This window comes from Chenopodium quinoa, unplaced genomic scaffold, assembly GCF_001683475.1.
Source record: "Chenopodium quinoa cultivar QQ74 unplaced genomic scaffold, ASM168347v1, whole genome shotgun sequence".
In the NCBI taxonomy this organism is placed as follows: Eukaryota; Viridiplantae; Streptophyta; class Magnoliopsida; order Caryophyllales; family Amaranthaceae; genus Chenopodium; species Chenopodium quinoa.
In genome coordinates, this window is record NW_018742864.1 from 2,324,500 (window position 1) to 2,396,588 (window position 72,089).

At 34.0% G+C, this 72,089-nt stretch overlaps 4 protein-coding genes across 15 annotated transcripts; 1 reads left to right on the top strand and 3 right to left on the bottom strand.

Moving 5' to 3' along the window:
- Positions 1–7,593: 7,593 nt before the first annotated feature.
- Positions 7,594–9,530, bottom strand: LOC110726216. Its single transcript, XM_021905684.1, has 4 exons — positions 9,170–9,530; positions 8,936–9,079; positions 7,883–8,764; positions 7,594–7,791 (listed from the first exon to the last, which is right to left on the bottom strand). Exons 1-4 carry the CDS (start codon positions 9,515–9,517, stop codon positions 7,594–7,596), a joined length of 1,572 nt encoding a protein of 523 aa, XP_021761376.1. The 5' UTR covers positions 9,518–9,530.
- A 12,400-nt stretch (positions 9,531–21,930) lies between these two features.
- LOC110726194 lies at positions 21,931–24,560 on the top strand. Of its 3 annotated transcripts, none has more exons than XM_021905660.1 (3): positions 21,931–22,093; positions 23,291–23,699; positions 24,067–24,560. In XM_021905660.1, the coding sequence occupies exons 2-3, from the start codon at positions 23,511–23,513 to the stop codon at positions 24,316–24,318; spliced, it is 441 nt and encodes a 146-aa protein (XP_021761352.1). In that variant the 5' UTR covers positions 21,931–22,093; positions 23,291–23,510; the 3' UTR covers positions 24,319–24,560. The 3 variants fall into 3 exon arrangements, 2 of the variants coding, with proteins under 2 accessions (XP_021761352.1, XP_021761351.1); XR_002512345.1 differs by lacking the exon at positions 21,931–22,093 and adding an exon at positions 22,100–23,165 and having other exon boundaries at positions 23,268–23,699; XM_021905659.1 differs by lacking the exon at positions 21,931–22,093 and having other exon boundaries at positions 22,106–23,699.
- A 381-nt stretch (positions 24,561–24,941) lies between these two features.
- On the bottom strand, positions 24,942–34,480 carry LOC110726193. Of its 7 annotated transcripts, none has more exons than XM_021905654.1 (10): positions 34,169–34,480; positions 33,541–33,634; positions 33,405–33,454; positions 33,255–33,332; positions 32,350–32,617; positions 27,743–27,884; positions 27,591–27,628; positions 27,300–27,379; positions 27,121–27,191; positions 24,942–25,232 (listed from the first exon to the last, which is right to left on the bottom strand). In XM_021905654.1, exons 5-10 carry the CDS (start codon positions 32,545–32,547, stop codon positions 25,162–25,164), a joined length of 600 nt encoding a protein of 199 aa, XP_021761346.1. In that variant the 5' UTR covers positions 32,548–32,617; positions 33,255–33,332; positions 33,405–33,454; positions 33,541–33,634; positions 34,169–34,480; the 3' UTR covers positions 24,942–25,161. The 7 variants fall into 7 exon arrangements, with proteins under 7 accessions (XP_021761346.1, XP_021761345.1, XP_021761344.1 ...); XM_021905653.1 differs by having other exon boundaries at positions 32,350–32,989; XM_021905652.1 differs by having other exon boundaries at positions 32,350–32,999.
- Positions 34,481–34,702: 222 nt separating this feature from the next.
- Positions 34,703–55,697, bottom strand: LOC110726195 (phosphatidylinositol-3-phosphatase myotubularin-1-like). Of its 4 annotated transcripts, none has more exons than XR_002512346.1 (20): positions 55,370–55,597; positions 55,205–55,273; positions 54,981–55,055; positions 54,079–54,150; positions 53,160–53,229; positions 52,026–52,075; positions 49,031–49,323; positions 48,854–48,927; positions 48,707–48,770; positions 48,552–48,617; positions 47,438–47,537; positions 47,232–47,345; positions 44,817–44,986; positions 43,500–43,584; positions 41,819–42,031; positions 41,014–41,073; positions 40,834–40,898; positions 38,020–38,299; positions 35,472–36,062; positions 34,705–35,345 (listed from the first exon to the last, which is right to left on the bottom strand). XR_002512346.1 is itself a non-coding variant. In XM_021905662.1 (20 exons), exons 1-20 carry the CDS (start codon positions 55,475–55,477, stop codon positions 36,058–36,060), a joined length of 2,142 nt encoding a protein of 713 aa, XP_021761354.1. In that variant the 5' UTR covers positions 55,478–55,697; the 3' UTR covers positions 35,935–36,057. The 4 variants fall into 4 exon arrangements, 3 of the variants coding, with proteins under 3 accessions (XP_021761355.1, XP_021761353.1, XP_021761354.1); XM_021905662.1 differs by lacking the exon at positions 34,705–35,345 and adding an exon at positions 37,738–37,846 and having other exon boundaries at positions 35,935–36,062; positions 55,370–55,697; XM_021905661.1 differs by having other exon boundaries at positions 34,704–36,062.
- Between the last annotated feature and the right edge of the window lie 16,392 nt (positions 55,698–72,089).

Consider the following 72,089-nt stretch of genomic DNA (forward strand, 5'->3'; position numbering starts at 1 on the left):
ATGAAATGGCTTTCATAATATTTCTTTGTTTACCATTTGCGTTGGATTTTATTATTTCCTTGTGAGTTTTACCGCTGTGATGTCTAATCCAATACTACTACTGTCTAAATATAAACGTATGATCAATTTAGGTAATTGATTGAAGTTGACAAACATTTTTTGAAATGTCCTCAGAACATGGGAAGATGAGTTGTTAAATTTAGCTCTTTTGTCCTGTACAGAATCTTGTTACAGGGATTTATTGATACAAAGCTCAATGTTGTGTTCATACAAACCAAAACTCATTAATTGCATAAGGCTCTCTACCAGATAGGGTTGTGATGTCATTCGTGTGGAAATAATTTTTTATTTTTTCATTGATGATAGATTTTGTATTCTATTGATTAGTTATCTCAATCATAGCATATAAAATGGTAACGTTTTGAAATTAATCATTTAAATAATTCATATTTATTATTTATTATATAATTATTAAATGATTATTGCTTTCAATAACACTTAGCAATATTTAATCTTCCGTTATTTGTAAAAGGATAATACTGTATCTTAGTGAATATGTTACTGTTAGTCTTATCTTAGGTTGTGTTATAAATTTTTGAATTTTGATAAGATTTGATCCTCGTGGCTCAATGCAATAATTAGTATAAATATCCTGAATTCCTTATATGGTGAAATAATAAATCAACCTTTTGACAACTTAACAACTTCCCTTTACTACTCATTACACTACTGTATACTCAATAACTCCCTCACATATCCGATGTAACATGGTTGTAGTTTGGTGCTATAAAACTTGACTGTGTTTGACTGAACAAGGGGCTATGTGTTGTCAAGTCATTTTATGTATTGACTGGGGCTACATCTTTTAGCATCACATAGAGCACCAAAATTCTTATTTGTTGTACTTACTGGTCTTATTTTCATTATAGTTTTGTACATATGTTATATTGTGAAACGGTTTGTAATAATACATCCAAACTCTTATTTTGTCTTACAACATATTTTAAAAAATTTAAATTTATAATTAAATTATATATATATTATTTTAAAACCAAGTATATCTTGTATTATTAGTGAACCTAAGAGCATATTTTCACATTAAATCTTAAAATAATGTCACCTAGTGAGTTAGGAGATTTGGAGGTTTAAGAGTTAAGGGTTAAAGTTTAGGGTTAACGTATATGACTCTGATATTAATAGTTTAGAGTAATAGGATTGCAACACGGGATCCTACATTAAGATACATTTACTTTATTTATATATACTCCCTCCGTTTTTAAATACTTGCTCCATTTCTGTTGGACACGCATGCCGATGCTAATATTTGAACACTAATATCTTTAATAATTATAAATTCTAAAAATTGAAAATTAATAATCTATTCATTGAGATGATTCCGACAAATACCCATAAGACTATAATTTTTCTTATGTATAAATCAGAAAGATTAGTTAAAGTATAACAAATGATTAGTGCAAAAAATAGAAATGGAGCGAGTATTTAAAAACGGAGGGACTATATCATTTCAGCACCAGATCCTACCATCTGATCAAAAATTTCATTAAACTAAGCTACTTCACTTTAATTATAGATTTATTGAATTCCTTCATAAATTGTCTTTAAACAAACATAATTATTCTTTAGAAATATATTAATGGATATTGCATCATCAATTTCATATATTCGTTTGTTAAAACTTTGTAGTGAATCCACTACCGTAGTTAAAAATGTTACCCTAAACAATAAAATTATAACTACTAGCTCAATTGTTGCTTATCATAGTAAGATGAATATTTCATAATGGAACCTGTTGTTTTTGTTACATTATCAAGTTAAAAAAGTTATGGTGCAGTCTAAATTGTAACCTAAGCTACATGAATATTATCGAGTACAATTGATTTTATGGAGCTGTCATCAACAAAGTGGTACAACAGTCTAGTTATTATAGATGTCCTTCAGTTAAATGGGTGACTTGCCCTGTACAGACAAACATAGTACATCTATGTTTGCTTGGTTTATTATCCTTTTCCAAAGAGAATCTCTAAAACATATCCACTTTTTCTGCCAAGAAATGAAATACTTGATTGTTTGGCTGAGGGGGTACTTAGGGACCTTATTAGGATAAGCGAAGTAGTACTAATAATCTGTTGTTTTTACTTGTCGAATCGAATGATTTGAATACATATAAAGAGTGTATGTCAGTGTTTGATGATACCCCAATTAATAATGATTAAAGGTTGCATATAAATTATATGTATTTTCTTGAATTGGATATCCTTAAAATGGATTAAAGGTTGCATATAAAACCTTTCTATTTAACGGTTCTATAGTGTAAATAACGCCTAATAGAGGATTAAGAGTTTCATTAAATTAGGGTTACTAGTTTGGGGAAATGGAGGTTTTAGGGTATAGGGTTTAGGTTATTGGGGAAATGGAAGATTGGGTTGGTCAAGGATTTGGGGTCTTGGAGGGTTTAGGGTTAAAGTAATTTCAGACCTAATGGTATCAGATTTTTTGCTTAGAATGGTTTAGGGACAATGGTCTAGGCTTTACGGTTTAGGGTTTAGGGTTAAGGGTTTGTAATTACAAAGCTTATGGTGTCGGATTTTGTGGGTTTAGGGAGTTGAGGGTTTTACGGTTTAAGTTTAGGGTTTAGGGTTTAGGAGGGTTTAGGGTTATGGTGTCGGATTTTGTGCTTAGGGTTTAGGGTTTGGGGTTTGGGGATTTGGGTGATTGAACTAAACTAAATTGATTATGGTTAGAATTCGGGGATTTGGAGATAACAGAATTAGGTACGTCGGATGTTAATAGTGAGTAGAAGGGTTAATAGTGAATTGAATCTAATGTAATCTGTGGACAATTTAACTTGAGCAATCCTATTATACATTTTAAATTACTGAGTATGAGTTGAATCTAATGTAATATTTTCAATTCCATTTTCGTGCCACTCCCCATATATTCCAATCGTTAAAAGCTCCATCTGCAGTTATCGTAAAATACCCACATATTTTATTTATTAAATGTACAATCAAAATATTAATAATAATAAGCACCAATAATATGAACATTAAAATATACTTATGGTTGTTTCTCCAATTATTAATTATTAATATTAATATATACTTTGGATAACACCAAAAAGATCTCCTTACCCAAAAAATAATAATAATCCTTCTCTTTTTTGAAACAAATCAGACCAGCATAATGATAAACAACTTTATCCAAATTTTTCCTTATTTTTTGTAAAAGTTGTCCTCATTTGTCAGAACAATAAATTTCCAAGTAGTTACATCACTACTAAAGGTCTTTCCTTTGACCTCTTCCCCTATCCACACCACTCAACCTTAAAATCCCTTTCCTTTCACATTCAATCCATCCATGGCTCACGGGCAAAACCCCAGGGTTGTGTTAACTATTCCAAGTGATGGTCGACGCCGAGTATGTGACACAGTCCTCCTGCACCCCGGCCAACCCCTTTTGTACTTCACCCCTTATATTCCTCAAGTTAGGCCTAAACTTGATTTCAATAGCATTAAGTACTACGACAACCATAAAGATTTGATTGGAAATAAGGAGGTTGACCCACAACTGATCCGCGCTGAGCTGGTAATGGATGACATATAGAGGTTTGCTGCTACCAAGGTGTCGCGGATGATGAAGCTTCCCAACGGCAAAACAAAGTCATCATACCTACCTCTCCTGTTGTACATTCACGGTTATCTCCAGCACCAAGGGTCATCGGTGTTTGTAAAATTGTTTTACAAGCATCACCAATTTAAAGAGAGTGAGGTTGTTCCAAATGACATAGTTCCTATCTTCGGCCTTGTCCCTACTTTCAACGCTGAGACAACCTTCACATATGCTTACCCGATTCGGGAAAGGTATATTTTCATTGGGGCGATAACAAATTCAATTCATGTGACGAAGATTCTAGCGCAATTGTCTGTGTTACACAACTCTATATTCTCAGGGGTGACCAAAAGAAAGGGGGTCCATTACCACCGTGTGTCACTATCTGGGGAGCTGCCCAAGGAGGGGCAAAATCGATCAAGTGTTTCAAGAAGGTTCGTATGTTCTTATCTGGAATGCGACCGACCTTCTTAGGCCATCGTTTCTTGATAATTTTAGGATGTTGCATTCTAGTTATAATCCGATTTTAATCATTATCACTGAAGCTAGGCCAAAATTTGTTAAAATTTGGGAGTTAATTAAACAATTACTCTGATCATTCAAGTATTCATCTAGTGGGAATGGTGTCGTTGGTGGTGTTGTGTTACTTTGGACGAACGCGGCTGAGCCGTATATCAGAATGTGTAGCTCGTGTTTCACTGGATGTGTTATGGGCGTTGAGGTTGTGGTAAGAATATTCCTAAAAATTTCTTTTAAATTTTCCTAAAAAGTACTTCTAAATCATAATATTTTATGATTTAATTATTTTGTGATAATTATTTGATGATAAGGAATCATTTCATTTGGCAATCATAGGTACAACAATGTTAATTATCTTATGATAATGTTAAGCATTTTATTTACCAATCAATAAAATTATGCCGGAAATAAATTTACCTTCATTATAAAATAATGCAAAAGTTAGGTCATTAAAATTACTAATGTAATTATGCTTAGAGTTAGTATGCTTAGAGTTAGAACTTACTCACTTTAACCATTTATAAAAATTATAAGATACATTTTTAGTTAATACCCTTTCTTTTCCGTTATACAGCCTGGTGTTAACACCCCTCCTCCGAGGTAGGATGCTTTCGACGGAATTGATACGGACGATGATTATGATTACATTGGAGGGTGGTTATTTGGATCAGGACTTGACATGGATCCATCAATCCATGATGAAGGGTGGTGCTGAAGGTGATGGGCTCAACGTGGACTAATGATGTTAATGTTAGTGTATGTCATTGCTAAGTGAACTAATTATTGTATTAGTGTCATTCCTGTTTATCATGAACACGTTTTTTCATTGATGTAGTTTGTGAACCTATTAATTTGGATGATTCTACTGTGCTCAATCTTAAAATGACTAAATGACTATCATTATTCGTAATTATTTTTACGTTTGGTCAAACTTATATAAAGATAAATAAAATCAATATATTGTTCTTCCATTGTTCTTTATCAATGAAAATTACCACCGGGACCATAATCTTTGTCCCGTAATAAACTCGCATATCAATGAAAATTGAAAGTATGCAACGATAATTTCATCAATTTGAATTCATTTGATAATCGTTCATGCGAATCTAGGTTCACATTTAATCCTAAAACAAGATATGTTAATTGGACAATTACATACATCAAGGGATGTAAAATCGGCCATTATAAGCCAAAATTAAAATAATTTATCAATCAATTATACATTACATGGGGGTCTGTGAGGCAAATCATGAATCACATATAATTATTTTAAAAAAAATTATTATAAACCCAATATATTTTATTTTATGTAGATTATTTCAATTTTTATTTTGTCTTGCATAGTCGAATATAGATTACTAATAGAAATAAAGAATTTTTATTTAGTCATCCATATACTCGAATTTTTTAGATCGATTTTTGCAGTTAAAGTACTTTCATATTTATTTTATGTAGATTAAAAAAATAAATATATTACTATTATTGATTTTGCAGTTAAAGTACTTTCATATTTATTTAAGTATTTTTATTAGCTCATTCATCGTAAACTACCGCTATTAATTTTTAGTGTTTTTATTATTAATTTATATATTTGTTTTGAAGGTATATTATTAAACCTATACTTATATACCTATACTTTTATTAACTCGCAAAGTACATTTCTATCATCATATTACCTTAACAAGTAATAAAAGCTAGTAAGGTACTCAATATGTTGGGACCTATTTTATTTACATTCTTAATGTACATGGAATTATTTTGAGTTGCATTTATTTTGGAAGACAATCCTAAAAATTGCTGTCAAAATACTCACTCATTAGGCGCATGCTAGGCTATGTACGCATTGACGTGTGGTGCTAACATGTCTTGTGTTTTAACAGATCATGCCGAATATAATGGATCAAAATAAGTCTTATGCCTTATCAACATGTCTTTTGTGCTAGATCATGGTCTTTTTTTTTTTTAAAGGCTAAATTAGAAAAAAAAAACACATGTTAAAAGACCTAATTTTGTTTTTAACACCTTAAGATTTCGAAGTTTAATTATAACACCTGTTAAAAAATAAAAATTTTGCTTTCACCACCTAAATTGGAACAACGTTAGAGGATCTGTTAGCTGGGCCCACAATAACGGCTATTTTTTCCAAACTGCTTTATATAGTTACGACATCCTTCACTAATGTAGAATTGTTGAGCTGATTACACAAAATTGCTTCACATTTTGCGAATTCTGACTAACAAATTGGCGAAATTGTTTGATTTTACCATCATTGTTTGGGGGACGTAGATATCAAATCAGGTAATTGCGTCAATAGCACTTTAGAAACCCTAATTTATCTTTCAAAAATGAGGCGTAAATTAATCTATATGTTGTTGACTTAAATGCATAATTCAGGTCGCATCTGGCAATAGTCATGTAATTCGTAAATAGTTAGGGTTCATTGTGTGTTAATTGTGCTGTAATTTGGGAGAAAATGAAATTAGGGTTCATTGTAGAAATAATTTGGGGGTTTTGATTTGTAGGAGTGATTGTTTAATTCCCTTGGTTCAATTGTATTTTTTTATGGTTTTGCTTATTATGGATGGCAAATTGGTGCAGGAAATGTCTTCTACAAGTTTCTCACCTTCAAAGGAGAAGAAGTGCAAATGTGGTGTTCCCTTTGCAAAGCTTACCAGTTGGATAAGGGAGAACCCTGGTCGTAGGTTCAGAACATGCAAGTTCTACGATCCTGTAACTGAGAGCAGAGGTTGTAAAGCATTTGAATGGTGGATGAACAAGATGGGACAGCCTGGCAAACAGAGGTGATCAACAATTTGTTGTTAGATAAGAAACTGTTGAAGGGGGAAATTAGTGATTACAAGAGGGAAGTTGATGATCTTGGTGGACAGTTGAGGTGTTTGCTGAATGAAGTGGACAGGCTGAAAATGAAATGCAAGGCTTTAAACTCTGACAGGAATAAGATGAACAGAGAGATGCATGGAAGGAATGCTAGATCAGATCACTCTGTTCTTAGTCTTGCTGTTGGGATTAGTTTGGTCATATTAGTGATCCTTCTTATTAGGGGGTTTGTAATGCATTAAGTATAACTTGTAATGCTAGTAATTGCATGAAACAGTAATATGGTAATGTAATGATTTATAAGTGGCAGTGAACCACTATTGCAAGCAAACTAATGTACACAATTATGAAAGCAATGAATTAAGTAAGTACCTAAGTAGTTGATATTGCATTTAAGTTGTTGATCAAATTTGTTGTTGCAGTGCCTAACAAAATTGGCTGGTAAAGCCTTAAAGCAAAGTATTAATTTAACAAAACAGGATCCTTGTCCTAAACCCAAAAGTAAAGCTACAAATATTGCAACTGATTGTTCAGAAAATACAACCAACAACTAAAGTTCAGAAAAACAATTCAAACATCATTGTGTCAGCCCTCCTTGTCTGGAAGTCAGCAGCTTAGCCCTCCTTGTCTGCACTCCAGTAGCATTGGGTTCAGGTTGGCTGGAAGAGGGGTGGTGTGATGCTTGGCTTGTGGCTGCCCTTGTTGACTGTGTGAACCTTTCCTCTTACTCAATGGTTCACAGCCAGGTTGCTCTTGGGGAAAAGTCCTATTCCCAATGCTGTTTGGACCAGCCCCTATTGCACTCTATTTATTAAACACAAATACCAATAAACAAGTATCAACATCCAATTTCATCACAAATTTTAAAAGAAAAGTTACAAATCCAACAGCATACCTTCTTAGCAGCTTTGATCTCCCTCTTCTTCCTTTGCTCAACTACCCAAGGTGAATTTAAAGGAGGCCTTCCTGCAGTTCTCTGCTCAGTTGGTTCAGGTTCATGTGGGCCCTTGCAAGTCTTGGGATAGTGGCCAAATCCACCACAAATCCTACACTGACTTTTCCTCCTCTTTCTTCCCTGCTCCCCTCCTGTTGCAGATGTTCCCTCCCCAGGTTCCAGCTTCCTCTTCTTCTGTTTAGGTCTTCCAGGCTGCTGTTTGAATGCTGGTGGATGAGGCTCTCTCATGTTCACTCTCTCCCAATGCTTTGGGCCTGGCATAGGTTGAATTGCAGGCTCATATGCTGCTCTGTAAGTGTCCATAGTGTAATAGGGGTGGACAAACTGCTCAGCATCAACCCTCTGATCCATTATGCATGCAAATGCATGAATACATGGGATGCCTGTTAATTGCCAGTGATTGCAGGAACAAGACCAATTTGGCAAGTCAACTAGAACCTGGTCATCATTCAGCTGCACTTCATAAGTGTCATCCCTGGCAGCTTCAATTATGCAATTCCTAGCCACATAGCTCATCCTCTGAAATAGCTTATGCACATATGGAGTGATGTTGGTTGTGATTTCCTTGGAGTCCTCCCACTTCTCATTATTTCTCCTCATCATGTACCTCCTCATCCATTCCATTTGGGTGAGGATAGGTTTGTCTCTTGCATCTCTGATAACAGAGTTGAAAGTCTCACACATGTTGTTTAGTAACATGTTGGACCTGCAACTGTCACTGAATGCATGTCTGCACCAGTGATGAGTGGGGATGTTCTCCAAATAATTGTAAGCATCCTCATCAAGCTCCCTAATCTGTTGCATGGCTATCTGAAACTCAACCTACAACCACAATAGGAACATTATCATGAAAGAATAACATACACAACTGTTGTTGCTCTTATTTTGCTTTTATACACAACAGGAACATTATTACATGAAGTAGGTACATGAACAAGAACAATATCATGCATTTACTTATTCAAAATAATTTAAGGTCACCTAGAGACTTACAAATGTTGTTGCTCTTGCAGCACTCCAAAAGAGCTCTTTGAAAACTGATCCAGTGAACTTCAACTTGAAATTTGCCCAAATGTGCCTAACACAGAACCTAGTCTCTGCATTAGGCACAACTTCAGACAGAGCTTCAACCAGTCCCTGTTTAACATCATCAACAATTACTTGTCACACTTCAAACAATAAAGAACAGGACAGAAAATAAGACTACAATAATCAAAACAATATTACCTTCTGCCTGTCTGACATGAAGGTGAAGCCTGCCCCATCTGCACTTCCAATGCATTGCATCAAGGATTCCAGAAACCAGACCCAAGTCTCCCTGTTTTCAACCTCACAAGTTGCCCAAGCAATGGGGTAAATGCTGTTGTTCCCATCCTTGGAGACTGCAACTAAAATCTGGCTTGGATAACCTCCTTTCAAGTGGCAGTCATCCACCCCTATAATTGGCCTACACCCCTTCAAGAACCCATCCTTCAAAGGCCTTAAACAAATAAACATCCTCATAAACAAGGGAGGCTCAGGCTTTTCAATGCCATCAATCACAACATTACAACCAGACCCAGGGTTGTATTTCATTACAGCCTTCCCATAATCCTATACCCTAGCATATTGCTCTCTTGCTGAACCAAAAATGATCAACTTAGCTCTACATCTTGCCATCCAAGCCCTGTAGTAGGTCACTTCTACCCCCAAGTCATGAAGCACCCTATCCTTGATTTGCTTAACCTTCCATGATGGGTTAGTTCTGAACTCCTCAAGATACCTCTCAGCAATGAACTCTGTTGTGACCTTCTTGTTCTCCCTGCTTCTCACACATTTATGCTCCAACTTCATGGTTTTTATTTGCCAAGTCTGTTGTCTTTTTAACTTAGTAGCATGGATCTTGAAACTACACTTCACTCCACCCCTGCATATACACAAAGGCATCCTACTTGTCTTTGTGTCAAACTTGCACCCACACCTATTCCTACACTGAATAGTAATCCTAGTACTATCATTGTGTAAAAAATAGTACTCATACCTATTCTGTATGGCATGCACTCTTAAAGCTTTCCTCAACACTGTAGCATTGCTAAACCTAAGCCTATGAACAAGTACAACAGGCTTTGAGAAGTCAGATTTGTCATTAAACCATGGACTTTTGTCCTCTTCATCAGATGAACCATCCAAGCTCCTTAGGTCATCTGATTCTCCCTCAATTTCTTCTTGTAGTTGTACCTCATTCACATCCAAGTTATCTGTCAACCTTGCCTTTGGATCCTTGGAAACCCCCTCATCATGTACATCAAACTGCTTCCCAAGACTTCTTGTTACCTTAGCTAAAATTTCTTCAGAATTCTGCACAAACCACCTCTCATCCCCACTGTCATACTCCTCCTCTCCAGGCTCCCAAGTTATGTCAATCTCACTCCCATCACTTGAAGAAAAATCATCTTCCCTCCCAGTCTCACTGCCCTCACTACTATCCTCAAAAATCAATCCTTTGCCTACAGATTTTTTTTTCCCTTTCCCTTATCCAACACCTTCACACTGCCAGAACCCCTTTCAAGCTTAGCTTTACCCTTTTGTTTCCCCTTACTCAACAACTTCCCTTTACCAGGAACCCCCTTAATCTCAGCAGAAACCCCTTCAACCCTTTCTATCCCCTGTCTAGATCTAGGTTTAGGAGATTCTTCACCCTCCCTCACCTTAGGCTCATTTTTGTTAATTCTTGGGCTCTTCCTAACTACAGCAGGCTTACCTGAACTTTTCTTCCCCTTTCTCTCAGCCTTTACTGGAGTGGACTGGGCCTGGATCTCATGTATGGGCCTTAATGTTTCATTAGCAGTCACAAATACTTCAACATACCCTTCCCCATTCACTGTCTCCAGCAGCCCCTTCACTTCCTCTTCATTTACTAACTCCCTTCTCCCTGTGTTAAAGGTCCTACCTCTTTCTTTATACCAAAGTCTGTAGTTAGGTGGGACATGGACATTAAAGTTCACAAACCCATGCACAGCAGCTACCCTCAAATAATGCAAATCTATCTTATCCACTACCACATCCCTCCTCCAATAACATAACCCACCACACCAACAAAGCAAATGCTTTGATTTTGACACTTGTTTAGTAACAAAAGCACCCCCTACTCTAAATACTATATCAATTAATCCATCTTCATTGTCGGCCATTTTTCTACCTAATAAACAAATGCAAAGCAAATCAATAAAACCCAACATAGCTAACCCCATTACACAGTCAACCGCAATACTTTAATCAACAAAATCAAACATATTTAAACCAACACAATGACAAACCAGTCAACAGTCAATAAAATCAATGATTTAAATTAAATAATTCACACATTACACCAAATCATACTTAATTTAATCAAATTCAACTTTAATTACAAATTAGCCCATTTTACTGTTCTTAGGGTTCCTAATTTTTTTTTTTCCCAAATTACCCTACTACACCCACACAAATGGCATAATGCAGCACACAGTACTTGTTGAAAACTACTTTAAAGGGTTCGAAAGGTACCTGTATTGGAATCTTACTCTTGTTGCTGTCAGAATCCACGAAAAAGTCCAAGCTTTTTGGATGTTGGAAATGGCTGACGGAATCTCGCTGACTTGTTTCGCTCCAATATTGACACCTTCTCTTCCAACTCAATTTCTCAATCACAACAATCAGTATAGGGTTTGAATGTTCGCAGTAATTTTGGTTGTTCAAGATTTGCAGACGAAATTCAATGAAGCAAAATTAGTTGGGTGGTAATAAATGACAGAGAAGATAAATTCGAATTGAAGGGGATGGAATTTGGAGGGTAAACGACTATGTGGGCCCCACCAAAAAATTCCGTCACAGTTTCTGTTATCTGGTGGTGAAAGCAAAATTTTTATTTTTTAACAGGTGTTATAATTAAACTTCGAAATCTTAAGGTGTTAAAAACAAAATTAGGTCTTTTAACAGGTGTTATTTTCTAATTTAGCCTTTTTTAAATGATTTTTTTTTTTTTGTTTTATTTTTGTTGGAACGATCCATGCCAAACTTTGATCCTCATTTTATTATGAGATGTTCCTCTCAAAAACAAAAATTAAATTTACAGTATTTATTATAAGTACAAATCCAAACATGATACTATCAATTCATACTCTATCTTTTGTTTTTCCTAATTTTATGATTAAAATTGAATATCAAGATTTATTATATTAACAAACTTTCTTTTGACTAGGTACTAATCCCCTCTATCTTATCTTGATGTTCATTATAAAATCATAAAATCAGTTTAGATCCCAAATCTACAATTATTACCAGCAACAAATACGTATTAATAACGTGATAATATCAAATTAGTTACTCATATACTAAATTAATCATATCGTATATTATACGTATGAACCAAATCTTGTTTTAAAATCAATCACACAAAAACTCAAAACAATCACATTCCAAATAGACTAATAATTAAAACTACAATCCATAATTCTAAATAAAAAAAATTCAAAAATCTACCAATATCAAAACATCCTGCATATCTACTTTAGCATCCGATATTACATCTAATTAACCAACTGGCCAACTCCCTAAACAACTAGTTGGCCCCTAAATTCATATTTACTTTTAACAAAAAATACCTTTATAAAGTTTAATTAATCTTAATCGAAACCATAAGCGCCATCATCACTTTGAGAGACTTCAGGAGAATGATAATTGTATGGATACCCAACATCCTCTTCCGATTTATCGTCCCTCGAATCGTCCTGCTCCTGAGCCTCCTCTTCTTCGTCCAATTGCTCCTCCTCTGATGCCCCCCCCTTCGTTCAATTGTTGTTGTTGCTGCCCCTGCTGCACCAACCCGGCATTATCTACCCCTTGCTGCCCCTCCTGCACCAACCCGGCATCATCTACCCCTATTGCAGGTTAATCCTATACTACTTCATCCTGGATAGCTACATTTATATCAATGCCCTGTTAAATTTGACCCTCATCATCGCTGATGTCCATATCAGCCTCCCCTCCTTTAACCCTAACACCAAAAAACCTCATTCACACTACTACACTTACCCCTACTTTTAGATGACTCACCGTGAAAGCCTACACATGTAGTCATTCTCACTGGTTCCTCATCACTATCACTATCAACTTCAATTGGAGTATGAAAGTTGCTTCCAGGCTTTGGTTCCTGACCTTTGCTTTTGCTCTTAGCCACCGCATCCCACCTTGCTAACTGATTATCAACTTCTTTCATTTGCTCCATCACTGACTCAAGTTTCTTGGTCGCTTGCGAACGGACTTCGGCGGCTACTAGAAATTCACCCCGGAGTTTGTCTTTCCGCTTCTCCAGAAATTTCCGATACCACTCAGCATTGAATGGATTATTGTCATCATTTCCGGCCATATTTGATCCCTTAGGGTTTCTGCTTGTTTGATTTTGTAGAGAAAGGATGAAAAGGATATGGAAAGGCTCTTGGAATTTTCTCAGAAAAATAAGTGAACTGTTAAACATCGCCCGCAAATTCCTACATAAAGCCCACAAAATAAGAGTGAAATGACACTTTTGCCCTCATACTAAAAAACACACAATTTCTCTCTCTACTCTCTACTTCCACTTTCTCTCTCTAAATTATTTCCAAAGCTATGTCGAGGCGGCCCGGCAAGGAAGTGGCGGCACCGGCGGTGGGCGGAAGGCGGTTTGCCGGCCAGAAGGTAAATTTTTTAATTTTTGTAATTTTTTTTTTAAAAAAAAAACCTCCGGCGACGGTGGGGCGCCAAGGCGAGACGCCACCACCACGGCGGAGGCGCCTAGGCAAGGCGCCCGTACGGTGGTGGCGGCGCCTAGCCCAGACGCCACTACCACGGCGGCGGCGCAGAGGCTACGCGCCACGGCCGTGGTAGTGGCGTCTGGGCTTGGCGCCGACACCACCGTACAGGCGCCTTGCCTAGGCGCCTCGTTCTTTTTTTTTTTAAAAAATTTTTTTTTTGTTTTTTTTTAATTTTAAATTTTATTTTCGATTTTTTTTTTTTTTTTTTTTTTAAAAATTTGTTTTTCTTTTTTTTAAATTGTATGTTCCCTTTTTTTTTTATCTTTTTTTTTTAAATTTTGTTTTTTTATTTGTTTTAATTTTATATTTTTTATGTTTATAATTTTATTTCCGTGACTTGTTTATTTGCTTTTGTGTTTATTTTCGACTTTTTTTAATTTGTTTTCGTTATTATGTTTCGTTATTTACTTGGAGTTAGGCATCGCAATTTAGACCTGGTGCGGGGAAGAGTATTGACGTCGTGAGGAGTACGATCTACTCAATGGAGAGCTCGGGGCCCAGACACGTTAGATCCCGTGGTATTTCGGCCTCGGCCCGCAGAGAACGGGTGCACTGTTCTGCGGACGATCAAGATGATGATGATGATGATGAGGAGGAGGAGGAGGAGGTCGAGGAGGAGGAGGTCGAGGACGAGGATGATGCAGATGAGGATGTCGACGATCAGAGTGGACCATATGATGATTACGGTCCATTCAGTCAGAGACTTGATGATACGTATGAGACGCATAGGGTAGATGTGCGTAAGGGTCGAGATGGTAGGTTTGTTAGTAGATCTGGCACATCATCTGCGTCCACTGTGTCTGCGGGTAGCAGAAAACGGTCGAGGGCCGTTAATGATTCTTGGATGGTGAGGGGTGAGGTGGCCGCTTAACTGTCGATGCCCCACTTTGTATGCTATCAGCTCATGGTTGTGATATCCCCATTTGTCGTAACCCTTCACTTCCCAACCGTCACGCCTTTGATGTTGTCGAACCTTAACTCGGAACTGACACCCACAACCTTTCCGCTTTGAGTCAAACCGAATCGCTTTACTGAAATCTCGTTCTTCTCTTTTGCGATAACGGTCGCATCTCAAAATGCGATCCATTCTACCATCCCGTTGAGATTTATGAGTTGCTACTACTAAACAAAAGCCTGATCTAATTGCAACCTGTTTTGCCCAATCAATCGCTTGTTGAGCATCTTCGAACAGGCCATCATGTACAAAAATCCCACTGTAATCATTTCCGTCTCCACCATAATCCTGTAACAATAACATATAACGTATAAATATAATTACATTAAGATTAAATTAACAAAAACAAACAAAAAAAAAAAAAATAGGGGATTAAATTAAAAAATAAAATAAAGAAAAAAAAAAAAAAAAAAAAATTCCCCTACTGGCGCCTGGCCAGGACGCCGGAGCCACGGCCGGGGCGCCTGGTCAGGACGCCGCCGCCATGGTGGCGGCGTGGTGGCCAGGCGCCTTGGCCGTGGCTGCGGCGTCCTGGCCACGCGCCACTACTATGGTCGAGGCTTCTCCACCAGGCGCCGTGACCACGGTGGCGGCGTCCTGGCTAGGCGCCACAACCACGGCATGGCCTTTTGGCTAGGCGCCAGCCACCATTTCGTCCTTACGATGCGTTACGAACCTCGTTTTCCGATGACGACGGCGATTCTCCGGTGATCCTCGGCGATCCGGTGCTGCTCCACATTTTTTTAGTGCGAAAAATTTATCTTCCGTTAAAATTATAAAAAGGGCAAATTTGTCAAAAAATTATAAAATGTGGGCTTTATGTAGAGATTTGCGGGCGATGAATAACAAGTCCCAAAAATAAAGACCAAATTTAGGGGGATGTGTAATTAAGATCGATTTCTGGCTTTTATTGGAAATCAAGGACGTTTTTCCAAAGTGAGCCAATTTTGGCAAATATTAACCAAAATGGTTGCGTGGCAAAAGTATTTACCAAACTAAGCTTCCAGGCTAAAACGCTGTCTCGGTCAGCGTTTTATGCCTGGGTTTTTTTTTTAAAAAAATCAACCTAAAAACGCTGTCTGGGACAACGTCTTTGTTGTTGACCTTTTTTTAAAAAATTTTTGTAATTGCCTTTTATTTATAAAAATGTTTTTAAAAAACAAAAACAGTTATACCAAAGACGCTGTCCGAGACAGCGTTTAACTCTGGAACTATAAACGCTGTCTCAGACAGCGTTTAAGGTTATTAATGAAACGCTGTCTGAGACAGCGTTTCTGTCGTTTTTTTTTTCCTGCAACAGCGTATTTCATCCTTTCATTTCCTCCTCCTTCATTCTCAAACCCCTTCTTTCCCAAACTCTAACTTAATCCCCCTCTCTCTCATACTTGTGCTCCTCCGTATAGACCGGCGGTGCCACCTCCACCGTCGCCCTCCGTCACCTCCACCGTCGCCCTCCGTGTAGCCCACTATACACTCCCCTCACCCTGAAATAGGTATTCATTCAACTTTCTTTGTGTTTTAAATTCTAGGGTTTATGTTGGTGATTTCTAATTTTTTTGGAATTGGGTTAAAATGTTGATGAGGTTGAGTTGTTAGTGTTAAAAATGTTGAATTGTTAGTGTTGGTAAATTATTAGTGTTGGTAATTGTTGAATTGTTAGTGTTGATAATGGTAGTGTTGATATTGTTAGTGTTGATAATAGTTTGGATAATGTTGAATTGTTGTTGTTGGTTTTGTTGAAAATTGTTGACAATGGTTGATAATTATTAGGTTTTGAACAATTGTAATTACCTACATTGTTGTGTAATAATGGTGATTTAGGGGTTCTTAGTAGTTAATTTGTATAGTATGTAAAAAAATTTTGTTTGATTGTGGTGATTTAGGGATGATTTAACGGCTTTACGTAAAATGTGTTTTGGTTGTTATGTAGAATATGGCTGGACAAAATGTAGCGTTGTTATGTCGATGGGGAGGTGAAATTTTGTGTAATGGATCAAATGTGGAGTACAGTGGAGGGAATATGGACCTTATAACACTTGAACCGAACATGACTGTGACTGATCTGATGAATGAGGTTCACAGTTGTATTGGTTCAAACCCTATGACTGTTGAACTGAACCTTAAAATGAGGTGTGATACTGGTCATGGGGTGCAAGTGTTACCTATCTCTACGAACAGACATTTGAAAGGTTTGAGGAGCATGGTAGGAATGAAGGGTTTTCCCAATGAGATATATGTAGAAACAGTGCCTATATGTACCCAACAAAGTACTCGGGCAGAACAACAAGCTACATATGTCTCTGATTACAACACCGCGTCCTTCCAAGAGCCCGCAAACCACATTCCATCGAATGCATATGGGATGGATTCTTTCACTCGAATGATGCAGGACGACCAATTTCACTTGCCTTTTAGTTCTCATATAGCTTCACCAGTACATGCGGGGGGACGCGTGACAGTGTTCGGCCAGCCTGCTCCGTCGTCATCGAACACCGTGGCATCTTCGCCGATGCAATTGCATAGCTACTCTCCTATGCAAGGTGATGGTGGTCGATGGTGGGGGTTGTTGGTGGATTGTGGTGGCAAGAATCATGGCAGGGGGTGGTGGGTGGGGGCAGAAGAAAGTGGCAGATCAGTGGCAAAAGGCTGATTCTGCTGCTGTTTTGCACACCAGCAGAGAAACGCTGTCCGGGACAGCGTTTTAGGTTGAAAATAAGACGCTGTCTGAGACAGCGTTTTAGGTACAAGGAAGTTTGTACATAAAGCGCTGTCTGGGACAGCGTCTTTGGTATAACTGTTTTTGTTTTTTAAAAACATTTTTATAAATAAAAGGCAATTACAAAAATTTACAAAAAAAGGTCAACAACAAAGACGTTGTCCCAGACAGCGTTTTTAGGTTGATTTTTTTTAAAAAAAAAACCCAGGCATAAAACGCTGACTGAGACAGCGTTTTAGCCTGGAAGCTTAGTTTGGTAAATACTTTTGCCATGCAACCATTTTGGTTAATATTTGCCAAAATTGGCTCACTTTGGAAAAACGTCCGGAAATCAATCCTTTAATACATCATGTCTTTTTGATTTGTACTGTTTCAAGAGAATAGGAAGAGTTTTACTGTTTCAATAGGACAACTCACGTACTACGAGGAAATATTTCGGTTTCTTGTTACACATAAGAAAATAAGGACTACATAGGAATAGTTCAAAATTAGTAATTTTATAATTTATCTACCGTAATCGATTTAATATAAAACGAAAAAGTGAAATCATATTAAATAAGAATCTTTATTTTTTAAATTATTCTGTCAAAATTACAGATAATGTATCGAATTTGGTCACATAAAAACTTATTATGTGTGGGAATAACTTATCCGACTCTAAATGTTTACCTGAAACCGAATTGTTTTCGAACTTATTGGACTAAAAAAAAACACGAAGTTAACCCGAAAATTAGTAATTTTACCCGACCTTTTTTTAAACTCAATTCAAAACAACCCGTGAGTCCCTACTAGACCTGACCCAAAATAACAACGGATTAATTAGGTAATGACTTTTTTATTATAATGGATATCAGGGGATTTTGAAAATAAAGTTTAAAATAACATGTTGAATTTGGGTTCAGATCTACTTGAAACTTAGTTGGAGTTGACCCGAATTGAATTCAACCGAATTCTTTTTTTTGTACCTAATCATAAATTGGCCCAATGTTGAGTCGAATATAATTAAGCCGAGTTTATTTGGTTTTTTATGGAAAAGTGACCCAAAATTCTATATACGTCATTACTACTCAAATGTTACAAAAAATATCAATTGACTTGATAGTTACCCATTATTAAGGTTAATACTCAATAATAACTATAGGTTTCCCTCAAAAAAACAAAAAATTTAAAAAATTAAAAAATCTACAAGTTCAAACTCACCTTATTTGAATATGTATTACCATAATAATAAAAGGAAGGAAATAAAAAATTATATATAATAAAAAAAATTAAAAAAAAATCCAAACAATACTTTTGTATAGTACTCCCCCTTTACCAAGAAACTAACTATAAATCAATTCTTTTTACCGTATATAACACGGTCGAGGTACCACCCAATGTTCCACATACTACACACATACTATCTACCTAACCACGCATCATGAGTTTGATTCCTCATAAAACCCCCCCGTATTTTTTTTATTTTTGATTTTTTGGATTCTAGGATGTTATATCTACAACACGTTTACAACTTTACATGCATACTAAATTATAAGGGACAGATTTCTGTATCGTTGTTGCTTTATATGAGCAATATTGCCCCACGTGAATTATAATCATTGCACATCTGCACTTCAATTTGATTTTAATTCAACATTGTGCTTTTTAATAATATCATTGTGTACCTTGTTACCAAATTTATCTAGATCATCCATTGTCCTCCCATTAAAGTAATGTGTGTTTATTGGTGTGGGTGTTGGGATAATCTTAATTAGCATTTAGAGGAGTTGTAAATGTTATCATTCTTTGAAAACTAGTAGGCCACAATTCACCCTCTCTCTTATATGGTGACATCTTTATACTCATGTTTTAAACTAATTTCAAATTAAACATATTATTTTATACTCATTAAATTAATATGGCTTGATTACAAATTGGATTTGGATGAAATTTAAAACTAATTTTAAACTAATTAATTTCAAATTAAACATGACCAAACACTTCGGATTGATTACAAATCGGGTTAGGATGAAATTTTTTTGGGTTTCACATATTTCGACAACAGATCAATTTCAACTAAACCTGTAGGGTAGGTTTTTAAGACCCCTGTAAATTACCACTTCTTACTTCAGAATTTAATACTCCCTCCAGCACATAGTAAGAGCCAAATATTTTTGGATACGTAAACCGGAGCATTTACGTTTTCTTTTTTTTTTTTCCAAATCTGAGCTTATTTTGTGGTCATAAATGAGTGATGAGCACAACTACTCCCTAAACTTAGCTAAAAGTTGCAGTAAGCTCACTGAACTTTCAAAAGTTACAAGTTACTCACTATAACCTCTTATGACCTTCATTTACAGGTTAATTGGTAAAACTCTCTAATCTTTTGACCTAAAACTTAGAGCACACCCTAAACTTTCCTAAAACTCCCTAAAGTTCCTCACATAATTTTTAATTAATTAGCAATTTAATTATAAAAATTATTATTTAAAAAATTTCTATCAAGACCTATATATATACTGTAATACATGTATGATACTATTAGTGACCCCTTAAAATAATATGAAGTACATAATAGTGACAAAATATTGGCTATTTATATATTTTTGGTTTTTTGAAAAAAAATAATAAATTTTTTTTTTTGGCTTTTTAGTTACAAAACTTTATAGACACTAACTAATATTAATGACAACCGCTATTAAGAAACAATAATTTCAACATCACAAAAAATTCTAAACTTTCTTCTTGATCATGATCGTATCACAACAAAATTGGAATTTTAAGTTTTTTTTTCAATCAACACACGCAGCTGCAAATTCTTATGATGATCTGATGAGGGGGTTTTTTTTAAGGAGACGATAAGGGATTTTTAGTACTATGTTCTCTTTTGAAGTCAGCTAATTATAAATTTTGTTGAGTGTAATGTGTATAATAAATCAAACATTCAAACTAATAGCTACTCGTATGTGATATATAATGGCACACAATGAATATGCTCATCTTGTTCAAAGAATAATGAATATGCTCATCTTGTTCAAAAAACAATGAATAAGCCATTCTTTCTACTTTGATGTTAATGTACATGGATCATCTAATTAAAAAAAAAAATTAAAAATAAACAAATGAACCATTTTATTAGTGCAAAGGAAAAGATTTCGTCCAAGTAAAAGATTTAGTCTGTTTTAGAATTAATATTTAGTGTTCCCATTGACTTTCAAATGTATGATTAGATTGTTATTTGTTAAATTAAAAAATATTAAAAACATAAAAATAAACAAATCAAAGTTTAAGGAGTTTACATATTAGTACAATAGTTTAGGGAAAGTTAAGGAGTTAACCTGCTATATCAAGTTGCTACCTAAAATATGACCTCCAACCACCTGAGTAGTGAGTAACTTGCAACTTGTAAGAGTTTAGTGACTGACTTGCAACTTTTGGCTGATTTTAGGGAGTAGTTGTATGCTTTACTCACTCATAAATAATCAAAACAAGTTTGATGTCCTGTGCAACCCACGATTTTTTACAGATGTTATTTTTATCTATAATGCTAATTCAAAAATAATTAAAAAAAATATTTTACAAAATCAAATAAAATAACATAAACTACTCAAATGTGGGGATTGGGGATGAAGGCCAATAATCATGTAAGTCTAGGCTTCATGATTGACATTTTGTATTAAGAGTTCTCATATGGTTCATCTTCATATAAGGCGAAACTGATTAACCTATTAAGTCGCCTTGTATATATTTGGCGACTCAGTAAGTGAGAGCATAGCTCACAAAACTCACCTATTAAGTTTCCCAATACGTATAAGGCGACTTGACAGGTTTTGGAGTTGCACCTTATGTACAAGTGACTTTGAACATCTAATGTAAACCACCTAATTAAATAAGTCAAGTTATAGAGTCTCATGAATATATTGGGCGACTTTTTAACCTATAAAGTCGACTTCATATATATTAGGCGACTCAATAAGGTGGTTTGTTGATTTTAACCCCCACTTAATTAACAAGTCGGCGAATAAGTATTAGCCGACTCGATAGGTTTATAAGTACCACCTTATGACTCTAATTGTCCAACTTTTTATTTTGGTTATTTACTTAACTATTTGGGTATTGTGGTATAAATCGAGTCATGTACAGATTGGTTTTGATACCATTGTGTGTGTTATTGAGTATTCCTTGGGATATCATTGGGAGACACCATGTGTTTGACTTTCTTTTAAGCTTTTCAAGCCGGTGAATAACCCTCAAAATATCATCCCTTTCTTCATATGGGTTGTAAAATTTTGTAAATAAATATATCCATCTCCCTACAATGCATGATAAAACATGATTATTATTATTTTTTAATAAAACATGATTATACAAGATAACAATATCAAATTCTTTTAAGTATATTAAATGAAATTATTTCATTTTATTAACATTATCAAAATCCTTTTATTCTATTAAATGTAAAAACTATTATACTACGTGCAAAGGGGAGGAACAATTGCATCTCTCCCTATCCACCCATTTAGACCACGTGTAAAGGGAGGATTGAAAAGTAACTTTTCTTCTGCTTTTTTTTACTACCTTCACAACTTTCCTTTAAACCCTAACTCCCCCATCCGTACCCCCCCCCCCACATTCGAGTATTCCAGAACTACTTTCCGGCCGAGGCCAGATCCGGGTAACCCATCTTCGATCAAGTATGTATCCAATCCTAAACATTCCTCTTCTATAAATGTAGTTCCAACACTGTTATTCATGTATCTATTTACATAATAATTGTGTTGGATTTTTATTCACTTCCTTAAAATTTTGATTATTAATTCGTTTGTTATGTTAATTGATATAGAGGCTCAATTTTGTGTTTGATAATGCTTTTACATTACATACGTGCACTAATGCCTTCAATTGCAATTTCGTGTTCGGCATGTTTGATGTGCCCTGATTTATTTGAAGATTGACGGTATTTAGAATATGAAATTGGGTGGTATTAGTTACTGATCTTTGTTTAGGGGTTAAAATGGGATCTTTTGACTCTATTGTTATAGGGTTTTTGGAAATTTAATTTGTTTCACGTATTCTTGTACACACTAAAATAGGATAAACTGTTTAATATGTACATTTATATATGTTAATTTGGGATCATTTGACTGTTTAATAAAATTTTGAATTTCTCTGTTGGCTTGCTCAATTACAAGTTGGATAGCTATTTTGAAGCTTGCTCAGTATATAGTTACGAATATGGAAAACAAACCCCTGCAGTAATCATATGCTGCTAAAAAATCAAGTGAAAATTGTTGTTGTTTTTGTCAAAAATAGAAATTGTTGTGCTTATTGGGGGTGATTATGGTCCTACTTTTGGGGGTGATTGTGCTTATTGGAGGTGAATATTCTTATTGGGGTGTGAATGTGGTCCTACTTTTGGATTCATTTGGAAAATTATACTTCAGAGTACCTGTAACAATGGTATTCCTTATTCCTACCATTTTGAGTAATTTACTATACATTTTCAATTACCCTATCATTACAATAAACTTGGTCCTTGTTATTTTTTATTGTTAATATTATTTAAAAAAAAAAACGTGTCCCTTGTTTTAATGTATTGTTAGTATTATGTAAATACACTTGTCCCTTGTTTTTTTGTATCGTTAATATCATTACAATAAACATAATTATTCGTTTCTACATTTACAATGCAAGTGTTATAGGAAAACAATGTCACTTTGGCGATTTGAATTTATACTCGATACTCCTCAAAAGTTTACAACTGTGGTGAGTTGGCCACTTATTTTCGGATTATCTACTTCAAGATTTTTTAAATGCCTTGCACATCATTGGTAATACTAAAACGGCCCTAATATTAAATCTTACCAGCGTATTCCAACTCGTATGAATAGGGAGGTGCAAGAATTATGGATTAAGAGGGATTGTACATATCGTTTGTTAAGCCTTCACCGCAGAACTGAGAACAAAGTGTACCCTGTGCGGTTGAGACATGTGTTTAAGGGTCCGAGGCAATTTGAGACTTTTTTAAGTGAAGGATGGAGGGAGTTTGTCACCTCAAGCAGTTTACGAATAAGAGTCCGCCTCCTATTAGTGTTAGAGGACGACGATTGAATGCTTTATCAGGTTAGGATATGGCTTGACGAGAAAGAAATTACAGTAGTGGACCCTTGGGTACTCATAGAGAATGATGGTTCAATAAGTGACGTCGACGAAAGGGAGTATGTGCCCAATGAGTGTTTGTGGAAGACACCCTCTTTTGAATGCACATTCACCAAAGGTTACATCAACAAACCTAAAATCGTAAGTAAAACGATATTATACTTCTTGGCTTGGCTGGTTTAATTTGTTAGCCTTATTCTTTTGGTGCTTTACTTCGTTAGTGTTTATCAAATCTTCTTAGCGCCTGCTTTACTTTGTTAGTGTTTATCAAATCTTCTTGGTGGCTGATTACTTGCTTTGTTAGTGTTTATACATTTTCTTGTTGGCTGCTTAATTTTGTTGGCTTTTTTAAGGTGTTAGTATTTAGCCTCAATTATTTTGATTCTTCACTTTGATAATGTGTATCTTGTTACTGTTTATCCTATCTTTTTGGCTACTTTTCTTTGTCAGTGTTTATCATATCTTGTTGGATTCATCGTATCTTATATTGATGTTAAATGTGGTTCAGAACATTCCATTACACTTTGCCCGTGCACATGTCCAAGGTCTTAAAGACCCAACTGATGTACGATTGTATGTGAGTCGGTGGTGGCCAGCAACAATGCGCATTCAGTTTGACATAAACAACAAGATTTTAACTTGCACCGTCAGAAAAGGAGTTTCAGAAATGATTGCGGGTGAAGGGGTTGAACTTGGTGAAAAGGCTCTGGTTGAGTTGGAAGATATGGAACCTCCAACATTAGGCATTACATTCACTTGATCCACCTAACTTTAGGCTCGTTATTGCAATTTGGCTTTCACTTGACTAGTACCAATATTTTGACTCAATGGTACATGGGGCTTTTGTTTGTCAATATTAGGACATAACCTCTTGCAGTTGCTATTTCTAATATTAATCACTAACTTATTGTAACGTATTCTACTGCCTGGTTGAATGCTTTTGATTGTACATTCTTCGACATGATCCTTTGCAATTTGTGTATTGTAATGACTTATTGAATACTTTGGATTGTGCATTCTTAGACATGATTCTTTGCAATTTATTTGTTGGGCTGATTCCCCAGTGTTATTTCAATTGCCCCTAATCAAACATATTTACATTGGATTTCTATTGAATTCGATTTGTGCGCCACTAAGTTATGTTAAATTTTTGTTGAATTCAATTTGTGCATTCTTAAACATGCTACTACGTTTCTTATAAAAAAAAAAAAAAAAAACTACTTCGTACAATTTATAAGTAAATAAAACAAACTTCCCACACATCATAAGTCAATAAAACAAGCTAAATCATTTTCATCTTTTACAACAACATAACTTAATCATAATTGCAAAATAATATATTCACAGTGGAATAGGAATTTCATATAGAAACAAACTCTAAAAGGCAATATAAACAAGTCACGTGAATAAGTGGGGCTCTTGTGGAGGACAAAAATATTTTGCAACACTGAAAATTGCAGGTTGATTTTTGTTATGCTTCACATGTGTACCAATACAAACTTAATCAATATTGGTGCTGGTGCTCAATCCCGCCAAAAATATCCAAATTTCCCCTCCCCCCAAAAATTTACCCAACAACTACTGCTGTGTTTCTTAAATATATCTATCCATCCTCTTCCACATCCACATCACAAACCGAAAGCCTTTGCCTCCAAACATTGTGTTGCTTCATCACTGAAAAAATGGTTAACAAAAAAATAGCACTCCATGTTAGTATGATTAAACCATTCAACCCAAAACCCTGTACAAAAGAGATATTACTCCGACCTTGTTCACAAATTGTTAAAACAAAGGGGTTGAAAATGGTACGATCTTGTACTCCCATTTCTTCCATTCAAACAAGGAAAAGAAAGGGTGTCCTTGGGGTTATTGATTCCCCGGTGGTTTCTGAAGATGGAAAGGTCACTATATCGTAGGAAATTCAAAGTCAAAGGGAGACCTCATAGTCATCACTCCTAACAATAGGGTAAGGCCTATACACTTGCCGGACTTATCCGATATGGCTTTGCTACCAAGAGGGGTAAAGCAATTTGTAAGATGGGTCATCTCTACCCACGGTGATAAGGAAGGATGTGGGTCCGAACATGTCTTACCAAAATCAGTACTGAGCATGGTAGATCCTCCTTTCGGATATATCGGCTGTTGTTGAATGTTGTAATTTGTCACATGGTGATCATCACTTAAAAATCCCTAGTTATAGAAATGATTTTAAAATTTTCACTATCCCATTTCCTATGGTTGTGTCTAAAATTCTATGGAGAGTAGAACCTACTCCTCGAACATACTAGATGAAAGATAAGTGGAGGTCATTGTCCAAGTGCTTTCAAATGACCACTTAGGGTTTTGGAATGGAATTGGCGAAAAAGGCATACATTGCCTAGTTTGGAATTATCGTCATTTGGGAAGGGATACATTTTTGCCATTTATGAGGTCTACATTAGAGATTCATATGCCTCATTTGATAATTTTAACTGAAACTCGGGTTTCTATTCATATGGCACGTCTTATTTGTGCTTATTTGAAACCTTTTGCTGTGTATGGAATATCACAAACTGACAGCATGGGCGATATTGCCATGCTCACCTTCTCCAAGGACATGAAGATGGAGTTTCTTACTTCTTTTGCTAATGATTATTGTTGAGGACTAAATGTCCAGTAGTTAACTTAGACAAATGTTATGTTTTAAAGTATTTAAGGTTTTCAGCAAGGATAGAGTGTTATGGTTGTAAGCTAGACAGTTTGTAGCTTTTAATGTATGTGCTCTTGAATTTGTAATGGAACTTTAATTGGGTTATGCTACAATCACAAGTATCTTATGGCGTATCTCATGCTGTTTTTACAAATATCATCAATATTTAATGAATAATTTACAATAACGAATAATTTACAAATATTTATCCTTCACATTTACAATAATGTATAATTTAGAAATTATAGAATACTAAAACATCGCTCAAAATAAGCTGATTGAAGATTTTGAAATATTAATCCAACATGTAATGTACTAGCTGAGTAATGATTAGATTGATTACCCTCTTAACGTTAATATTTAACAACATCATACGTATATTGGCGGCCCATAAAAATACACAACCTATAATTATACCCAAATGTGTTGACCAAATGCCAAAAAGTTTAATGGGGTCCAGATATCAGTTTATTTAACCACATACTACCCAATTGAATGGGTTCAGTTTTTCATCCTTTTGATAGGCCCAATAGATTTCACTTGTAGCCAATCCAACATCCCAATACAGCCCAATAACTATGAAAATTGCCCAATCGTAACATATTCTTTTATAATTGTGTGTTTTAACCACATACTTTCGATTGAATGGGTCCAGTTTTCCATCCTTTTAATAGGCCCAATACATTGGACTCGAATCTAATAGCCCAATACAGCCCAATAAATATGGAAATTACCCAGTCATAATAGAGTCTTTTATAAAACAGCCTATTATTCACAACTCACAGAAAATGAGAAGCCAACTGCACAACAAATTGATGAATTGCATGAAATACTTTCATTTATTCAAGTCTATGCTACACTTCACATCTTTACCTATGACGACATTGCTGTTGATATCAGAGTAGGATGATACACCTTTGAAGATAGCAGAATCAGGTACCACCCTGGATATATAGGAGTGATTAACCTAAATTAGCAACTTGGGGATTAACAATCAGTAACCAATATGCACATTACCAACACATTTTTATGTTAAAATAACTTTTCCTTACCTCTTACACTTACATTTGGGGATCCTTTTTCGTGCCCCCGTGGTCCTGTAACAAACACTACCACTGCCCAATCGCTCAACCTGTCAGGCATATTTTACATACATATGTCAAAATTTAATGTTCTATTAAGTTTATAGATTCTTTTATAATTGAGTTTTTTAACCACATACTACCCAATTGAATGGGTCCAGTTTTCCATCCTTTTAATAGGCCCAATACAATAGGGGTTATGGAATGGAATTAAGTTTAAGCAACAAATATTTAATTAACTATATATATTTTATCAATCACCTTGGATGTCCCATCAGGTCCATTTGTATCTCTTGCTTCTGTAGGATGCATTGCACCGTATGCCACATCCAAAGTCTAATAAGGAAACCAAAGAATAATAATCACAACCAAACAATGAATACACATAACACTAAAAATTTTAATAATCTTACCCCCGAGCTGTCCAAAGTCACCACCATCTAGAAAACGATCTTCTCGAATTGCCATACGTATCTCTTCCATGTTCCAAACCTCCATCCTAGGGAAGTACCCCCATTGTACCGGATGTCTATTTAGTCGATCTAAATACATAACCTGTGTATCACATTATTGTTGTACTCAATGCACAGGGATAATGATGTGGATTTAAACCCCTTAACTTAATAAAGAATCTAAAATCACACAAGTAACACAAGCCCTTCGAATTTCCTAAGAAAATCGAACAACTTAAGAATAACGAACCGGATATGACTTTGAAAACGACCACTCCTGGAACGAATTCAACGCCTCTCAAATTACCTAGACCACTCCTGGAACTAAGTACTTTGATGAACAAAACTTAGACTACTCCTAGAACTAAGAATTGAACGTTCTAATTATCAAAACAACTCCTTGAATTGAAAACTAGCAAAAGAATTTGTAAGCAATTAAGCAAAACAAACAATAAACTTGTATTGAATTTTCTGGTTTTGGTTGTGTATACAAAGCCACGAAAAATCCCTTATTTATAGACTAAACTAACTATTCCTAAGTCTATTCGAACTAGGAAAAAAACCCTAGCCTTGATCCCCAAGTATCCTAGATAGAATAGGAAAACCAATTCTAATGGAACTAGGAAACTAGTAATAAGACTAGTTCTAATTAAACTAAAACTTCTTAAAACAATTCCTAATTGACTTAGAAATTATTTTAAACTAAAATAACAGAAATTAAGAAGATTCCTAATTGCTTAAACCAAGAAAAACCCTTTCAAGTGAAAGGTAAAAACTTGCAAGCAAAAACTCTAGAAAAAACTAAGTTAGGAAAATCTTTCTTTTCGTACTGCCGCCGAACCACCGTCTCACGCGCCGCCATCATCGACACGCGCCCCACCGCCGTGTAGCTGGACTCAGGCCGGAGCTAGGGAGCCGGCGCGTGGCACCCAGATCGGCGCGTCGCCGCCGCTGCCGTCGTCGGAACCCAACTGGACCTTGACTTCTTCTTCAATGGCTGCGCATGTTAACCATTCTTGATTCTTTACTCCAAGCTCAAACCCTATTGGCCTTAAAACCAATATGATTGGCTCTTCAAAAGAATTTCCCTCTTGATCCACATCATTCTCCCCCTCTTCAAAAGAATTTGTCCTCAAATTCGCATCATCCATGTAAGGAGAACAATTCCATGAAACCATCCAAATTCGACGAATACAAGCCAAAAGAACTATTACCTCAACGCTAGCAATTTTAAGCAATGTAACAACATCACCACGAGCAAGGCAATATTTTAGAAACAACCAATTCTCAATTTGGTCCTTGGTCTTCGAAGTTGACCATAAGAACACTTTAGGCTTCATGATATTTTTCTCATGTATGACTAACAATTTCTTCTCTTTATGCATGCCTAATGAATCCACCACTTCTAAAGAAACCATTAAATTATTATCTTGATTCACGAATGGCTCCTCAATAGTATCAAAAACCTTTTCCGACACCACCATTGGTAGATCATTATGAATAATCTGATCTTGAACAACGTCACACACAATTGGAACATCAATTGTTTCACTCACCTTTTCTTCGAGCTCTTTAGCACCTACATGTTCCTCTTCCTTATCCTTTTGACAATCTTCCTCCATCTCTTTAACTTTAACGCGGCATGGAATAATAGTTAAAGGAATAAGTTTGAACCTCTTGTTTCCCACCTTGACCGAATATGTGTTGGCCACACCATCATGTTTAACATGTCGATCAAATTGCCATGGTCTTCCTAAAAGAACGTGACAAGCACTCATAGGAATCACATCGCACCATAATTCTTCCTTGTAATTGCCAATGGAAAAGCTTACTAAGGCTTGTTTCTTCACATGAAGTCCCTTAGAATCATCAAGCCAACTCAACTTGTAAGGATTCTCATGTACTCTTGTTGGAAGGTTGAGCTTAGTAACCATCTCTGTGGACGCCACATTAGTACATGAACCACTATCAATGATCACCTTGCATGATCTATCTCCTACTTTGCAACGAGTATGGAATAAGTTTTCACGTTGAGATTTGTTAGGGTTTGCTTCGGCATGGAGGATCTTCCTTAACACAAGCACTTTTTCATCATCGTCGGGATCAATCTCATCGTTCTCTTCCTCACTACTTGTTGCCTTAGTTTCGGATTCCTCATCGTCACACCCAAAAACTATGTGTTTCTCTTCTTCTACTTGTTGTTCGTATTGTCTTATTGTGAGAGCTTTCTTGGAAGGACATTGATCCGACCTATGTCCCTTGACATTTGAAACACCTAATTCGGGATTCGAACTCTTCTTTAGATATCTTAACAAATTTCTTTTCTCCACTTGTTGAGCTTTCTCCCTTAGACTCGTAGGAACTCGGTTTAAAAGGCTTGAAAGTTTTGCTTGTTTCGGTCCCTTGTGAGGACTTGGTACCAAAACTCTTTGTACTTGTGCTCTTCTTATCTTCGAGCCAATGACTTTCAATTTTTAAAGCTAGTTTGCACACATCATTGAATGACTCATAAGTACTCAATTCAATCTTCTTAGCAATAGGTCGATTAAGACCCTTAAGGAATCGAGCAATCCGCAATGGTTCTTTCTCCTCCAAATCACAAAGAGAGGTTAGTTTATCAAATTCAGCAATATATTCATTAACACTCTTAGTATCTTGTGTCAACATAGTGAGTTTCACATATAGAATTTGTTCGAAATCATGTGGAAGGTATTTAGAACGCATCTTCTTCTTCAAAACTGTCCATGTCTTGATCTTATCCTTCCCTGCTCTAGCACGTCGAGTCTTTAAATTATCGAACCAAATTCCCGCATTCTTAGTGAGTCGTATATAAGCAATTTTGAAACGCTGAGAATCATCAAAACCTTTATAATCTGAAATTTTCTCTAAGTGTCTCGCCCACTCAAGAAAATCTTCGGGGCTTCCTAGACCCGTAAAATCATCAAGTTTGATACCTTTATCATCGAACTTTTTATTATAATGGGTATCATCATCACTGCTAGAAGCATCACTATCACTATCATGCCGTTTTTTCTTCTTTTTCTTTTTATCAAGCAATAGTTGTGAAAAAGCATTAAAACGTGCCTCCGTATTATCTTGCAATCTTGCAAATTCATCCATGAGTTTGCTCAAAGCTTCCTCCATAATTATAAGACAAAAAAAAGACTTAAAAGAACCCTTATCCACACAGGTATATCCCACAAAAATCGCAACACAACTTGGAACAAAATCGCACACAACGAGCAGTAAGTATTAAATCGGACCAAAACTGACACAGTTTCGGAAAACAGTCCAGTTTAATAGCAAACGAACTCGAAAAATTCCGAAATTTCACAGGCAGAAATTAGACAAAATTTCACCCAAAATCAAAAAAAGAATCACCTGAAAAGACCTTGTAACGAAGGAGAACGAGCCTTCTGAAGTTGACAGAAAAACTGGTTATCCGAGAACAAGTGCGATTTGATGAACGAATTGTTGAACGATCAAAACCCCTGAAATCTGATACCAATTTGATGTGGTATCACACAAGCTCTGATACCAATTTGATGTGGATTTAAACCCCTTAACTTAATAAAGAATCTAAAATCACACAAGTAACACAAGCCCTTCGAATTTCCTAAGAAAATCGAACAACTTAAGAATAACGAACCGGATATGACTTTGAAAACGACCACTCCTGGAACGAATTCAACGCCTCTCAAATTACCTAGACCACTCCTGGAACTAAGTACTTTGATGAACAAAACTTAGACTACTCCTAGAACTAAGAATTGAACGTTCTAATTATCAAAACAACTCCTTGAATTGAAAACTAGCAAAAGAATTTGTAAGCAATTAAGCAAAACAAACAATAAACTTGTATTGAATTTTCTGGTTTTGGTTGTGTATACAAAGCCACGAAAAATCCCTTATTTATAGACTAAACTAACTATTCCTAAGTCTATTCGAACTAGGAAAAAAACCCTAGCCTTGATCCCCAAGTATCCTAGATAGAATAGGAAAACCAATTCTAATGGAACTAGGAAACTAGTAATAAGACTAGTTCTAATTAAACTAAAACTTCTTAAAACAATTCCTAATTGACTTAGAAATTATTTTAAACTAAAATAACAGAAATTAAGAAGATTCCTAATTGCTTAAACCAAGAAAAACCCTTTCAAGTGAAAGGTAAAAACTTGCAAGCAAAAACTCTAGAAAAAACTAAGTTAGGAAAATCTTTCTTTTCGTACTGCCGCCGAACCACCGTCTCACGCGCCGCCATCATCGACACGCGCCCCACCGCCGTGTAGCTGGACTCAGGCCGGAGCTAGGGAGCCGGCGCGTGGCACCCAGATCGGCGCGTCGCCGCCGCTGCCGTCGTCGGAACCCAACTGGACCTTGACTTCTTCTTCAATGGCTGCGCATGTTAACCATTCTTGATTCTTTACTCCAAGCTCAAACCCTATTGGCCTTAAAACCAATATGATTGGCTCTTCAAAAGAATTTCCCTCTTGATCCACATCAGATAACTAAAAAACTTAATGTAAATGATGTACAAGATAGACCAACCAACCTAATCAATCACATACCACAATAAGTATAAGGCAGCCAGCACATCCACTTGCAACACCACTAGCGTAAAACCGCCGTGCGAACATAGCTACACTTTCCATTAGCTTCTTTAGCACAAGGGAACACCAATCATATTCCGCAGCTCTTGAGGCACACATTAAAGCGGGCACCAAATCCGCGGCCAACCTCGACGACTGATTAGGGCATAGCAACATCTCAAGAGCCAACAACAAGAATATTGTCTTGAACTCTTCCGCTTGATCTTCCTCCCATTTCCCTTCCAACCTACCAATGAGCTCACTATTAACTGGAATACCCTCGTATATGTACTCCCGATCAGTTTTTATAGACTTATTATTTCAAGATTTACCATAAGTCTTCATAATCATTTTGACCTTTTCGGACATTTCTTTATCCAATGACTTGTATGTCGGAACAGGTAGACCCTCATTGGGAATACCTAACACCCAATGCAACAGCTTAAAACTCTACCATCTAGGCTAGTTAGTGTATAGTTAAAGGAATCAATTCGAGTCCATCAACCAATACGCCAACTGTCTTGGAAGATTCATGTAGCCACCAATTTTTAATAGCTCTGCAAACCCCATTTCACCAATCCATCGCCTACGTTGCTCATCTAACATTTTGCAAATTCTCCTAAAAGACTCTATCCGACAACTTGTATTAGCCGGCTAACCAACAAATTCCAAGGAAAACAAATCAAATAAACTTTTTGGTTTTTGCAATTTCAACCCTATCTAATAACATAAAATCCAACTCAACACATAACAACATTCAAACAACTACTATCATATGACATATAATCGAAATCAACACATAATACAATTCAAACCACTTCAATCCTATAACATAAAATCCACATCGACTACTAGTCAACTTACTAATGCAAATCAACACTTACCCTACATCGCGCCTTCAAATAGTGCACCAACACTTCACCTTTCCTTTTCACCTCCCCACCAACACTTAAAGAGTCATCCTACGATAATAAATTGCTACTTTGTTAACAATGTACTTATTCTAACATTATAACAAAAACATTTATAAGTACCTTGAATATCTATGGATAAAGCTTCATCATCTGACATGGTATATTCCATCCTGACAATGGAAAATTTAATCTAAATCACACAAATTACCTTGAACAGGCTAATGTAATTGAATAATACGCACAACATGAGTTATACCTCAGAAAAGTTTGCAGTTTTGCACCTTTTGCAGTTATGGTTTTTCCTCTCCAATGAATCCATTCTTTCTTTCTCTGATGTCAAACAAAGTAGCCTGCATATAAATTCAGACCCAACCATTGAAACCACTTCATTTCAATCATAATTGCACAATCTAAACTATCAATTCCTCAACTTTTACTATTAACTAAAGTTCAACAACGTCGTTTTGCCCCATATAATATAACAATTTATTGCACAATCTACACCATGAATTGCACAAATAAATCAACAATTACCGGAACATTTGAACCCCCCCCCCCCCCAATTCAATAAAAACATGAATTCGAACACGACACAATCAAAATTACACCGAAATCATATCAATTAACCAATGATCGTACAATTCAAACACGAGAATGATTAAACCCAACAATCTAAGCTATCAATTGAACATTTGAATCAACAAACTACCAGCAACAATTAATACATACCCAATTCAATTAAAAACATATTTCAATATCGCGAGCGACAAAATTACAAACAAATCAATTCCATTACGCAAGCATTGCACACTTCAAACACAACAAACAACAAATTCCACAAACATACAGGGGACTGGGCGTATTACCGTGTTTACGACACATACCTTTTGAAACCCTAGCGACACATTCCTCGGACGCGGCCAACTTAAATGCAACTATCGCCCTATATTGTAGTCGCCGCCAACTGGACGCCGCCCCCACCACCTCCTCAACACTCATAAACTCCTCAATGAAATCAATAGATTTCAGAAGCACGCGTACACGCATAAGCTTACTGAACTAGGCAGGGCCAAGCACGAGGCCTGTTTTTCAGAACGGGATGTGGCATTTTGAAAACGGACGTTTGATTTGAGAACAGTTACGGCGCTTGTCTTCAGTTAACCCCCATATTTCATTTTGTCGAGTTTACCCTTAATGTACCTGTTGAAATTACGCGAATAACCTCTTATAAACATAAATCGTTCATATGGCTTATGAACGGGGATTTTCTCCTATATTATACATATAAATTTAGTACTGTAGACACTTAAATGTGCCTCAAACAAAATCCAAAAATTAAACTACACATTGGACAGTGTTGCAAATTGGACTGAAGTAATCATGCAGCTTATTATTTTAAAATCCAGTAGCCATTTTATTTTAATTAAGCTCACTAATTTGTTTTTAGCCCTAAGTCCTTTTTTTAATCTACTTGCAATCTGCGGTCTTCTACATTCAAATGGGTAACCGTAAATCATACTCCGTATTCCATTTTATGTTTTCAATGTAAAAAAAAATGAAAAAGAAATATTGTTTGTCCAAATAAAAGCCTTCTATTGTTTCAAAAAAAAAAACACAAACCTTCTATTTGTTCCACATTCTTATCCTTACATAACGAATCCAGCCCGTCAAAAAAAATAAAAATAACAAATCCAGTATATAGATTATTATAATTTATAAATCAAGCCTATTTGAAAATTACAACCTAACATTTATCAAACATGGCAGAATTCTCCTAAGAACAATATTAAAATTTTTATTTACAATCCAAAAAAATTAAATATTACAAGATGGATTTTAGGCAAGAATATATCATATACAGGATAGCAGAAGTATGTGAATGCTGTACAATTCCATCACCTTTATTTTAGAAAAGACTGGAGGTGGTCATCTACCTTGGGGGTTAATCGGCAAATAAAAAGCAGCATCTCACCAATGTTTGGCTCTGAAAAATTAGTTTAACCTTTCTTCTTACAATCAGCATTAGTAAATCGAGGCTTCCAACTCTATATGCTGTTTGGCCTGTACAAACCCAACACCCGAATCATAAGGTGGATCATAAGTCATCTACTTTGCTGCAAATATTGCAAAAATTGCTGAAAAAAGAGATTTTCTTCAGCTGCAACTTTGCACCAACAGAGCACCTACCTTTTCTCTGACAATACAATGAACTGGTAAATATTGCCTAAAACCAAAGATTAGCTCAAAATTTGGAGCGAGAATGTATCAGAAGTAACCATCATCTATAGACAACCGATCAAAAGCATCAAAGTTTGCCTTCAGACCAACAAATTGGCTTCCAATCTGAGCGCAACCTGCTTCAGGCCACCTACACTGGCCATCAGGAGAGCGTAATGGGCAAAGGGATTCACATATTCGACTAAAAGAATCAGTTGGAACATCATCATCAGGCATGAGTGCTATGGACACAGAAAGATCTGACTTTTCATCACACTGCAGCATCCTATCTGAATCTCGTTCAGGAAGAGAGTCAATTGACTTTTGAGGAGACTCAGTCTTGTAGTGTTCAACATCAACAGTAGTATCCCCACTGCTTGAGAAGTGAATCTTGCAACCCAATGACTGGATTGCACGCTTAATAGCAGCATTTTCCTTGCTTGCCTTTTTAGCCAAGTGCACAGCAGTGCTGCTTAATTGCTTCTCATTTCTCAACTCCGTGGTCAGAGATTCCATGGCAGCTGTAATTTCCCTAGCCTTCCTTTCTGCTGTATCCTTAGCCTGTAAGAATTAAGAAAATATGAAATCAGAAGCTAATCAATAATTATTGAAATAAATATAAAAACAATGTAACTGGCATGTTTACTTTTTCAAATATGTAGGAAATTTGCCTATTAAAGGCCCTGTGCCTCTGCAGCTTTTATAATCTTCAAACTTCTCCACTTATCCCTTAATATGAAATCAACAGATTTGGATATCTTATTTTAATTTCTCTTTCAAACGAATGACCTTTAACCAACTAGATCAACAATTAAAATTAACTGAAAACAAAAGAGCTGCTACTAATGCTGATAAACCCAATAATTAAGGACATGATAGTGGAGGTCCTTTCCAATCCTACCTACAAGATACAAAAAGAGTATACTGGTATGCTCTCAGTTTTATAAGACATAATTCAGGTTGTGTGGATACTAGGAACTGGAAGACAATGAAGGCAGGAGAAGAAGCTGATTTGGATCAAAGACAGATTCTGATTTTGGAGCATTTGAGTTCCAAATAAAAAATACAATGAGGAACAAACCCTCAATAGGGGATTACTAAATGTCACCCAAAAATTCATCAATAACGCCCGCATTTTAGCTTGAAAGGACAAAATTTCCCTTATTCATACTCTCTTCCACACTCACCTATCAAACACTTACCGGACACCTCTAACTCCATTTAAGCACCACCATCTCCACACCAACTAACCTTCTCCATTGAAGCAACACTATATCCCCACCCACGCACCACCATCTTCCCACCAACCAAAAACCCAACTTTCGTCGTTCCCGGGCCACACACTTTTACTTATAATCCGAACTTTGGGGGAATTTGCTTTTTTTGGTTCCAAAAGATAATCACCCAGTTATATCCAGTTTTCTTGTCACGTGTCAACGCCCAATTGATGAAAAATAATATTTTTTTAAAAAAAATACCTAATTCCTTTTCTACCCCTACACACCACCTTTACCTCCCCACCACCAGCCAGCTAACCAGCTGTAACGGTCAAAGGTTGGCGTTGACAGTAAAAAATAAATAAATAAATAAATCTACACTGGTCAACAGGGAACAAAAGAAGCGAAATCATCCCAATTTTTGGGATATTAAAAATAATGGTTAGTTGGAATTAATAAAAGCGAACCAGCATTTATAAAATAAAAATGAAAATTAAAAAAAAAAAAACCCACTACACACCTTCAATAATAGTTGGTGTGGAGATGGTGGTGCTTAAATGGAGTTAGAGGTGTTAATTATAGTGTTGCTTATTGAGTTAGAGGTATACTTCAATAATAGTATACGGTTTGAACATACTGCAGAATAAGGTAATCATGCTAGTCACTGGTACTCATTAATCTGTACTGTTCTATATTCTCAATCAAAACAAAAAAACTATGATATTTTTTCTCAGAAGCGGGCTAAGGAGAGAGAAACGGTCCCACCATTAGAATCCTAGGAATACAAATGAAATTGTCTGCCATTAGAATCATAGGAGTGCCGATGAAATTAACAGCAAGGAGAGGGAGAATTGGGTTTTTTTTTCTTAGGCCACACACCTGAAATGTTTGCCCCACTTGTCAAACCTTACCTCTCCAAAAACTGAGACATATTTAAGGCATTACCAATCTTACTCCCGCATGTTAGAATTTTTATGAAAACTCAACAATGGAGCAATAGGTAGCTGAGAAATCATCACCTTCAGTAAAAGCAAGTTTATATATCTCGTTATCTATCCTCTCATTTCCGTTGCAGCAGCACATGGAATTTTTCAACAAATGCTGCCCAACTGCCCAAACCACTGCACACTTTCAATTTAAAAAAAAAAAAAAAAAAAACAAAACAAAAACAAAAAATTTTAAAAAATTCCCAAACCACTTAACCTTACCTCCTCTCATACTTCCTCTTTGCTGTACCGATTACGTTGAGGTATTAACCAGTAAAGTAATGATGTTTATATAAATAACAAGAAGACAGTTACCTTCTGCAGTTCAGAGAATTTGTTAGCCATGCTTCGACACTTAGCATCAAGGTCCCCAGCCTCAACTTCTTTCGGACAAGCCCAACGAAGATGGAACTGTGGCCACAGGGTAGGAGCAAGAGCAGCAGCCGGAGGCAATAGTGGACCATCATGTTTCATTGGGTCATAAAAGAGATTGTAGTGAGCATGTGATTGACCACCACAAGATAGCATATCATCCAAGTAGCTCCACAAGCATCCACAAGCCTCAGAAACTCTACATTGTTGTCTTTCCCTTTCACTACATGCACATAAAAAAGCAAATAATTAAAATATAAATAAATAAATATTTAATTGCTGTTCAGATTTTTGTGGCTGGAACTAATTAATTGTATCAAACTCCATCCTTTTTACTGATTGACAAAGACTATCTATTGACTTGAAGCTGAAAATCAACTAAAATTTAGGCAGAAGTATTGCAAAACATATAAAATACCAGTGAAATACATGTGAAGATCACAGGCATGCCACATAATATGACATGAATAATCTCAAATAATTTCTATAAACCATAACTGATGGAACTTTGCAAGTTAATTGACTCAACAAAACTTCTTGTTTAACACCTTTTGGAAAAGCTAAAAGATCCTCTTTTTATAATTGTACAGAAAATGTTGCATACTTCTGAAAACCTCTCTACCCCGCTCTATGAGAGAAGACAAAGTAAGAGAAAATGGGAGAAAGGAGCGAAAAAGATTAATGAAGAGTCAAATGAAAAAAGTGTAATATGAAATGTAAGGAAGACTTTATAACACCCCATAATACAAAGTGAGAAAATTTTGTGATGGGCTAGTAGTTTATTACCAATTATTAAGAAAAAATTTTTACAAGCTGGAAATAGATGTCTACAGGTCATAACTGCCAACTTCTAGAAGGCTAAAGATGTTTACAAAATCAATTTTAGAAATCATCATTTTTTAAAAAGTGTTTCACCAAATACTGATAACAAAGAGATATATTAGGCAAGAGCTTAGATTGGTAGTAAATCCTAATTACTCTCACAAACCCCACCCCTTTATTTCAATTGGAGTTTATATTTTCTCTGAATTTTCTAATTTCTACTATTGCCACCCCTCGCAGCCTTGCTCAACCACTATTAGAACATATACATGGAAGTACTCTCTCCAAATCAATAAATGTCCCTAACCTTTTTAGTGTGTTAATGACATTGATGAAAAAATATAAGGAAAAGTATAGATATGCATAGATTTCTCAGGTCTACCAAATATATTTATTTGGAGAGAAAACAATGGGGAAGTGAATCCGTAGAAATCCATGAAAATCTTAAAACCTTTGGGCAATTTTGTTTTTCATAGTTTTCTTTTCAAAATCAATGGAAATATTGGGTTAAATTGTGGAAATCTAATAAACTGTTGTGAAATTACTTGCAGTTCAATAGTCTCCCTATTAAACAAATCAATGGAAAACTAGGTAAATTTCTTATTTCATCTTATTAAACAATCGAACAAGATAGAAGTAGAAATTTCAATAGCTTTTCTTTTCTACTCATTCCCATAGTTTAACTGTTCCATATTACCCACTTCCTTGCCGTTTATACCGTATTCAAAGGTATAACGGGTGGGGATAGGATTGCCAATTCCCAAATAAAAATAAAATAAAATAAAATAAAATAAAATAAAATAAAATAAAAAAGAATTTCCTTTGTTTGTTTAAGGAGGAATTGTGTAGTTGTGGGTATTGGGATGGAGATTAAATCCCCTTTAGTCCCACTAAAATCATAATTAGGAGAGGAAAAGTGGGTGATTATCTACAACTAATAATTATACCACATAAAGCCAAACAAGAGATGGAGTCAATATTAATGAAATCCTACCCACCAATTCACCATCCTCAACCTAACCTTCGATCCCCATAAAGCCAATCCCCCTAAACAAGCACCCCATGTAGAGTTCCCAAACGCAAAAGTTGTGCTTTTTTCCAATATTCCTTCATTTTATATTTTAGTTTACAAACCATAAGGTCTATAACCTAGAACGCAAATTTAGAATTGAACAAAGATGCAAGAGAGCAATCATCCAGTTTAAGGGCTTAAGCTAGGTGTTCTTTAATATCAGGTAACATTTGTAGCTAGGTGTTCTTAAATATCAGGTAACATTAGAAATGTTTCAGGTTTAAACTTTCTAATTTCATTCAGTTTAAGGGCTTGGAAAGTTTCAATAACAGATGTGTTTAGAATTGAGCAGCGTAAACATCCAGTATTCATGATTCATATTCTGCCACGCTTTGTAAGCAAATTTTTCTATTGCTGAAATTTTCGGATATAATTGGACACCAATCCCTTAATAATTTCATGCTTCAACAAACCCATCACTTTAGCAAATCAAATCACCAGAAATTAAATGGAAATATTCAAGTAATGGAGAGGTCATGCTGACAGAAAATTCCAAAAAAAAAAAAAACAGAATAATAATGACTGGTCTTATTTTGGAGGATTAATAGAAAAGTATAGCTTGTTATATTTTGAAAGGAGTAGAATATCTGAATGCACAGAAAATAGTCAATAAGACAAAGCACAAAACAAAACAATAATTAAAGTGGATTAAGGTTTTTTTTTTTTTTTTTTTTTTGAATAAATTGTATCTAATGGGGTGGCAAGTATTGGACAGTGCACAAAAAAATAGATAATCAGCTGTTCATCAAAAGGGGATTTCAAAAACAAGGGGCTTTCTAAAAACAAAGAAATACGCCAAACAAACCATCTCAAATTGAAAATCAGTCATTGCCTCATAGAAAATACAAAAGATAGAAGAATACCTATTACATAGGAAGTTTCCAAAACGACAAGAGAGCACAGAATCTAAGAAATCAACCAGAAAGGCCTACAGTTGACAAGGAAAAAAACTAATAAATCAGCTCTTCAGCAATAGACTACAAATTTCTTAAGCATTTAAACTATAGTTCTTTTAGTATGAATTACAGCAAGAGGAAACCTACCGAGGAAAATTCAAAAGCGAAAGGATACATTCGCAATAACTGTGAAACACAATCAACCCACTGCAGCAAAGAAAATCAAGAATTACGTAGCTGATGATAATTAAACTTAAAATAACAATCGGTATCCGTTACAACAGGATAAGCTGGATAACACTAGCAATAAAGCAACAGAAATGAAAGGAGGAAAAGCACAGAAGAAAGGATATATCTAGAATGACGTAAAGGTGAAGGAGGAATCGTAGTCGTAGGAGTTATTTTGCAATCACACTACAGGGCACAGAAAAATGTGGCTGATTTTATCTCCCATTCTCAAACAAGCACCACAAATAAACCAACCAATAGAAAATTTTACGACAGCCTTGATATACTCATTTGACCCGAAATTGTTCAACATGCAAATAGATATACTCCTAACATTTGATGAACAGAACTCAATAAGGAAATGGATTTCCATGCATATAATATTAATACAAATTGTCCAGCTGAAGTTTATCAACCAAGTACCAAGAAGCACCAAACAGTTGAATGTGTTTTGGACTTTTGGTTGACTGTACACAGACATCATACAAATGAAATATGACTCATTTTTCTTTAATCTAAGATTGTAATGAATAAAAAATAATATATATGAAAAAAGGCCACATAAGATAAGCAAATAATCAATACAGAAACAACTTCTGTAACATCATAACAAACTTTCAAAAAGGAGCAATAAACAGGAAAATATACAAAATCTGCAAGTACGGAAAAGGTAAATTCCAGATATAACACCAAAAGTTATTGGTAGAAATGGGTAAAAAATTACCTGTAAAAGAATAGGCGAATAACTGTGTGAACTGTGTGTGTGTGAAGAGCCAGAAGGTTGTGTTGATCCAGACTGCTGGCGTATAGGAGATGAATGGAAACTACCACTGGAAGAAAGTTCTAAAGGCATAGTACCACTCCCAGATAAACTTGGGAGACCAATACGATCAGAAAATGGATGACCAAAAGCAAGCCAATCCTTCTCAACAAGTGCCTGATAGAGGACCAAAAAATAAAATCCACATGTCAGGCCATGTTTGTATTGACTTTTTGAAACATATAAACTCTTATGCTTCAAACTCTAAAGCAGTTATGGTGTTAAACACAGCTGGCAAAGACCCCCAACGTTTCAACATTTGACCATAGACAATCCAATGGTAAATAAAAAAAAATAAAAAAAAAAGGTAACACAAAGAACACCACGGCTAGATTTTTAGCTAGCAGAAAGAGTATTACACACACAAGCATATATGATAAGATAAGTCTTTATTTGGGGAAAGGAGTCTAATAACTTCTAAATTCTTTTGGGTTAGCTGGGGCTTACAGCCATTTGATTTTCTGTAAATTTTGTTTTTAGATGATTGATTTTCATTTGTAAATCATAGAAGTAGTAACTCTGTTGGTCTTGATTAGCCTGACAGAGTGGACATGTGCAGACTCTATTTTTTATAGAACTCTTTATTCTATGTTATCTACAGTGGAAATACAGCAGTATCTAAAGCTTGTCAGCTAGAAGTAGTTATAAAACAAGCCATAATATTCTTATTGTGAAAACTGAATATGGGTGGTAATGCAGAATGTTCTATAACAAGAAGATGACTGAAAAGTGCAAAGCTTATATCAGGTGAAGAGAACATGAGTTTCCATTCATATATTGGTCCAGCTTACTTCAAGCTCTTGATTATGACTGCAGATCTTGTTTTTATTGCTAGTTAAAGGTTTTATTGCCAGTTATTACATATGAAGTATATATTTTTTAGTTACAAAAATGAGAGCCTTCAGTAGTTTCTAGAAGCCTAGATATTAGGCAAGCTAGAATAGTGACAGGTCTGACTACTTCAGTGATGATCTGTAATAACAAATACTGCAAATTTATAGCTCCAGCAAGTGTCGATAACTGATTGTAGGAAACATTTTACTTAGCAAATCTGTCAACTATTGTTATCACAATATGTAATGTATGCCACAATTTTTTTATGATACAAATAAAAGTTGGATAAGAATAGTAAAAAGGTCACGACAAGTCCACTATTGAAGATGTTCTTCATTCCTAAACATACACAAGTTGACTTAAGGATCGCCATATTTACCAATCAGAATGAGGTAAAAGCATCAAATACTTAAGTTTAAATAGAAAAAATAATAAATTTGTAAATAAATAAATAATAAAAAATAAAAAATAAAAAATAAAAATAAAAACTGCTTCAACAATATATTGATCTCAGGACTTGGCTAAGCATAAAATAGTGTATGCCCTTATTTCATCTTCTTCCCTGTAATAATTAGTTCACAGTTTTCCTACATCTCATGATTTTATTTTAAATTATCTCAGGTTCTCCTGTTTGCATGTTTAGCAAGAAACTACACCAATTCCAGTAAATAAAATTAAACATCAAAATAAGAACTTTATGATTTGCAATGTATCAATTAGAAACATAAACATTGGAAATTCACAGTATTACCTGAAAACCCTTAATTGTCCGATAGTAAGGATCGAGCAGCAAGCTTGCAAGCGAAACCAATTGAGTTGTTCTATCCCAACCGTCACTGAGAAATTCACCACTTATTATCAGGATAACCACGAAAAAGGATATACAGCAAACCCAGTATAAATATAATGCACTCACCCTCACCATAAAAAAACACAACACTTACAAGCCATCACACTAGCACATAATACACATTGTGTGTCCTCATAAATACATGGCAAAATAACAACAAGAAAGCCTTAAAGTATGTTTCTCCAGATGGTCATGTATTTCACAAGATTAAACAATCTATATCAAAGTTACTTGTTCCAGGAAGTATTAGTTACATAATTTAGATACCATTCTTTATAAACCCTACATAAACAGAATACTCTACCAAGCTTTTCTTTTATTTTTATTTTTTTTTGGGAAACATACCAAGCCAAGCTAAAATATTACTTCCTCTTTATGATATATTTGCAACAATTACCATTTTAAAATTTTTCACAAATATTGCAACATTACCATATATGCACATGCTTTCTCTCCTCATCACACGGGTCCCTATATTTATTTCTCTCTATCTCTCTCCTCATTTAAAATTCCATTTCTTCCCCTCTTGTAGCAATATTAGGGAACGGAGGAAGTATATTATATTAGCTACAACTTATACTCTTTTTTTATATGGATTTCAAAACATTTAAGAACCATTTAAATGTGGAAGTACAGGAAATAATTGAAACTATGGAGCTCTGTCAAAAAGTAAATGTATAAAAATTTATACACTTTTACTTTAAATTGTTTTGTTTCTCATTATAAATTGGAGGGGAGACTTGAACAAATTAAGCAAAAATATCAGTCAGCATCACCCAGATTTATTCAGCCTTATTTTACAACGATTCTTGTAATCAATAACCACAGAAGCTAAAATTAAGGAGTTCCCAATTTTATCAATTTACAGACAGTTTCTCGTTGAAATCTCATTTATAAAACATGCTGTTAATGATCATATATTTTCTGGCCAGCACTCAAAAAATCCATTTCCTTCACAGCAGTAAAATGCTACTTCACTGGATTTTGGAATGAAGGGATAACAGTACCAGTATTTGATACTCTGATACATATCAACTGTACAACTTCAATGTTAACCATGTGCTAGGATACTTTAAATTGGAATGGTGACTATCTTTTTGGGACATGGAACAATATGACAAAGAGCTAAGTAAAAACATATAAAACGGAAGCCAAAAACATAATCCTGAATTAGTGCAAACTTGACAGAATCCAAGTATCACATGAAAATTTTCTAACCTGCAATGAACAAGAACTGATGCAGATTCCTTAGCAATGCGTGCAGCAATCCAGGCAGCACCAGCCAAAACACTTTGGACATGTATCAACCACCCACTGTCACCAAGGGTTGACACTGAAGTAGACATACTGCTAAGATTACCACCCCCCCACGTTGACCCTCCATGTCTCTGTCCATAGAAATGGTATAAGTATACGCCTATAAACTAATTTAATCATAATCAACAATTACATTATACTTGACAAGCAGTCATTAAGCTCAAAAATTTTACAGAACTTTAAAAGTATATGTAATTAGGTCATTCCAGCAACAGTTCAGAGAGGGGTAAATAACTTAATACAGTCAAGATTTGAAACATTCCAACTAGTCATCTACCAGGCATATTTCACGTCGACCTAATATAACATGAAGATATGACCTGATTTTTGCTTTGGGCCAAGAAATATAGAGTTACTCAAAAAATAAATAAATAAATAAAACCCTAAATAAATAAATAAAAGTCACTTGAAGTCATTTACAGCTACACACTCAATATTTCAACTCCAGACTCATATTTTAAAACGTTTATCCATCAAGACCTTGATTGTTTGGTTTGAAGAATTGACTGCAACAGCTGGTTTTGACTAGGGTATTGTATTAGCTGGCTTGACTAGTTGATTGTGTTACCTGTTTGTTTAAGGGTGATAGCTATTCTGATATATTGGAAGATACCATTGATGAAAGTTGGGGCATTTTAAGTTGATTTTTCCTCAACCCAGCTAAATGCAAGAATCTTAAGTGCTTGCATTTGGAACTAAATGTATGTTCTCGCTGATAGCAGCATTGTGAGCATACTCTTCTGCTTCCCTTTAGTATTCAGTGGTCCTGCTTCATACGTTTTTATTATCTTTGTCATGACATAGCAACAAAACTCATTGCAAAGCAGAAAAAAACAATAAGATCCCAATATTGAAATAATTCAGAGGTTTCTCCAGACTTTTCTCGCGTCAGTTAAGTGTCGTAAGTAAATTGCTCCCGGTTGCTCAATCAGTTGATAACCCAAGAAAGGCATGAGAGTTTTGGGGCGTGTCATCTCACATGAAAATGGGGTTGTGGGAGAGCAATACAAGCGCCATGCCTATCAAATCATTTCGGATCTGATCGTAGCTTTGAGTTCAGGTGCCGTACCGCAGCCGGACTGGAAACGACTATAATTACCTAACAATTTAAGTACAGTTTGCCAAATTCAGAGGGAAAAAAAACTAAGGGAAATATAATTCAACAAATTGTCTCCCCACCACCACTTTTACTTTCATTCAATCATCTTTTAGATTTGAGGAAATTTTAATTACTGGAGTATTCAGGAATGGATATGTTAAAATACTGGTAAATTAGATATGTATAAATGAGAAGGATGATGAGAATGGGGACTGGGTACATTATATAAATGGTTGTTGCAAATAAATTACTTCATTACAATGGAGAATTACAAACCCAGGCCTTCAAGTGGCCTGATACTCCCATCAATGAAATATACAAAATTAAAATTTACTCAATTAACTTCAGCTTATCCCCTCACAAGGCACACTAGCTGATCACCTTTCTAATAGCCTTCTGACATCCTAATCCTCTAACAAAATCTCTACCCTTTCCCCAAGCTAACTCAATTAACTTCAGCTTATCCCCTCACAAGGCACACTAGCGGATCACCTTTTCTAATAGCCTTCTGACATTCTAATCCTCTAACAAAATCTCTACCCTTTCCCCAAGCTAACTCTAATAGACTACTTTGTATTACTAAAAATGCCCCATCCCCTAGGCTAGTCTATTAAAACAAACTTGACAACTAATTTATGACATCCTAGGTTGCACAAGGATGGGTATGAGTATGGCTAATCAGGTATTATATAGATGAAAAAATTCTGTCAAAAATTATTATTATTATTATTATTATTATTATTATTATTATTATTATTATTATTATTATTATTATATATAAAGACATTAAAAAATCATCAAAATGAATAAATTGAAAACAAAGTTTGTTTGAAAAAAAAAAAATTCATATAAATTTTATTATCAAAGTACCCGGTAGTCCGGTACCCTGGTGCAGCACCACATGTCCAGTATGGGTATGATGATGAACCAAAATACCCAAGCTTCATAGATAATGACATCCAAAACAAGATTCTTGACAGCTAATATGAATACTGTTAAAGGTGTTGATTATTACAGTGGTTTTTATAACTACAAACCAATATTGCATTAATACATAAAATGTAAAATAATAATTAATACTTCAAATGGATATGAGATAATGAGAAGAAAATATGTGGTCGATAATGGAATGGAGGGATTCCTTTGAACAAAATAAAGGGTAGCAGAGACAATTTAGGCTTCAAGCCAAGAAAGTAAAAACCAAGATCAATACTTACAAGATATGAGGACATTCCATCAGATGAAGTGGTTCCGTAAGTATCCAAATATTCTCTAAGACGGGACAGGCTGTCTCTCATAGCATGTATATTGTCTATGCCAAAGAAAACTATCTGATCAGAAATTGGGAAAACATCAGAAATCAGCAGTGGGAGGATCAAAGAATTCATCAATTGAAAGATAAAGCAGACATCATGAGACAAACCTCTGACTGGAAGTAATTAGCAGCTGACTCAGAACCACCTCCCATTGCGCCATTTGCTAGAGCATTTTTCCTAGGTCTTGCATCAGCAATATATAACTTCCTAAAAACAAAATTCCTACCTCAATCAATATAAAATAACTAAATGAAACAACCTATTGAATTTTTTTTTTTAAGCCAATAAAGAACTACATTACAAAACCAGCAAGGAAATTGATATATGCAACAAGAAAGGAAACAAGTAATTACTGCAACAAGAAATTTGGGATCATTAAACACATAAGCTGACTTAGAAAGCAATATCAAAGCTAAGATCGAATATTTATACATAAATCCACAAACCAAAAAAGTCCATGAATGAACTCAGTAATGCAATGAAAGAAATCTGCTACACAGTATTAAACACCCATGACAAAAATTTTATAAGGTATGGGTATAGAATGGTTCACATAATTAAGGTATAAGGTATGGGTTTAGAATGGTTTAAACCCATACCTTATGTTTGGTTATGATTTTAAGAGTTTCAAACCCATACCTCAAACCCCCAAGGTATGGGGTTTAGAAACCTTGGGGAGAGGTGGGTTTGGCTCATTCCCATACTTTTAGGTATCAAATAAAAGAAAAAAATTGCATTCCATAAGCATACCAAACATATGGTATTAAGAATCAAGTTCCAAACCCATACCACTATGGTTTCATACCTGATTCCAACCCTATACCAGTTTGCGAACCAAACGCCCCCTAAATTTTTCATTTATCAAACATCTCCCAGTAGGTCTAGACTGATACATCAATTACTCCTTTTTAAGTTACAGCCTTACAGTTACATATCGTATAAATGCGAATACGACCTCTTTAATGATTTATCTCATTTATCAAATATTTCTTCTATAATAAACAAAATACAATGGTGAAATCAAATCTCAAGACAATCACAAATAGATTAAAAATTCAAACAAAATATTGCCTGCAGATGGTAAAGTTGACTCAAACACGACAAACTGAGGGCCAGAAACTTTGACCCGGGAAACAAGGATGATGCATTTGAAATCTAATATTAAAGCACATTAACACAAAGAAATATCAGTTATAGCCGTTATAGGATAAACAGACACACCTCCTCCCATCCTTTAGACTAGCGAACTGTGTGCAAAGTGCGGCCACCAGCTTTTCATCAGCATTGCTGTGCATAAATCATAGCAACATTTTGTAGACTTCAAACAAAACTAAAGTTTACAACAACTTAAACCCATGAGTATAAAGAAGGATTACCTCCTCATGTTCATCATGAGACCAACTAATGGCTGAGATGAGCGTGCTAGTACAGCTCCAGTACCTATGCTTTCACATGATTAAAGTCAGTAAGAGATATCAACTGCAAAGTGCAATGAGATAGTCTAACTTATTGCAAATGCCTACCGGGATGGCACCAAGAAATTGTAGGCAGACGACATCTAGCCCGGAAAGTGGAGGCCTGCAGAATTTCTTCGTCACTGGAATTAGCATCAAGATGAAATTATGGATCAATACCTTCTAGAAGGTCACAATTCGTATAACAGCCATAAAACAAGGAAAAAGCAAAAGTATGATACTTACGTAATGGATTTAGGAAAAATCAAAGCAAAAGGGTAAGTGGCACACAATGTGTAGTTGGAATTTTTACTGCTTATTCTCCACCAATTATTGGACAACGTATATGATCCCTCATCAATCATATAATCTGATGGCTGAAAGTGGGATCTTATGCCAAGAAGCCGAAAATATTCATCTAACAACCGGACCCTTGGATTATTGCCGAAGTATTTAGAAGGCCCGCAAACAAAAGCATAAAGATCCCATAATCTTGTCGGTCTAGTACACCTCAAAAGTGCTTCACAAACTGCACGTCTCTGTTATACTTCACAGTTTAGAGATCACATTTGAAAAATGAATTACAGCAAAAATCGACTAAACAAATCAAAAGAGTGAAAATTATAGTATGCATCATAGACTACTGCAGTACAAGAGTTTACTCCAGATTGACACAATTTATCGCGCGACAAGGCAACTGAGAAAACCGAATTCGCCCCAACCTTGAATTCGGATTTTCGAAAGACACGATCCCCAACCCACAGGGAAAGCACAGCCACAGCGGAGGAGCGAAGCTACGCTTCACAAAATCCCACACTGATGTAAGTGACATATTATAGCAAATATCCTACTCTAAATGTTTTTCAAACTAAAGCCCTGCTAAAGTTACTAATTTACTACTTCCAGAAATAAAATCCTAAGAATTTAGTAGAATTTGTGCAACCAACAAGTCTATCAAGCACTATTGCTTTGAGAATAAGTTGTCAACGAAATATCCAAGTGTGAAAAGCACAAAGAGCCAGACCAAACACATGAGCTAGTTTACCACAAGCATGACTTAAAAGGCATTGTCCACTGCCAGATTAAACCCCGCTTCCAAGTCAAATGTTGCAAACTTGCAATCCTATCAAACTCGCCAAGATACCTACACATATATTGGAAGGAATCCATATATTACTCAATAATAGAGCTCTAAGGATCCACAAAATATAATAGTTACATAAGCACAGCCTATGTCACCTGGACTTGGATACAAGGTTATGGGTAAGTGACTGAGTGTCTGATACATCATTTCCAAAAAAAAAAAAAACAATAAAGAGACTTTGTCCTAAAACTCAATACAGTATGAGGCCTTGGATTAGCAAAACCATTTCTCTTCTCAGATTGTCTATAAAAGTGCAAGAAAAAATGATGAACTGGACAAAAAAGGAATTAGAAACATATAATTCCAACATTCATCATACAATAATGCACTGGAATAAATCACCTTAAAAAGCCAATGCAATAATGTAACAAATGCTCCAGCTGCTCTCAGTGATTTCAGATTTTTACTTAACTGAGTTCTCCCCACCCCTCCCTCGGGAAAAAAACACAGAAGTAGAAGTATAAAGTACATCAAACTCAATACTTCCTCTGTTTATTTAATTGCAACATTTCAATAGGGTACACTATTCACATACTCAACTTCGATTACATGTTGTGATTTATACTTATAGAATACATTAGTCATATGGGATCTTGTTAGATTCGTCTCAATATCTATCTATTAAATCTTAATATTTATAAATGCATGATTGAAGATATAAATGGTTAAAGTTACGCATTGGCGAACACGAAAACAGAAATGTTACAAGTAGGGAAAAAAAACGAAAGAAGTATATAATTACACTGAAATATGCAACCATGGGTAAGGAGAAATATAGAAAAATAGTACTCCCTCCGTTTCGTAATTATCGCAACACTTTCCTTTTATGTGTTTCATAGTAATTGCAACACTTCCTTATTTGGTAAGGACACACCACTATTTCATTATTTATCTCTTCCACTAATTCCACTTTCACAAATTTTTTATAATTTCTCTCTCCTACCAACCCCACTTATACTACTTTTTTTTAACTTCTCTCTAATACTTTATATTATAAAATTCTCCTTTCGTCCCCATTGTATAATTTTCCTAAAACTTTGTGCAACACCTAATGTCGTGTTTATTACGAAACGGAGGGAGTAAGAGAAACAAAGATCGCCTCAAAAGAAAATAAATGAGTAAATAAAACAAAAAAGGAAATGGAATACAACTTAGGCTACAGTAGGGAGAGGAATATAAAGTGGTAAGAAGAGACTTTAAATGGGGGCATAGTGACCTTCAAACTGCATTTCTTTAAACTTTGTTCAATTCTTTGTATCTCTCTTTCTTCAAAATAGCAATGTACATTATCTTCCCCAAGAATCCAAATCGATATTATGTGCCTATGTCACTAGGCCACTAGTAAATTAAGCTTTTACCTGTTCTTATTCAATTCAGCCATCACTGGCTGATAAAACTTCCTTAGCACTTTCAGAGATATAAACTTATGTCACATCAGGTTGGAAGTCCTACATTTTAAATCACCTTTTTTCTTTAAAATGGGCATAAGTAGAGATCAACCACTGCAACAGTTTTTGCAACTCACAAAAGGGTACAATGAAACACATTGCTGCAAAAGACATTACAGCTCATCTAATGTATTTATAGTGGGAACATCATATATACTACCTCTGTTTCACATTTTTTGCAACTTTGAATAGTGCACGGACTCCTAGGCAAAATTTGTTTGTGAGTGTAAGATAGAGAGAGAAAATAGGAATGCATGTGATGAGGAGAGAGATAGAGAGAAATGACAAACTAAAAAGGAAAGAAAACATTAGTTGCAAATAATGTGTAGCATCCACTTTTGACAAAAGTTGCAAAAAATATGAAACGGGGGTAGTATTAAATTTGCTACCAATTCAACAAATGATTTAGAGCTTTTAAATAAATTAGAAGCGTGTAAGCAAATATATCCAAAACATAGTACAACAATATCACCAAATCTACATAACAAAAAGAAAAACTATAGTACTTTCAACTTGGATAAAAGTGATACTTTTGTACCAAACTATGCCTAAATGAACAGAGTTGACAAACAGGAATAATTCAGCACTAACAACAGATATATTAGGAATATTCAGTTCATCAACAAAAAAGGTGTATTACACAAATTACCTGCTTAGTTCGAGCTCGGAAACCAAATACTATAATCCTTAAATCTTTGCCTGTATTGATGATCAAATAAAAGAAGAAAAAGTTAGAAAGATTGTATTGGAGCTTAATACCTACTGCCTCCAAGTTCCTGACACTTAGACTTTAGGCATTATTCACAAAATCCAATTTAACCACTTGTTATAATTTATAAGGAAGAATGATAGATGATTTAACTACTTTTTATAATTTATATGTAAGAAAAATTAATTAATGTGGCATCTTGTACGATTCATTTCAATATGCATTTTCGAAATATTAACTCTATAATTTATCATATACATAATTAGTGATATTTATAGTTAAAAGTTTTACATTGACAAGCGTGATGAATTAAAGTGTTAAGAGCTATCACAAACAGAGGTAGACAGGTAGTACATAGTAAGTCGAAGATTTGCCAAAGTCTTTCAAGATTTACTTTCCTTATCTTAGCACCTTTAAACCATAACAAAATCTAACTTAAATTTGAAAAAGTTCATAAACTGACACTTTCACTAAAATAGTCTCTATTCCCAAAGGCATATGAAATTCAAAAAAGAGAAATCAAAAACAGATGACACAACAGTAAACATTACTGCAAGGAGCCAATGAGATAACCTAGTGGTAAAGTTACCAAATTATGTTAATCCCTTCACACTATTTAAGAGTTAAGACTCGAATGTGTGTTTGTGCACATCTTGGGAATTGAGATGAAGCGAGTTGAAATCAGAAATGATTACACAAAAGGGTAATGATGCCTCGGGTATGTTTGCCTATTCTAAACATATACTCCCTCCATCCCATGTTTGTCTGTATAGTCTTAAAACATACCTTTGACCATCAATATCTATAATTGCGAAATAACAAAAAAAAATATACGAAGTAAAAAGTAGATATTACAAAACTACAAATTGAGACGAATCTAAAAATGTTTCACTGGAGCATTTTTTTTTGTTACATAACAATGAGAATTAACGTTCAAAGTTTTCAAAGTTTGACCATAAAAATAGAGTGGGATCTATATTACAGGACGGAGGGGGCATTTCTTTCAACGACCACAAGTCAAGCATATTACACAAACCTAGATATTAGGGGAGCAAAAGAGCATGGAGAGTTTACCAAAAACCTGCAGAAGACGTCGTGCTGAAGACTTGTCTGACTGACGTGATCCTGATGTTTGCTTAACAACCTATGTTTTCACATAGCAAACATATCATTACTAACAGGTCTGCCTCTCTTAAGACCCACATATACTTTAAATAGGTACATAAATAAAGATTAACTACCAACAGTATAATGACTACAAATGTTTCACGATCAGAAATAACACAGATTACCCTTTGCCAGTGAACCAACATTGAAGGACAGAAACTAAACCAGTCATGTAACATGTCTTGAAAAGAGAAAACCATGCTGGAAAAATAAGGGATTTTAATCTAATCATAGTGTTCATCAACACATGCAAGATCACTCCATGGATAAATCAACTTAAGCAGTTAAACAAACTCTTAGGCAGAGAAGCACAAGCAAAAAAAACATGAGGAAAAACAATAACATTACATATACATCCACAAATGTAAGATCACTCAAAACCATGGAATGTGTTAGATTAAAGTACTTCATGAACGATTCTCATCCATTCATTACTCCTTATCAGAATAAAAGAAAACACTTAAAAGGGTGGGGCTTGAAGAATTTGTACTTCTTTTATAAATCATATTTATTAATTTATTAAATTACATGCAGCAATTAAGTCATAAAAAAGGGAATAATTAAAGAGAGAGGAGTGAGGCAAAGTTTAGACTAAATAAACCCATGTCACAAAAAAATTTAAAAAATAAAAAAAAAATTCCATATCGAACTCTTATAGAGTAAGGAAAAGACGAAATACATATACTAAAAACTTTCAATTTTGCTAAGGGAAGGGGGGCAGTTTGCTATACTAATCACTTAAAGTTTCATATATCTAGGACTCTAGGAGAGTGATAAATTAAATGCATGCATAGATTAAATCAGACCCGGAATGGTTGAAACATACTAGTTTGTTAAACTTCTCAATTGCTGCCAATGGGATCGTTCCAAGTGCAATTATGTCTCTCGTCTTCTCACTCTAGTAAAATCAAATAAGAAACATGTGTTATAGTATAAAACTCGCAGCACCATTGTAAGCACCTAAATTGAGATTCTTCACCAAACAGCATGCTACATAAATATAAGAACAGACAAAAACAATAAATAAGATATAAAAATTAAACAATAAAAAAAAAATAAAAAAAAAAAGGTTACATTACATGTTCATGATATCTTCATGATCTAACCACTTAATGACCACCTAGATTGTCAAAAAATAAATACTAAGAAGATACTTGAAAACAACACAAACTGGCTTGATTATGTAGCTCATTATATCTTTGTATATCGTAATGACTAGGAAGAAATTACACTTCAATAAGATCCTCCAATTCATACACCATCTTAGTTCCAACACACTTCAAATAACAAAAACGACAACAATACCAAAGCCTAAAACCCAATAAAATGTGGTCGACTGCATGAACCAGGGTTCTTCTCTGTTGATGTTTGACAAAGGTACTCCCCCTCTATTTCCTCATTAAGTGTTATATGCTCCTGCAAATCCAATATCAATTTTAGCTTCCTCCATTGAAGTCATCTTTTGCCTTCCACGACTTCTTCTAAATTCCCCATGATCGCAAATTTCCAACTTCCAAATGATCATACCTCATCAATTTCCCTCAATCGTATCCTTAATATCTGCAATTTTAACTTCATTTAACTATCTTTATTCCTATTATTACCCCTTGAGGTATGATCATATACCCATCTCAACCATTATCCTCCAAAATTCAGTTCATTTCAATAAATCATCATTATTTAATGGACGTCTTGTAAACGGATTAATTACCAATCACATTCACTTACCACAAATAGTAGCCGGTAATTAGTGACAAGCAAGGTGCCCGCTTCATCCGTGTTCACAAGAACAACACCATACCCCTAACAATAATCAAAATTCCGAACAACAAAAACAGAATTAATATACATTGCAAAAAATCCAATCAAACAAACAATAATTAAAAAAAGGCACAATTAATAACACAATACGAGTTTAATTATACAATTTCATAAACAAAAGAATCAGAAACCTCTCGAATAACTTCTTCAGCTTCAAACAAAAATCTGGAAAATCCATGAGCAACAGTCCGACCAAGAGGCTGAAAATTGAATCATGAAAACAAGAATTGAAGTGAAATTGATGATAATAATTAAGAAAAATCCTAAATTCTAGGGCTAGAGAATTATAAAAAAACCTCATTCTTAGTCCATTCGATGGCTTCCCAACTACCAGTGCCCTCCATCTTTTCGGTATCGGAAAATCGAGATTGAGAAAGAAAAGAATGTGATTTTGAGGCGGCCATGCGGCGGGTTGCCGATGACTCGAACCGGAGAGAAGAGAGAAAATAATAACTATCTATGGAGGAGGGGAGAGAAAACAGAAAAGTGTTTTGAGACTCCTTCCACTTTCACAACAGGCGTTGCTTTTAGGGAGCACGTGTTTAACAATCTTTTGTCAGGCCCGGTCCAATGTGAGTACAATTTGTCCGGATTACTCCCTTTATTTCGTAATACTACCTCCGCTCCAAATTACTCGCAACTTTGGGGTATTATTTGTGAGATATAAAATATTCTAAAGTTGCGAGTAATTTGGACTGGAGGTAGTAATTATTATAAATAAAAAAATAAATAAAAAACCGATAGCCCCGACTCCCTCCCTCAGCCCCACCCTCGAAGCCACCTCAAACCAAAGGAGTGAAAACGTTGATAGGGACGGTCTAGAGTCGGGGATAGGCTAGCGGGGAGGGTGTTTGGTCTAGTGGAGTGGTTTTTTACTCTCTCCATTTTTTTCGAGTGCTCCACTTCCTAAAAAAGACCTTTTTTTTTAGTGTTCTATTTTCAAATTTAGAAACCTCACTCACATTATAAATTATTTCTCTCTCTTCTTCTTGACCTCTCCATCATATTATAATACTAGGTTATATCCCATGTCATTGCATGCACCATTTTTCAATCTTTGTTTCGTATTATCAATTCAAACTATATTTAAATATAAAAATAATTTGGTCCATAATCTATTTCTTATTTTATCACAAATCAAGCAACTTAAAATACTACTACTATTTATTATTTTCTATGACTACATGTATATTACAATATATTTTATATTCAAACTTTCTCTTTTTATATTGTTTATTTTACATTTCAAAATACTTCATTCACTATAATTATGTTAGATTGAAAGATTATATTCATGAATTTTTTTACTATAATAATTTTATACATTAAGAATTAAATACTTATATAGGATTAAAAAAATATATGGTTAGATATCTAAGTTGGTAAATATATTATTTTATGATATTTTTTTTCCTATTTTGGAAGAAAATATTTTACGTATATTTTCTATAATTTTTTTAAAAGTTTTTTTTGATAAAAAATCATATAACTAATATATAAAGCTAAACTTTTAGCCAGGCGATGAGACGGCGACACTTAGCGTTCCAACTTTTCGCCAAGTGTCGTGTCAAGTAGGATAGAGTTATATAGAATGCGACGAGACAGCGACACTTGGCGTTCCAACTTTTCGCTAAGTGTCGTGTCAAGTAGGATAGAGTTATATAGAATTCAATTTGTAGGATAAAAAAGGTAGTTTAGAATTTTATTTTCAATCAAATTTAGATAGAATTTTAGGATGAAATTGTTAATTTAGAGTTTTATTTTTTTATAAAGTACCAATATTTCATATGTACAAATTGAATTATAATTTTATTCAAAAAAAATTAGATTATAACTCTCATAAATTATTATATAAATTTATTTTTTGTATCATAATATATTTTTGGAGCGAAGGAATTAGTTCAAAATGTACCACATCCATGGTTTATAATATATTCTAATCAATTAAAATAATATACTTCACAATCTAATATAATTTTATTACTGTGTGTAGACTTGTCAATCAGGTCGGGTCACGAGTCATTTCAGACATGGTCAAAAAATATTTTTCACCAATATTATTATTATTTGTCATTATGTCTACAAGTTTAAATCGCCACAAAAACACGCCAATTCCTAACTAATTTTGTATCAATGATATGTTTTAAAATTTGACATATAAATTGAAATATATCTTTAAATTTAATAAACAATCCGGGCATCGCACAGGCACAAAACTAGTGTGTGTGTATATATATATATATATATATATATATATATATATATATATATATATATATATATCAATCATCAATATCTATATTATACTAAAAGACAAGCGTCTCAATGTGAGGATGACAAATGTCACTCTCTCATTGGCTTATCTTAAGTATTAAATATATCTATATAATTACTGTTTACATATTCAAGCATAGTTATTTTTGTTAATCTTCAAACAATAAAAGCAAGTTTCTATACATGCATAAGATTTTCATGATTTCCTAACATAAATATTGATTTAATTTTTTTATAATAAATATATACTTTCCAATACTACAAATAATTCATAAAGTCTTTCCGATCTTTATTTATAGTCAAGTTAAAGAATAATAACTAATTTGAAGCAATATGATTAGACCAATTAGACATTTGACGGAAAAGGGATAGATATAAAATGTATTATAACTATTACTCGTGTTTTAAATTGTAATATTCGTATTAACAATGCTATTACTTATGAATTTTTTTTAGAAAAACTAACATTTTGATTTAAAAATCGTGCATTGCTCATGTACTATACTAGATATACAACAATCATGTGCAATAATTTATGTTGTTTTATACATAATAATACTTTTAACTATAATAATACTTTTAACTATAATAGTATGTGTGTATAATATAATATTTTTTATAATATAAAAAAGTATATGTATATAATATAATATTTTATAACACGTGTCCTCCATACCAAGTGTTTGGTTGTTGGTGTAGTGGTGATTGAGACTACACTTGGTAGGGAGGACCTGTGTTCGCTCCCCTGCAACAACAATCGGAAGGGGAGTGGAACCTAATAGCCTAAAACAGATCCTCAAATCTGGATTAGCCCAAAGGGTGAACCGGATAGAACACTCAAAACTCAATGCATATATGACGGGAATTAACTTATCCTTTATCTATCTTATACAAAACTCCAAAGTCTAAATTTTTTTTCAAAATATAATAACAACATTTGTAAATTTTTGTTAATATGAAAGATATAAACCTATCAAAATGTATATATAGTTAAATTGTTTAATAACTTATATCGAATGCGTAGTTTTATTAAAATTATTTGCGTGTAATCATTAAATGTGTTGGATGTTGTGTAGCTATGCAATGTCCAAAACTTTAGTTGAGCGACTTTGATTTAGTGATTTTACGGTAAAAAGATATTGACTTTGATCTTGAAACCTAATAGTCTAATAAATTCTAAATAGAAAAATTAAAACAAAAGGAAATGAAAATAGTAAATGGCTTTAAATATTAAAATAAACATAACCTTTTAAATCAATTTAGCGAATTCAAGAGACAATTTTAAGGTTTTAAAATTAAATCGGGGAAAATATATGTAAAAAGAACATTTTTGGATATATAAATGTCCATGCACTATTATAAGAGTTTTGTTAACCATTTTATAATTAAGGTAGGGATAAATCTTAGTAATATATACTCCGTATATTTTATTTACATAAAATTATCAGTATCCATACTTATATACGATGTATTTGTGTTGTATACTATATTTAATCGGTTGTTGGTTATATATATGACTATTATATAATATATAGTTTTTGGCACAATGCTTAACTTAGGAAAATATATGTTATAGTAGGTCAAATATAAGGTTATTATTGTGTCTGTAGATTTAATGAGTGCGACGGATAAATAAAGCATGTATATATATTAGATTGATTGTAGTTTCTGATGCGGATGGTATGATAAGAAAATTTTAGTTTTTTCTCAACGGGAGATATAAATAAATTAGTCCACTTCTTATATAGCCATGTGGAGTATTATTCAATTAATTTTCAATTAATAAAATAACATTATAAAAAAATTAAAAGAAATTCAAATAACATAAAATACTATTCAAATAACGTTCCTTTAATTTTTTTTATTGACCATTAGTAACTAAGTCCTTTAATAGTAAATGAATTATCTTTGTTTTTATTTTTATTTTTCCTACGGGTTTAATAGTTTGATATATAAACCGTGCATTGCACGGGCACTATGCTAGTTATATACTAAAAGACACACCAGCAATAACACGTGTCATCTCCTGGTGTGTCTTTAATTATTATTATTATTTTATATAAAAAATGTCTATTAATTAAGGAAACAAATCAATTTCAAAAATAATATTATTTAGGGTACACATTCCATATTAATGTAGTATATTTAAAGTAAAAAGATTTCACAAATAATTTTTCTAAAACAGAAAATTGGACAACTATAACCAAAAATTATATTCTTAAAAATATTTTGTGATCTGTTTTACAACAAAAAAAAATATTGTTTGGATTTTTTGCCTGTTTTATTTTTAACTGTGTATTAGAAGCTACAATTAAAATTTAACATATCACATACTTTTTTATTCCTCGACTAATTTATAATTATAATATTTATCTATTAATAATCTATAACGATCACCGTGCATGGCATATATATATATCAATAACTTATACTAAAGGAGAAACCAGGAATGACACTTGTCATTTCCTGGTTAAAAAATTTCCTGCTTTTTTTTCCCTTTCCTTTTTAATTTTTTTTCCATATTTTAATGACATCTATATATTTTATAACCTATAATAATAGTCATTTCCATTTTGACAACATATTTAATCCAATATTACTCAATTAAAATTTTTACATATATTCTATATATACTAGGAAACTTTTAATTACAAAAATACTAACATAGATTTAAAAAATAAGGTATTGGAATATATTGTTTTCCAAGATTATTATAATAGTATCAATATCAATTTTAAAGAAAAATCATTTGGTAGCATACTTTGTACGGAGTATTAATCTTAAAACTATACATAACGTTTATAAGAACAAAATAATTTTGTTATAGTATACTTCGCACATAACATATATTAGAAAATTAAATCTAATTGTTCTAAACGTTTATGTGATTATTTTATTTTAAAAAAACCTACTACTCACTAAAAATATATTTAAAAAGTTGATTAAGGAATACTAATTATCCTAAAGTAAAATGAACTCAAATAAATTTTCATATTATGCCGATCAAAGTGTGTCAAAAATTTATGGACAAATGTATATGACTTCGTATATGGGTACTAACCTAATTACCTAAGCTAATAATTTAATTTTCTTATATAAAACGTTATATCTTCTAAGTTTCTATTACTATAGATTTTTTTTATACAATCTAATTCAATAATCTTTACATTTAATTTAAGTTATTTTGTTACAAATAAATTTTCTGGATAAATTATTGTTGAATTAACACCATATTTATTATTTATTTATGGTAAAATTTAATTATGACCGTGCATGGCACGGGAATTAACCTAGTATATATATATATATATATATATATATATATATATATACATACATACATACATACATATACATATATATATATATATATATATGTGTGTGTGTGTGTGTGTGTGTGTCATTGTTGGTGTGTCTTTTAGTGATTCCTCTGTCCCAGTTTACTTGCAACATTTTGACTGGACACGCTTGCTGATTCATATGTTTGACCGTCCATATCTTTTATTATATATTTATAAAAGCTTTAAAAAGTTTATATTAAGATACTATGCATTAAAATAGATCCAACAACATCTTATATGATTACATTGGCATTCATATAATAATTAAAAATGATGGTCAAAATAAAATGTATGAATAGTGCAAAAAGTCAAACATTGCGAGCAATTTGGGACGGAGGGAGTATATAGTTATTGATTGATTTCTCCCTCTCACATTATGCCTAATGGTCTCCCAATTATATATCTTCCTCTTACTTTTTCAAATTTTTTATTCCTAGTCATACCCACATATATATTAACAACTTTGTCTAAAACTCCGCATATACACCAATGGAGCACTTAAAATAACGGAGAAGTAGTTAATAATGGGTTGTTTGGCATCGTTATTTGTTTTCAGTTGTTTTTAATTAATTTATTTTTTATCAATCATGTGTCGACACTTGTCAAGTAACTTTTTATAACAAGTTACGTTGGATGATCGGTTAGGACCATTCAAAGCAGGTTCACATTAAAGTTTGGACTATTAAAATAGTCAAAAGTTGGGATAAATTTTTGCGGATGAGGCAAAGTTCGAATTTTTTTAGGTAATTTTCCTATTAATAATTAGTAATTGCTAAAATACATATATATGGATATATAATTATAAAGAAAATGTGCAAATATTAACATATTTACAAAGATATTTATAATAATCGAAAAAAAAATTATTAATCCCACTAATAGCATTTAACTAGATGAAGCATCTGCGATGTATTGTTTGTTTGTATTTTTATAGTCATATCTAATACCCCATAAGTCCTTAATTTGTGATAAAATTTACATATTAGTAAACTATCTGAACAAAATTCTCATTAATTTGAATGTATAATTAATATCTAAATTGAAATAAAATATTAGTGGCATTTGAAAAAAAAATTAAGTGATGTTTTAAAGTAATTTCTTTAATAACAATTATGAGAATCAATTTTATTATTACTTTTTTGGTAAATTTTAATAATACTCCATTTAAAAAATTATTAAAATAGAATTGGAATAATTTTTCAGTTAAATATGCGTGTGTGGAAGAATTAATTAAGAATGCCAAATAAAAACGAACATATCATTATAAAGATACTCCGTAATTTAAAAGATTTGGAATAAAATCATTGTACAACATATACAAATATTTCAAATAAATATAAAGAAAATATTTTTACTAAAAAGAGAGGGGAATTTTGGAGGAAAAAAACAGTACAAGGATGTGACACGTGTCACTCTTGGTGTTTGTTTTAGTATTAAGCTATTGATGATTGATTGATTAACTAGCCTTCTGGCCCGTGCAATGCACTAGTTGTTCATATAAAATTGTATTGAGAGATAAGTGAGGAAATATCAGTATGTCATTATAGGGTATAATATGTAATCGAAAAAATTGTATTGAGAGATAAGTGAGGAAATATTAGTAAGTCACTATAGGGTATAATATGTAATAGGAAACATGATTAAAGAAATTAAAATTTTGGAACTTTAATCGAAAAAGAGGCTGAAATAGTGGAAGGGCTAAATTAAAGAGAGAATAGGAAAAGGTTGAATTAAAGGGGGGAGATGAAGTGTGTATGAAAGATGAAGTATAAGTTTAATGAAAGAATTAAAAAAAAATGGTGTAATAAAAAATTAATAGTGTAAGATGACATGTGGCACTATGGTTAGAGAAGTTTAATATAATGGATGGGGACATGTGTCTTTCTTAATTTCTCCGTTATAGTTTTTAAATACTAATAATAAAGTATAGATATACATTGTTTTGGTAAATCTAATTTCATAAATACTACAATGTGTAGTTTCATTCTGTAATCTAATCTAATCATTTTTATTTTGTTGGCACCTTTCTTTTATCACGATTGCCGACACACTATTTTAACGATTAATATATCTAATTTTTGACATGTAAAATTAAAAAAGTGGATATTAATAAAATATACATTGAGGCGATTCAAACAAGAGCCCACTTATTGACTGTATTTTATCATAGCTATAAACTATTTCGTCCTTTATGCTGTAGTGTCTTATGTGTTTGGGGTTGATTAGTTGCATGAGGTTTGTTGTTAGTAAGGCAATTTTTGTTATTTCATTCAATGTTACAAGGGTACGGTGGTGAATAAGAACCCACATCGTCAAAGTGATAATTAATAATTTAGGATAAACAAGCTAGCCCTTTCGAGTTGTTATACTTGCTCTTTACAATTGCTAGTTTTGCTTGTACAATTTATATTTTCCTTTCTTTTACGACTATCCTTATTTGTATGCTTAAAGTACAAACTAATGGTAATTATATTTTTATTGACACAAATTAGAGGCACTCACTATTTTGACATCAACTTGACAATTTTAGTCTCCTCTAAAATACAGGTGATAGGCTTTAGTCTAGTCATATCACTTAATTAAAAATATTTACTAAGTCCTTCAACTAAAGCAGATAGGGAAATAGGGTCAACTCCACAGGGAATAAATGTTTTTCTATTCCTAATAAATCATTATAATCTAAATTATTAACTAACCATAGTGATTTTAAATGAATTATACTAAAGGAACTAATTAAACTAACACGATTAAGAATTATAAGAATAACAATAAATCAAAGTCTAGAATATATGTTTACCAATAAATAATACTACGAGATGAAGGACAATAATCAATTATCAATGCATCAATTAATAAGATCATAAAAGGCTTTTGCTATGTATTACAATCACATAATTAATTTAGCGATGTTAAATCACATCTTTTAAATCTTGACTTAACCATTTATAAATTAATCTGTCTATTGAAAGTAAGCCTAAACATCAATTCTCATCTGTCGAATCACAAATCAATATTGCTAATCTCATACAATTAAACCGGGCCTAATCTAATTGCATAACATTAAATCAATCAATAAGAAATTAATATAAAACATTAACAATCAACAATAATAAATCATACCTTCATATTATTTATGGATCCCCAAGAACCCTTCTTGAAATAAACTACTCACACATATTGAAATCTAAACTAAGCAAAGCAATTAAACAAGACATAATTAATCAAAGCAATAAATTACTAGAAATATAAGGGAATAAAATAGTTACCAAAGTAAATAGAAATAATGAATTGCATAAACCAAAGAATGTTGAGAGAACAAATTGCCAAGTAAGCTTAAATTGTAAAATCAGGAATTTTTTAACTAATGAAAGACGTGCTAATCTTGTTTTACCAAAAGGTATTTATACTAAACCGAAGAAAATTATAAATAAAACAAAGATTAAAGCTTATAAAAGTCTTCAAAAACATGTGCCCGGCAGGAAGCCTGACCGCCCGGCCCGGCCGAACGTGCTTCAGGGCCACTTATTCTATCTCCCTCGCTTGGCAGGGCGCGCCTCTAGGCGAGGGTCTTCTTTTCTCGCCCTGTCGGGCAAACTTTTGGGTAGTAGTAGACTCTTTGGTTGGACTTTTTTACTAGGCCCAATCCAAATATCCTTTTTCATGGATTTTATAACTTCGGTCCATTGCCTTGGTTTCTTCTTCCTTGTCTAGCCCTAAATCAGCGGTCTTGATTACACTAACATGGTCTTGGGCTACGTAATATGGTCATGTGAGTGCACTCCGTATCAAATGCTCGTAGTGGCTCAAATAAGTCTAGGAAATGCTCCAAATCTGCAATTTCCTACAAAATAATACCAAAGCTACAAAAAAACTAGAAAACAAACATTAGTAAAAAAAATAGCTCCATAGAGCTAAAAATTCTCCTAAATATGACCAAGGGACAAGGGTAAAACACTATATAAATGAAAATAGACATATCAAATTTCCCCCAAGCTAAAACCTTTGCTTGTCCCAAAGCAAAGATCTCATCAATGAACGAATAAAACATACTTCACCCTAAAAATCAATTAAGATCAAGTATAATCAATTCAAGGCAAACCTAACAAATATGTATCAAAGTCAAATAATCAAATCCATACGACTACTAATCCACCCTAACAATCGTCAAACAAAGCAAACTACAAGTGTATATGGAATTCATGACTGGTGCACACACACTCTTCACTCATTTATGTGGCGGATATAAAATGTGTCTGATTGCTCTCCATCCTACCCCTTTAATGTGAACAATGCCCCCCAAACTCACACACTCGTGTGTTTAAGTAGACAAGCACTCAATCTATATAGACGACTCGGAATATGTCAAATCATTCTTTCACATTGATAAACAACTAATTTCTCATCTATGCTCAAAGGTAGAAAGGTCTGTAAAGCTTGTAATGTAAGGCCAAGGTGAAAGGTAGGAAATATCTATAATATATAACCTTTAAAAAGCCACAACTTGGTAATTAAAAAGCTTATGAATATTGTCATGACCATTTTACCCTTTAATAAGTTTGGCTACTAATTTATCAATAGATTTCATTCCTATTTTACCCTCGAATATATTTTCCATCTATATTGTGAATAGGTTTCTTTGATTAAGCCAGAAATTGGCAATTATATATTGAACAAATGTAATACTCCATATTTTTAATGTAATTTATATATTATTTATTTAATTAAAATATATTTTGGGCCAAACTATTTTAACTAATGGATTATGAATAAAACAAGTTTTAATATTTGGGTTAATAAATATTAAATCCAAATGTAGCCTATTTTCACAATAAACCAATTCATCCTACTTTTGTACTTGGGTCAACTATTTTATCATGTCAGTCCATGATATATGACTTTATAAATCCCAAACTTACTCTAATTACCCTACACTATATATATATCACTAGATCCCTAAAATTTGCCACCAAAAAATGGTCAAAACTCATCTCTCTCTCTTTTTTTTTTTTTTTTTTCTTTTCCCTTTTTCTTTTTCCTCCTTCCTACGTGAACTATGATGTTCATGGTTGGAGTTTTCTTTGTTGTTGTTGGTTCCCCATGGCCCACCCTCAAAGCCCATGCCGGAACTCCGACGCCGACGTGGTTGCTGTCGCAGCTGCTTGTCGACCCCACCGCTGACCTGCTAGCATCACCGGTTGCCGCTAGTCGGTCGACCACCATGGCATGAAACTCTCCTCTTTTATTGTATTTGTTTTAAGCTAATTACATATTGTTGTGAAATAAGTGTTTCAAAGGCTACAAATAATAGAATGAATAATGTAATAGTTTGATCAAAAGGAAGATGGTGTGGCGTGACTTCGTCACTGCCTTTGAAAATGAATTCTGGCACAACCGGGGTGCACATTGGATCACCCGTACGTTCCCTAAGGTTACACATACACCACTCTCACTCAAAGGCACTTTTGGATGAGAGGTGGAGTCATATAAACTTATGCCCAAAGAACAAATGTGTTTCGCTAGGTTTTTTTTTTTTTTAATTTTTTTTATATGATGTATATCTAAGAAGAAGATGACCAAGCTAAATTTATAAGGATGGAGTTTCAAGCTATATGATGAATCTAGACATAAAAAGGTGATTAAATCACCATAAACATCCACTTCAATGGGAGGTTACTAGAGAATCCAAGAGATGAAGGAAGAATATCAAAAGATGAATGTATGTAGACATGAAAAGTCTACTCCACATCCCACTTGTGGGCAATCGTTGTTGCCTATAACCTACTTGTGGAGTAGGATGTTTTTCTTATAAAATAGACATAAAAAGTCTACTCCACAACCCACTTGTGGGAAAATGTTGTAGGCCACAATCTCATTGTGGAGTAAATTGATCAACTACCAAAAAGCATGGTTTTTACTCTTTTTAATCCAACAATCCCCCACTAAAGGGAGGGAAAACAAAGCCAAAAGAATAAGAAGCAACATATAGGCATAAGAGGAGATGTAGTACATATATAACACTTAGATATTACAAAAGTAATTTGAAATCTAGTGCTTAGTGGTATGAGGTAATGAACTACAAGTCTAAGGGTGGAAAATCCTTGAAACCCTTAAGACTCTTGGTCATGGAGTGGACGAACCTTGAAACTCCAAGATTTAGTGCATGTCACCCACAACACATTCATCACTCCAAAATTTATATGAACTCCGCGAATAGATATTCTCTTTTATAGCCAAGCATATTCACCTTAGGTTTACTGGAGGCTCTAGGAAATCCGCCCAAGTTTTCCATTGAAGATGTCTTGTCTTCACAACCACATAGGTGAATCACAAGCACTACTTGATAATACTTAGTTAATGGGTTTAAGACCTGTTCATAAGACCTAAACAAATGCTACATTGTAGCTATTAACCCCCACAACACCGTGGATTCATTAAGAGTTAAACGCTCAACCTCACAATAATCATAAACAATGGTGATCCAAAGTTTTAGTGCGTCCACTCAAACAATTGGATTCATTAAACTCAAAGGACTCAACCTCAAACGGTGGATCAATCAAGTGCGTCTCAATAGCACCAACCTAAATGGTTTATTGACCCATTAAGAACTCAAAAGAGTTCAACCTCAATCAAGCATTACAACACATGCCATAGGGATAGGAAAGTAATGCTTTTAATCTTTTCACACGGGCTTAAGGCTTATTCCCCTCGACATTTCCACAATTTTATCAAGGATTGTTACATGTCCCAAATTTCCTTACCATAGTGCAAAATTATTTTACTAGAATACTTTTCCAATAAGGAAAACTAGCATGTTACCAACATTAGCTTAATTTGCACAAATGGTTAGAAAAATATATCACTTAGTTTTCACTATTTATTAGATGAATAGAGTAATAAGACAACAAACCTAAAACTTGAAATTTCAAAAACTTAATCAAGTCCATTTCTTGAAAATAATATAGCCGCATTAGTGAACTTTCTTCATCAATCATCAATCACCAACACTTGCCTTCCAAAATTTTTTTGAACAACTTTCCAAAAGGCTAGTGGATTTCACGAACTTCGTACCTAAAAGGATACTTGGTAAAAGATGAAGTAAGTTTAAACAACAACGTTAGTCATTCACTATCAAATTTGTAAAATATTGCACTACAAATATTTCACAAATTTATGCTATGTTAATATAAATGCAATGTATATAACTATCACATTGCTAGATGTATTAGCATACTCCACTCAAGACATACTGTAAGGAGGGTGTTCCCATTATAGGGGATCCTTCTCCTTAGATGCCCATGACCCTTTAAAATCCTAAGAATTTACACTTGTTAGGGTGTATTAGGATTTGAATTCCTGACTGTTTAGGAGACCTTGAATTAGAAATGATACTCTCATCACGCTTTTTTTGTAAGAAACAAGTAGGAGTATTCAACGAGTTTTAGGAAAAACTCATAAACCTCGTTCATGCCTTTCTTCCAAATAGATTTCAAAGGATAATTAGCACGAATCATAAGTTTACCCATGCCCAAAGTGGTCTACATAAACCAAAAATGAGTTCGAGCGAGGGTACTAAAATAACGTTCCTTTTAGGGAGGAATCGTTATTCTAGCCCTAGTTACGACCTCTACTAGCTCTTCCTTTTTCACAATTTCATTACCAAACAATATATGCAACGTGATACCTAAAACTAAGTCAGTTGATTTTATTTACACACATTGATCACGTAGGAGTTACATTGCAAAGTCGTTATTCTTTATTTAATTCAAGTTCGTGAGAGGAACAAAATAAACAAGATTCGCCTTGGCTTAAGTGATCACTCAACAATTAATTATTTAATTCTATTCTTATTTAACGCAAGATACTATGTGAAATTGATTAATTAGAAATCCGTTTAAAGTGATCAAACAACACTAATTAATTAATTAAAGTCTTTTAAACAATAAAAATAAAGGCAATTGATCTAAGTGCTCGGGAATTTATCACTTCTCTTTGCTAGATCTTCGCTTAGAACACTTATGTGATCACTGACAGGATAAAGTCATATCACCTAATCAAAAGTATTACCTAAGTCCTCTAACTAATGCAGATAGGGAAGTAGGGTCAATTCCACAGGGAAACAAGTCTTTCTATTCCTAATTAATTAATATAATCTAGATTACAAGTAACCAATTTGTTGTTATAAAAAGGGAACTAACTACGAAGATCAAGTTTAGGGAGAAAATCAATAATTAGAAGGCCTAGGGTCACAGGTTCACCAATAATTAATAATTCGGGATAAAACAAATCAACCAATAATTAACATTGCACATATAACATGATTAACAAACTCTCGCAATTTATTAATCAACATAGATCTAACAGACTCTCGCAATTTATTAGACCGAAGTTCCTATTGAAAATAGCCTTTAATATAAAATTAACATATGCTCGATTCATCAATTCAATACTGCTATACTTTTACAATCAAATCATATATGCTCGATTCATAATCTAATTGTAAATAATTAAAACAATTCAATAAGAAATTATCATGCAATGTCAATAATCAATGGTAATAAATTAGCCCTGCATATTAATTATGGATCCCCATAAACCCTAGAATTAAACTACTCACACATAATTGAATCTAAACTAAATAAAGCAATTAAAGGAGACATGATTAAGATCAAATCAAAGAAAATAAGTGATAAAGGAGAGAAGAGATAGTACCAAAAGCTTAGAGAGAGAGAAAAGTTAGAGAGAGAAAGAGAAAGAGAAAAGAAAACTAAAACTAAAAAATTAATCTTAAAACTAAATAAAGAAAGCTTATTAAAGAAAAGCTCCTCCCTTAACTACGTACTACCCTTCCCCTTTCATAACAAAACCCCAACCTAATAAAACAAAGCCCATTGACTCTTATTTCCTAGCCCAAGACAGTCTTCAAATTAGAAGATAAATAGCCCAAAAGCATGCTCCTTTAACCGTGATGGATATTATCAATGGGCCCAGCAAACCGACTCAATCAAGAAGACTGCAGCACACTCGCCCGGTCGGGCCTTTGGCTGCCTAATCGGGCCCACCAATTCACGCCCAGCAGATTCGATTATGGGCCTTGCTTTTCTTTTGGGCCTATAACTTAAAGTTGTTATTTGTCTTATGGTTTGTGGCTTCATTACTTGGTCCGTAGTAGTAGCCTGTAAAACTTGGACTTCTTTACAAATTGAGTCCTTAATCACCGAATTAAATTCCTTTAACTCGGTCTTGGGCTATAAAAATACAATAATTAAATACGATCAAACTCCAATATCTTTGTAGTGGTCTAATAAGCTCTGAAATTGTCACAATTCTGCAAATTCCTACAAAATAATATCAACTCTACAAAAACACTAGAAAACGTATATTAGTAATAAAAATAGCTCCGCATAGCTCAAATAAGCACAAATATGACCGTGGGACGGGGAATAAAAATATATATAAAATAGATTCATCAATCACTCAACAATTAATTATTCAATTCTATTCTTATTTAATGCAAGATACTATGTGAAATTGATTAATTAGAAATCCGTTTAAAGTGATCAAACAACACTAATTAATGAATTAAAGTCCTTTTAAACAATAAAAATAAAGGTGATTGATCTAAGTGCTCGGGAATTTAGCACTTTTCTTTGCTAGATCTTCGCTTAGAACACTTATGTGATCACTTAACAATTAATTATTCAATTCTATTCTTATTTAGCGCAAGATACTAAGTGAAATTGATTAATTAGAAATCCGTTTAAAGTGATCAAACAACACTAATTAAATAATTAAAGTCCTTTTAAACAATAAAAATAAAGGTGATTGATCTAAGCGCTCGGGAATTTACCACTTCTCTTTGCTAGATCTTCGCTTAGAACACTTATGGAGTCTTTCTTGTTCGGGAACCTCCACCGTAGTAACAAAGATTAAGAGGGGTGAGTGTGTAGGACAAGAGGGTTTAATTGCACACAAGTTCACAAGTTTTCTGCCAGCGTTTTTGGTTAATTTTTGTGTCTTTGAGCCTCGTATTAAGCCCCTATTTATAGGGAAGGGATACGATTAGGGTTTTGAGAATTCTGTCGCATCAGGTGTTGCGAGCATCTGAATGTGTTGCGCGCTACTGACCAGCGCAAGTGGTTTAGTTGCGTTGCTATAGGCAGCACAACAGATTGTCTTTGCGCGCAGTATTATGGTAAGATTCAATTTCATATTTTTATAAAATTTTGAATCTTCCAAAAGCGTATCACTGGAGGTTGCGCTGGGTGTTGCGCGCAACCTTGTGAGTTGCGTGCGCCAGACCAGCGCAACTCTTTGAGATGCGAGCGGATTTATCTGCGACAACATCAATTTTTAACCTAGGCGCTTCTAAATTCGTCATTATTAAGGTTTAAGCTCGGGCTTAGTTGATTGGACCTTAATGCTTTTGCTTTTGGGTTAGGATAACTTATTTTTATGTTCTTGCAATTCAATCAGTAATCCACAAGTGTTCTTCACGTTAATCCAACACGAAGATGGTTTAATTTATCGTCATTGCACTTCCTATCGGGACAGGAGGCCAAAAGTAGATGTCTACACATACATTAAGATCTTCTTAAAGTACACATGATAATTCATGATAATACAAAAGATATTTCACTCAAATGATGACATCAACAACAAATATCATATCATTGCATAAATCTTTCCAGTCACGAAACATGTATGACACTTTGGGAAAAACCAAAACCTCATAATGATATATTATCCTCAAAATAATAAAACATACTGTCATATTCCAAATCGTGAAAATTGCTCAACAAAATTGAAAAGATAAGAAGTTCAAGAAAGTTGTTAACTACAAATCACATGTGATTCTCAATACCACCACATTACTCACATTGTAGACACAACAAATATATTACCTTGAAGAAAGTAGTGAGAAGAAAACTTAATGAAAAGTATTAGATCCTCACAAGGTACTAACCAAACTCTTGTGCCACTTCCTAAGTAATTAATAAACTCACACTTGAACTTTTAACTCACATTTCTTATCTTCAAAATGGAACTCTCCAATCAATTCACATAGGTCACCACTTAAAAGGCTTTAACAAATTTCAACCTCTAGAAGGAAACTTATCATTAAGGACATGGATCCAAAATAAATAAGTCATCTAAGTAAGACCTACATTGTTACATTAAGACAAGAAAACGAAAAGTAACCTTTACTCACAAGTTAAGCCTTGAACACTTCCAACAACACTTAGTGAATTGACATTGAAAAACTTTAGAAGAAATAATAGGAAACACACTCCATAAAAATATAGGAGAACTCTAATCATGTTAGAAATAATTTAACTTATCCTCAATAGTTTCTTCCAAGATAGACAATCACTCATGTTATCAATTCATTGCAATTGTACTT

Coding starts and splice junctions, on each gene's coding strand:
- LOC110726216 (XM_021905684.1), bottom strand. CDS start 9,517: ATGAAATACAACCCTGGGTCTGGTTGTAATGTTGTGATTGATGGCATT. Junction 9,080..9,169: donor TCATGTCAGACAGGCAGAAG/GTAATATTGTTT, acceptor GATGTTAAACAG/GGACTGGTTGAAGCTCTGTC. Junction 7,792..7,882: donor AGATCAAAGCTGCTAAGAAG/GTATGCTGTTGG, acceptor TTTAATAAATAG/AGTGCAATAGGGGCTGGTCC.
- LOC110726194 (XM_021905660.1), top strand. CDS start 23,511: ATGCTTTATCAGGTTAGGATATGGCTTGACGAGAAAGAAATTACAGTA. Junction 23,700..24,066: donor ACATCAACAAACCTAAAATC/GTAAGTAAAACG, acceptor AATGTGGTTCAG/AACATTCCATTACACTTTGC.
- LOC110726193 (XM_021905654.1), bottom strand. CDS start 32,547: ATGTTGCTATGCCCTAATCAGTCGTCGAGGTTGGCCGCGGATTTGGTG. Junction 27,885..32,349: donor GCTGCCTTATACTTATTGTG/GTATGTGATTGA, acceptor TGTGATACACAG/GTTATGTATTTAGATCGACT. Junction 27,192..27,299: donor CCCAAATGTAAGTGTAAGAG/GTAAGGAAAAGT, acceptor CTATATATCCAG/GGTGGTACCTGATTCTGCTA.
- LOC110726195 (XM_021905661.1), bottom strand. CDS start 55,477: ATGGCCGCCTCAAAATCACATTCTTTTCTTTCTCAATCTCGATTTTCC. Junction 54,151..54,980: donor ATTACCGGCTACTATTTGTG/GTAAGTGAATGT, acceptor TGATTTTACTAG/AGTGAGAAGACGAGAGACAT. Junction 47,538..48,551: donor AGTCTAAAGGATGGGAGGAG/GTGTGTCTGTTT, acceptor TTTTGTTTTTAG/GAAGTTATATATTGCTGATG.